Genomic DNA, 72089 nt, shown 5'->3' on the forward strand with positions numbered 1-72089 from the left:
ATTGTAAAGGGATTAATGTAAAGGAAGACGTGAGAACCGGCTTGACAATATAAATAATAGTTTAATATAAAACTTAAACAAAAAGACAAACACACAAAGGTGTCGGACAGCTGTCCCTCTCGAGGGCTAATTAGCCTAATTAGCCAGGGCAATCTCCGCCCTGCCACATTGATCATGGCATTAAATTCGATTTTAAAACCCCCAAAGCAATAGTGACCAAACTTCCTGACTAGCAGTAGTTGTTCTTGGCAGTGAACGTGTCAAGCGTCTATGATTCCAACCCCGATCTCATGAAACTTCGTACATAATATACGAGTTGGCTATTTCGTATGCTCTCGCACGATGTTGTTCGCATAAACTCCTACGACTTCATCACATGCAAATTCCTGTATGTGTAATGCGGAAGTATGCGTGAATTCCGCACACAAGGCGTTAAGGACATACTTATTAATATTATGCCCTTACCGAAACCCCTTATCTAAATGTAACCATTCAGTATAGTATGTAAACATGATAGGAAGCTGTTGTGTGTGACAGAAGGAAAGTCATAGGAGTTCAAACGAGTGCAGTCGCCCAATATCATACGAATTAGCCAAATTTAGAAAAGTCGAACGAATCCTGACGATTTCGCCATGAGAGTGTGTTGATGATTCTGATGCCTCCATAGACTGGCCTCATGACTGCACTAATTAAAACAGTTTCTTGGACAATGACTTGGCTGGTGTGCCTCCCCCGACTGCCAGAACACAGTCTTCCTCCCAGACCTGCACAGTTGTTTTGGATTAAACCACCCCACAATCTGTCAGAAGATCAAGACGAACAAATCACCACACTTGTTGTGATTTCTTCACAGCTTCACAGGCAGTTTGCCTTCTTTTTGGTCTCAAAAATGGGTAGAGGAATTTAAGATTTCATTATAAGTCATCACTGTCCTTGAGTTGATATTATAAAATGGATAGCCCAGGTCCTAGAAGCTGATTGGTCAATACAGAGTTCCAGCTACAAATAACTGCATAGCACCTATAGGCTGATTATTATTTTTGTTTCAAAGTTCTGTTGTCGCTTACATTTATATATTTACATTTTATATATATATAGATTATATTTCAAGAGTTATATCTTCTAGTGGAATGATGGTATTTAAAGGGATGTTCTGGGTTCAATGCAAATAAAGGTCAATCAACAGGATTTGTGGCATAGTGCTGATTTAAAAAAAATTAAAAAAGCTATACTTATTGTTACAATGGGAGTGAATGGGGCCAGTGCATAAATATTTAAATACACACAATCTTAAAAGAATAACCAAAAGATGTAAACATTGTGCATGTTAACATGATTTTAATGTGATAAAACCGCTTACTAATCTTATCTGTGTTAAGTTCATCACTAGTTTATTTAAAAAAAAAGACCAATTGCAATTACAGTAAAGCACCTACAATGGGAGTGAATATGGCCTGTCCATAAACATAAAAATTTAATGATATAAAAAAAAAAAATAAAAAAAAATGTGTATTTTAATATTAATGGACTGACCCCATTCACTTCCATTGTAATTGGGGTCAGTCCATTAATATTAATATTGCAATTCCATTTAATTAAACGAGGGACGAGTCCATATGATTTTTGTGTGGCATTCAAAATTATGCCACAAATGCTGTCATTTGAACTAAACTAGTATTGAACCCGGAACATTCCTTGAATTGATTTGCTTAATAATATAACATTTTAGTGAACATTTGTTGTAGTATTATTTGTCTGTGCCACTAATTCCACCAAACTGACTTGCAAAAATTAACACTCTTTATTTTTTTTTTTATTTATTTTTTTTAATTTTAACATTCTGAATATAAACTGTATTAACCGTCAAACCCTTTTAATCAATGCAATATAGCACATGCATCTCAGCTATATTTTTAATATAGTTTGTCACAACTGAATGCTTTGCAGGATAACAACTAAAAAAATTGTGATTTGTTTTTGGAGTGTCTTGAGAAGTAGGAAATAGTCAATGTGGTTTAAGTGACTGACCACACTATAATGTAGCAGTTGAATTCACCCATCATTCAAGCGTTAGGAAAAACAATTGTCTTTACATAGCTGACTGCACATAAGAGCCGTGTATAATTACTGCCAATCCTGTGTGAACTTGCGCACTAAATGTGTCCCACCACAAAGAAAGCTTATGGAAATAACTAATGCTTCCCTCCACAAACTGCGCAATTAACACCTTGTTAAAGGTGCGTAAGGCCGAGCATATGGAAAGTATTATACAGCCTAAAGTTTGAGCTGGTCTCTAAAAGTCATTAACTTTTTTCAGTTTTAATCCAGTGGTAATAATGTTCAGTTTGGCACATTTTGATTATGTATTTGTTCAGATATGTTCAATATGTTGAGTGCATTGCAGAAAAAAAAGAAAGATTTATATATATTATTTATATATAGGAGCCTTTATAATAACATGTTTGATTACATGATATATTTAAATTTTAAGTGTGCATGTAACTGCAGAAAATATATGTATTATATTATATAAATATATTATATTTACAGTATATATTAATCTAAATAAATAATACATATATTAATAAAAAAATATTAAAATGTGTAATATTAACTATATTTAACGGGGGACCTCTGATGACATAACTTCCGTCTTATCCGTTTAACTTAAGTTATGGCCCACAATGCCTCACCGTTTCATATCCTGAGCAACTCAGGCATGAAATTGATGTCTCCTATTCACACACTGACCCTTTGACTGGACGTTTAGACTCAATTTATAGTGCTCATTACATCCCTACTAATGGTGCAGGCATGACAGAGACTGTGGAAACAACAGAAACCATGATGTCTGAATGTTAAACAGTGACATTAGCACAGACCTGTAGGCCATGTTTTACTGAGAGCTAAACTGCACTGGCTGATTCTCAGAAGTGGGAGGTTTTGAGTCCCACGGTCACTAATTAGCTTCACTGTTCATGTCCGGATGTGTTGGTTGAAGTCCTTAAGTGAGATTTACAGAGTGAAAAGAAGATAAAAGTTAGCAAGGATTGCAGGAGCTTTATCTTTTTATGGAGGTGTCGGAAGAATGTCTGTACTCATTCTGATTAGTTGCTACTAGGGTAACTAAAATGCATGAAAAATTATCAATATTTTTTTTTAATAAAATACACATTTCTGACATTGACCTGATGAAAAAATATTAAAAAATGTATTAATAAAAATCAAAGCAAATAAAAATGTCTGATGCTGACCTCATGAGTTCTGTGGGGGCTATGATTTATAAAAACGAATAAATAAAGAAATATAAATAAATTAAATAAAATGGTGACTAATGTTAATTAAAAAAAAAAAATCAAAATCAAATAAACGTATTCTGACGTTGACCTACTGAGTCAAAAGTAACTAAGGTAAATAAACAAATTAAATTAAAAAAATGGTTTTTTATTACATTTCTGACATTCACCTAATGAGTATACTCATTATATATATATATATATATATATATAACAATTCTAATAAAATACATACATTTTTTACATTTACCTAATGAATACTGTGGCAACTATGATTACAATACAACAAATCAATCAAAATAAAATTAAATACAATTTTATGACATTTACCTAATGAGTACTATAGTGACTAAGATTGATAAATAAATTGGACCCTGTCCCAACCTCCCTTCTTAAACTTCATTGAGTCAGTCATTTCGGCACCTATTTTGCATATGATAAACACATCTCTTGCATCTAGCCATTGTTCCAACTGATCTTAAAATTGCCGCTGTTATACCAGTCCTTAAAGGTCCCAACTAAGATCCATCTTCCCTCTGCAAACATCGTCCTATTTATATCTAAGCTTCTGGAAAAAGTTGTAGCCTCCCAGTTACAATCACATCTTGCAGCTAATAATCTCTACGACCCTTTGCAATCTGGTTTTCGCCTATTCCACAGATCTGAAACTGCTCTCTTGAAGGTTATTAATGATCTCCTCTTCTCTGCTGACTCTGGATTTCTCAGTATTCTGATCTTGCTTGACCTGAGCTCTGCTTTTGACACTGTATGCCACAAAACACTCCTTCCCCTACTTTCAGATATTGGTATTACTGGCACTGCTCTGTCCTGGCTTTCTTCCTACCTCACTAACAGACAATATTTGATCTCTATTAAGAAAAACAAATCCCCTACTGCTCCTCTCACTCAGGGTATCCCCCAGGGTTCTGTACTGGGTCCACTACTGTTCATAATTTATGTTCTCTCACTAGGTCAGATCATCCGTCGTCATGGTCTCAGTTATCACTGCTATGCTGATGACACTCAGATTTATGCATCCACACGTTTTGATAAAACACATGCCATCAGCTCATTTACTGCCAGTATCAGCGATGTAAAAATTTGGTTAAACAGTCATTTCCTCAACTTCAATGCTGACAAAACAGAGATCATGATTTGTGAGCCTTCATGGCTGCCTGTCTCATGCCGTATTAAGTTTAAAATTCTTCTCCTGACATACAAAGGTCTGAATGTTCTGGCACCTCGTTATATATGTGATCTGCTGCATCCATACACACCAGCACGCACTCCTCGTTCTTCTGATTCCAAATTGTTGTCTATCCCCAGATTTTGTCTATCCACTTTTGGTGGGAGATCCTTCAGTGTAGTTGCGCCTAAAATGTGGAACTCTCTACCTCAGAGACTCTGTGACGTCTCCTTGTGACAGGGCGGAGGGCGGGGCCGGGCCGTGATTATACACACCCGGTCCCTTATCAGGCTAATAAAGTCTCCGAGAAGGATAAAGGCCGATTGCGGACGGTGGTGCAACGAGAGAGAGATCGTTTACGGACATGTCCGTCGTGTGTGTGTTTGTCTTTTGTTTAAGTTAATCATTAAAATATTGTTTATATCGCCAGGACGGTTCTCGCATCCTCCTTTCAATTGAACCGCTTTACACTGGTGCCGAAACCCGGGAAGGAGGAGGCGAGAACCGGCCTGGTGATATAAACAATATTTTAATGATTAACTATTTGGAATCAGAAGAACTCCTCTATTTCTATCTTTAAATCTCATCTTAAAACACGTCTTTTCTCAGCGCATTATTGGTCTATTACTGATTGATGTTTTATTTCCCCCTTTATAATTCAGATTGTAACTTCTGTTGAAATGTATATTAATGTACTTTGTCGTGTTGAATGTATATAAGGCACTATATAAATAAGACTTATTATTATTATAATTATAATTATTATTATATATAAATGTTGTTTACATAATGAGTACTGTGGTGACTAATGAAAAAAATGTATAAAAGAAAATTGTATACAATTTTGTGACGTTTACCTAATGAGTACTGTGGCGAATATGATTCATAATAACAATTTAATAAAAATATAATCAAATAAAATTCTCTGACATTGTCTTAAGTATGGTGACAAAAATAAAAAAATGTTTTTTACATTAACCTTATGAATACTATTGCAACTAAGATTATTATTATTTTTTTAATGTAAATAAAAATAAAATAAGCTAAAAAAAATCTGTACAATATAAATTGTCAAAAAATATGTTGATTTTGCATGACCTTGTTTGTGATTACTGGATACAAATAATTTTGGATTTGAGATTGTTGGGGCAGATTTGTATGTAAAAAAGTATTACCAATCTTTAGAATAAATACATTTGAATGACATTTTCTGGTAACTTTTTACAATACGGTTCCATTCGTTAACATAGTTAATATGTTATTATTTATCATGGACAAACAATACAAAATATTTTTTTAATATAATTTATTAATATTTATTATTATTATTTAATAAAAAAAAAACAATTGTTCATTGTTAGTTAATGTTATTTCATAGTGCATTAACTAATTTTAACAAATAAAAACATTTGTTTATTTATTTAAAAAAGTTATCACTATATGTTGAAATTAGCATTACAAATTGTAAAGCGGAGGAGGGTGGGGCCAGGCTGGAATGATGCAAGCCCGGTTCCCAATCGCCCTGATGGGGTGCACGAGGGATAAAGGCGGCCGGTTCTCCAATACGCGGTAGCTTGGTCCTCGGCCAATCCTGCACCCTCTAATGGACGACAGCCGCACCTCCCCGGATGGATCAGAGGCAGACCTCCGGCCCCTAGCGGACGGAACACCCCGCCATGTTTTTGGTGGACGGTAGGGGTCTCCCCCACCCCTGGCAAGTTAATCGCTCCAGACGGTTGATTGGGAGCCCCTCCTTCCCTCGTGGTCGGTGGCCGTTCCTCCACTTCCAAGCAGCCGAGCTCCTCAGTCACCCGGCGGATGGCAGCAGCGCTCCCTTGGGTAGACAGCAGTGTCGAGGACTTTGCGACGGGCATCCCTCCTCCTTCCTGGGTTTCGGCACCAGTGTAAGCGGGTTAAAGGGAAAGTAGGTGCCGAGAACCAGTTTAACAATATAAATAATATTTAAATAAATAAAAAGACAAACACATAGAGGGAAGCTGCCTGTAATTCTCTCTCTCTCAAACTGTCATCACCGGCCACCTTTATCCCTCATTCCAGCCCGGCCCTGCCCTCCTCCGCGCTACGCCAAGTTTACAAAATGCTTCATAAGCATTGTTCATTGTTAGTTCATGTTAACTAATGTTGCTAACTAAAGTTAACAAATGGAAACTACTCATGAAGTTTTAACAATTTTCTTATTAGTGTGCAAATGTATCCAATAAGACCTTCAACATGCAGAATGAGTACTTGACTCATTAAGAGGTCTCAGACTTGTTTCATTTTACGCATTAATTTGAGAATCCTCCCACCAAAATATTCCTAGACTATGTCTTTGCTCACAGTTACCACCTACATAGACCCTGAACCCAGAAGATTAATCTGTGGAGGAATTCTGTTGGCAGAGGTGTTGACACTCAATGTCTCATCTGAGCTTTTAGGGCAATGTTGTTATCTCTCCGGCCAGGGTGCACTTATCAGACAAAAGGGAACTGTAACCAAACACAATAGGATTGATTGAGTGCATTCCTCCATTGGTGTTGGGTTACGCCAGGCCCTTTTTAATAGATGATATCTGGTCCTCTGGGCTGTACGTGTCTACATATGAATCTTATCCATTGCTAAGAATTGCTGTGCTGTTTACATAAGGTCATTTGAAGGATTTGGTCACATTTGGGAAAGATGGAACCCTGTGAATATTTGAGACAGGTGACGTCAATCAAGACAAGCTCAAGACAGGTTGTGCATTCTCAAAGCAAATGCATAATTCACAAATCCCAATAAAGAGGGATGAGGAACGGATGTCAAACACTTCCTGAAAGCTCATATGGATGTGGTCAGGGTTAATTTGGTGATACTTCTGCATTTTGCTTGAAAGAGGTTTCTATCCTAATATAGACTGCAAGTCAAAAGTTTGGATACACCTACTTTATTTATGTATTAATTGATTTTGTAGAATAATTGTGGCAACCTGGTCTCTTGACAAGTAGTTGGTTGGTGTAAAAGTTGTACCTTTTTTCGTACAAGCCAATTTGTACGCTAACTTACAATTTCCATCTCTGTTACCATGAAAGCTGAACACATGTTGCTTGCTTTTTCTTCACTATGTGGTCCAACCTAAAAGAAGAATTTCAAGCATTTGAGCATGAGAATTTACACCAAAAGTTCTTTAAGTTCACAAGAAAGATAAATTCAATCAAGTGTGACAAACTAGTAGTGCATTTGCATATTCACAACTGTATATCTTATAAATCTTTATAGATATTGAGTTGCACCAGATGTCACATTAATGCGCCTTTACAATGGCCAAATCATTGAAACGGTTGCGGACTCTTACAGTTTGCTGGGTGGGATCTAATTTGCTAATCTGGCAGATGTCCACAGATTCCAGGCAGCCTATAAAAACAAAGCATCATTCTTCCATCTAGAAGAGCCACTGAGTGTCCACTCGAACTCCTTGTGTGACGGACCAGCCCTTATGATGAATATCAATTAAATTTTACAATGACAGAAAGAATAGTTAGAGCACTAGTGTGCATGTCTGGTACATTGTTGTTGTTTTTTTCAATTAATTAAGAGAGAGCTAGATTCATTTGACCTAAATGTATATTTTATTGCTAAAAGGTTGCTTTATCTTAGAACACTTAAGTGCGATGTGAGTTATGTTTGTTTCAAGTCTCAACTTTTAAGTCTTTGATGTTCTTCCTAAAAAGGAGAGATCAAAATAAACTCAAATAAGGCAACTGTTGTCATACCGTAAGAGTACAGAGCTATAACATTTGTGTGGATAGCATAGCTCAGATAATTTGATCTTGGTAGAATTTGATGTTCATATTGAAAGTTCATATTGAAATATGGGACTTTTGATGGCAGACTTTGGTATATTGGGAAATTTGAGCACAGTTTGAGACTTTAAGATCATTCACATGAGATTACATTGACTAAAGAAATAGTTCCCCCCAAAAATTACATTTGACTCATTTACTCATCCTCATGCTATCTAATATGTGTGACTTTTTTTTTTGCAGAACACAAATGAAGATTTTAAGAAGAATGTCTCAGTTCTGTAGGTCCATACAATGCAAGTGAATGGTGACCTGATCTTTCAAGATCAAAAAAGCATATTAAGGCAGCATAAAAGTAATCCATAATACTCTTTTTTTTTTTTTTTTTTTTAAATCTATGCATTCAAAAGTGATATGATAGATGTGGGTGAGAAACAGATCTATTTTTAAGAGATAAAGGAAACAAAAAGGAAACAAAAGTAATGTGTACATCCCAACTGGTTCAATATCTGTCTTTTTAAGCAATGCAATCACTTTGGGTGAGAAACAGATCAATATTTAAGTCATTTTATACTATAAATCTCCACTTTCACTTTCACATTCTGAAAGTGAAAGGGGAGATTTATAGTAGAAAGAGATTGCAATATTGATCTGTTTCTCACCCAAAGTGATTGCATTGCTTAAAAAGACAGATATTGAACCAGTTGGGATGTACACATTAATTTTGTTTCCTTTATGTGATTTTTGGAGCTTCAAAGGTCTGGTCGCCATTCACTTGCATTGAAAGGACCTACAGAGCTGAGATTTTCTTCAAAAATCTTTGTTTTTGTTCAGCAGAATTAAGAAAGTCATACATGTCTGAGATGGCATGAAAGTGAGTAAATGATGAGATCATTTTCATTTTTGGGTGAACTATACCTTTAAGGAGACTTAAGGAAAGATCTAATTTCTCATTCATTCTCATTGGTGTCCATAAGAAGCAATTGTGATATTAAAAAAATCTCAATTGTGAGTCAAGCTGAGGGAAGGGTGGGGCGTTTTAGTACATACTGTGTTTACAATCACTGGTTCATTCTCTTGTTTTTAATCTTTGTCTTTTTTTTATGGTTAATTCCCTGCTTGTGTCTTATACAGTAATCTGATCCCTCTGTCCAGGGCATTTTTACTCCTCAGTGGAAGTTTCCACATCCCTGCTCCTGATTCCCATTGTCTGTCCATTCATGCACTAAAAATTCATCTGTTCATGGTTCCTTCCGGTGTGTTGACGAGGTGTCTGAAAGCGAATGTTTTCATTAGTATGAGTTCAGCGAGTTCATGCCGATGTTTCGGCCTGAGAGGCAACGTCACCCTGATTTAATGAGACCATTGGCGATTACATCGAGTGGACTAAAGAAACAAGTTGTAGCGTGTTAAGTAATAAATTGTGCTGATGGAGAATCAGAATTTACTCAACCTCATGACGTTCCATCCCGTTCCATAAGATTTAAAGGAATATTTTGGGTTTAATAAAAGTTCAGCTCAATTCTTTAAAAACAAAAGGGAAAATCTGGGTTCCAGTGAGACACTTACAATGGAAGTCAATGGGGCCAATCCGTAAACGTTAAAATACTCACTATTTCAAAAATATAGCCACAATACATAAACAGTATGTGTGTTAACACGATTTTAGTGTGATAAAATCGCTTACTAACCTTTTCTGTGTAAAGTTATAGCCAATTTTACAACTTTGTTGCCATGATAATGTAATGTCAACAACTCAAATAATACACAAGTTTTAACAGAAGAATGAATGCAAGTTTTTTTTTTATTAAAAGCTTCACATTTCTGCCTTTAAACCCACCAAAAATTGGCCCCATTGACTTCCATTGTAAGTGCCTCACTGTAACCTCAATTTCTATTTTAAAGGATGAATGGAAATAATTGTTTTGTGGTTAAATTGAACATGGAATATTCCTTGAAAGATTTTTTTTATTTAAAAAAAAAAAAATAATAAGTATAACATTTGTTCTATTAATACCAAAGCAAATGAAGTTGCGTTGCCATTTACAAAAAAAATTACACTTTTGTTAATTAGTAAATTTCATTTAAGTTTTAAAAAGTTCATACTCCTCATTCATTTTAATTAAATACTTAACATTTATTTTGAATTCATTACATGCACATTATTTAAAGATTACTTAAAAACAAACTGAATATTGTATTTTAAATGTAAAAGACAAAAAGCACCATTAAAGCACCGTATGACTTGTGCGCTCAAACCAAAATTGAAGCGGTGTTTCACTAAAAATCTACCCCTCCACTGAAGCTCACAAATCTCATTCGCTCTTCTCGTTCAACATGAGTCTGATTACTATGGTGACATATTTGCAAATATATATTATGTGGCTTCATTCCTTGTGCTTATCACAGCAGGTCTGAGGTGAAATGTCCATTTTGTGGCACTAAAAGTGGGTTAAATCGTCTCCCAAAGAGTTCTAAATCAACAAAACACTATAGTTAAAATGCACTTTGGATAGTGTTTTGATGCCATAAGATAGCATTGTGTGAGGAACAGGGCGAAAAGTGAGTGTTTATGAACTAATAATCTGCCCATTTACTTGTGATTTGTCTGAAAGGGAATAAAAGTCATTATTGTTGTAGCACTTCTAGTGTTAATGTCACCATGATGCTTTTGCTAAATAATTTAGCAAAAATGTTGAATTGATTCTATGAAACCTGGTTGTTTTCATTCTCGGGTGAACTAAATATTTCTTTCAACTATGGTGTTAGCACACATGGAAAAAGGTGCATTGCGTTTATTTCCTCTTCTAAAGAGACGGCAGATGACCATATGTAGAATACTGCTGCTTAATATGCATCCAAACGAGGTGGAATCGAGAAAGGATAATGCAATTTTCCACTTGCTAATGGTATTACTATGTACTACTAATTGCAAATGATGTTTTGTTATCAAAATAAGGTCTACTGAACTCGTGTCATTTTAAGCCACTCACACGGCGCCATTCATTTTCTTTCAGAGATAATGGCTATTGCTACATTTCCATCGTGAAATATCAGCCGTGGCATTTGCTGTCAGCTCCACTGAGGATGCAAGCTTGAATGGGCAGGTATAAAGCAAACGAGGCCTTTGAAACGCACACAGCCAGGAGTCAGCGAGCAACACAGCTGAACAATGGGATGAGATGCGTGGAGATCAGATTTCCTTCATGTTTGTTTTCTTAGGATAAGGTATTCCTGGGCAAAGAAAATATTGGCCTTCCCCATGGCCATCTGTCGAATCCTGTGGAATCTAGAAAAAGCCTAATGCTAATTTGTTTGATTATGCACATGGCTTGGAAAGAGCAGTCGGCCTGGCGACAGTATTTAACTGCCCTGCCCCGAAATCAGAGAGGGATATCCAACCAATACTCATGCTATTCAAAACATGGTTTGGGTTTGCTGCATTTGGATATCCATGGTTTTTGACCGAGCCACTTATTTGCATTCACCAAGGTGGTTTATTTCAAATGTCATTTTAGCTTAGAGTGATTTTGACAAGCATTTTTTTTCAGCAACCGGATCTCATAGAAACACGTTACTAAACCTACCTTTTTGCAAAAAGTTTTTTATATGGCTCGTTGCACGTATCGCGGTAGTTTCCTAGTGAAACGAACACAATGATGAACAATATGTGATTTGAAAGTGACATAAAAGAACCACAAAATAACACAGATGCTTCAGCAAATGTGTTTTGCATCTCACATTTGCTTTCATGATACTATTACTAAGGTTTAGGGTTTAGAATAGGAAGGTAGGTTTTGTTGATTTAAAACTTGATAGAGACCTACCTCAAAAACCTCATCTGGGTTATTTAACATGCATAGTTTTGTTCATTATTTTTGAATAGGGGGGAATGTCACGTAACCTGTCCACATTGGCACTTCCCTAATTTGTCAAGCTTCTATAAGTGAGTTTTATAATATTCACAACATGATAACACGGGAAGTCGGAATGTACCAGAACACAAGGATCAGCCACATTATGCCTACTCTTTGACAAGCGGCATCTCCCATCAGACGCTTTTGCATTGGCTCCAATGTGGCGCAACTGGTGTGTTGAGTCAACAGCGTGGGAGACCTGGGATTGGATCCTACTGAATCACGTTCCCATAATAAGTGACGAGCTTGATTCGGTGGTTGAATTATTCCCTCTAACATAACATTTTTACTCCACTGATTATAAGTGGGTTTAGTTTATACAGTGTATTACAGCCTGTACAGCTTAAAACAGCTCACTTCACAACTTGCTTTTGGCGCCACTCTGTGGACATTTCACCCTAAAAATGAAGTTCACACGTGTCCATATGCCCAACAACACTTACCGATTTTGCCACTGGGGGCAGTGTTTTGAATTTCGGTAAGCACATGTAACAGGAGCCAGCTGGTAGATAGCTGTGCAGTGTGTAAACCTCACTCTCCTGACCTCAAGAGGTGCACTAGCGACTGACACTAGAGGCTGTAGCCTTTCCTTGTTAGAGCACCCGCCTCCCACGCCGGAGACCTAGGTTCGAGTCCTGTACGGAGCGGGTAGAACAGGAGTGTCACATTGGTGCCGTGACCCGGATGGGAGTGAGGATTAGGGGGATGAGTGTAACGGGAGCCAGCTGGTAGATAGCTGTGCAGTGTGTAAACCTCACTCTCCTGACATCAAGAGGTGCAATAGCGACTGACGCTAGAAGCCGTAGCCTTTAGCCTCCTTGTTTGAGCACCCGCCTCCCACGCCGGAGACCTAGGTTCGAGTCCCGTACGGAACGGTAGAACAAGAGTGTCACACACAGACCGATTTCAGCTAAATAAACGTCAACCTACTGTTTTTGATTTCACTGTGAGATCATTCTGTTATACACATCCTTTGACGTCAACAACAAAAGATATAGGAAGCATTTTCTTCTCCCTTTTAAAAGGTTATGCTATCCTAACTTTGCACAATTAAATGGTCATTGTTTCTCCCTCACTTTCCCCAACCCTTCAAGAACAGACCTTTGACCTATTTTTGGGTCACGACCCACCAGTTGAGAACCACTAATTTAGGAGACTACTCAATTATGTTTAATTTAGGTAACAGCTTTATCTCAGATGTATATTTCCTTAGGAGAACTAAAATAGACTTAAATGAGACAATTGTTGACGTTCCAGAAGAGGATAAAGCTATAAAACTTATGTGGATAGGATAGCTAAAATAAGTTAGTCTTGGGAGAATCTTGATGAGAAATGTTTAAGTAATCTCTGACTTTTGATGGCAGACTTTTTATCTTTGGTATCACAGTTTGAGACATTGCTGAGATCTCTTTTTAAACTCTAGAGGAGACGCAAGAGATTACTGGTGTATTTTTACCTGAGAAGCAGGAGACTTAAGCACAAGTCCCAGTTTGCTCTCCATTTAATCTAATTACAGTCTAGGAGAAACAATTGAGTTGAGATCTCACGTGTGATTTTTCTTTCCAATGGGAGGAGTCATCAACCATTTTTTCCCAAACGGATCTGGCGTGAAAACAAAGGTTGTCTCTTTATAGAGCGTAAGCTGTGAGCTTCTGACTTTGCCAACACAACAAAATCTGCTGACTAGAGTCAAATTAGTTTTTTCTAAAGCGTACACCGAATGACAAAGCAGATTGTATTTACAATAGAACCACACTGAGGCAAATGCACATGCTTCCAAACATGCTAATGAATCATACGCGTTCATATGCAATTCAAATTCTAAACTATGATTGACGCAAAACTGAAATAACCACTGACGCCATGCATTGTAATGAGCAATATGTTTATCATACAAGACTTGCTAAATAAAATATTTTTAAGCATCTTGAAGATAAACCATTAAGACTGTTATCCAATAAACTAATTTAAGTAATATTTCCCATGTTGTCTCTCAATGCATTTATTTGCATAAAACTTTTGGGGGGGTGAATGAGAGAACAATGACTCTGATGCTTTACATAAAGCCATTGCATAACAAAGGGAGGTTTGTGATGCCACTGAATCACTCTGAATGGCCATTTCTAAACAATAAGTGCAGCACCCAGGTCATTACAAATGACATTTCTGGGCACAGGAGTGGGGATAGAATTTCTATGTCTATTAAAGAACTTTTATGGGGGTTTAACCTGCACATTCAGATGCTTTTCAGTGGCTCAAAATTATACTTATTTTAAGTACATTTAGTTTAAGTTTATTTTAGAAACACATTTCATACACAGTAGTCCTTACTAACTAAATAACTAGAATAGATCTGTAGCACATTTTTGGGCCATGACCCACCAGTTGAAAGCCACTTATTTATGTTCAATCAGAAAGTAAAATACGATCATATTGCCTTTGTAATCTACTATTCTTAGCATTTTGGAGAAGTTTAGGAGATTTTACAATCACAATTTCAATCTTAAAAAATAAAAAAGAATCAATAAATGCATTTTTATTATATATAAAATAATATTTTTGTCAAAATAAGTGTGGCACTATTTTTGGCACCCCTACACATTCTTATTAGTAAAATATATTTCATAGGGGTATAAATATGAGGTAACACACAGGACAAATTCTCTTAATCATCGATCACAAATCATCAGTGGATTAGACTAAAGAATAAAGTTCTTTATGTGCAGCAAAAGGTTGTTGAGCTTCACAAAATGGGAAGTGGCTATACGAAAAGAGCTAAAGCATTATAATTAACAAGTTCCAATCAACTGGAAATGTTAAGAAACAACCTGAAAGAGGATGTGGGTCTATATTGTCTCCAATGCACCGTGAGGAGGATGGTTCGAGAGGCCAAAAATTCTCCAAGGATCACAGCAGGAGCATTGCACAAATTAGTTGTCTTAGGGTCAGAAAGTCTCTAAAACTACAATCACTCTCATACAACTACTGCTCTCATCCATCAACAAATTCAAATGTCTTCAGTTTGCCAGACACTACTGGAACTTAAAATGTGACCGGGTTCTTTGGTCAGATAAAAGAAAAACAGAGCTTTTTTGGCAGTAAACACCAGAGATGAGTTTGGTGCACACAGAGAGGTAGCCATATGGAAAAGTACCTTATGGCCATGGTTACATATGGTGCTAGATCTTTAACATTGTGGGGCTGTTTTTATGCCAAAGGTCCTGGACATCTTGTTCGGATACATGGCATCATGGACTCTATCATATACCAACAGATAAAAAAATAAAACCCTGACTGCCTCTGCCAAAAAGCTTAAAATGGGCCCTGGTTGGATCTTCCAGCAGGACAATGGTCCAAAACACACATAAAATCAACACAAAAATGGTTCACTGACCACAAAATCAAGGTTCTGCCATGGCCATCCCAGTCCCCTGACCTGAACCACATAGAAAACCTGTGGGGTGAACTAAAGAGGAGAGTCCACCAACATGGACCTCTGAATTTAAAGGATCTGAAGAGAGACCTCATTAGGCGTTATAAGAGAAGACTAAGAGCTGTTACATTGGCAAAGTGGAGCTAGGGGGTGACCAGGGCCACCATGGACCAAAGCCTGGCAACTCCATTGGCCACCCCACTCGCAATTGCTGTTTTAGTCATTTTTTGGAACAATTTAGTTCTTTAGAGGTGAAATCATCTCAGTACAAATGTACAAACTTAACATGTGCGCACACCAAGCTCGCAGCACCTCTCTGTCCCGGGTGTCATTGTACACCCCCCCCCCCGCCTTCTACTTTTAAGACAGATCACTCATTCATCATGACATACATGCTTCCACCCAAGTACTTTAATTTCACATTTGCATTATTAAAACAAGAATTTCCTGCCTCAATTAAAGACATTAAAATACAATTTAAAGCGGTGAGTGGTGTTGTGGCTTTATAACAAAAACAACCAAATATTCCAGACGTGTGTTGTTTTAAGTTTATGACACAAACTGCCCTTTAAATGATCAAACTCAAGCACTTTGGTGGTCTGTCCTGCTTCTTAAATGTGTTTACCTGAGGAAAACGAACATAAAAGAAGCCACTTTGTAGAACACTCAAAGCTCTCAGGAACATATCAATACTTTGATTTATTTATTTATTTTTTTTTCAAGGCTGAAAGATGCTTATGTAGGGAAGACAAATCCATATCAACATTGGCTAGAACAGTTAATTATTTGAGGCAATCTAGGGCCTTTTGGTGATGGGCCATCAAAATGCATGCAAACAAAACAAAAAAGGTCAATGGCATATTGTTATCAAACCCTGAAAGAGCAGGACAGAGCTGTTGCGTCAACTTTTGATAAAAAAAGAACTGCTGAGAAAGGAAAAAAAACACACAAAACGCTCCCAATTGTGATACACGTACAATAACACAAACTCTAACGTAAGTGCTGTTGACATTTTCGTCAAACATGGTACACTTGGTGACCCACACATCTTATGTTTTTGTTTGTTGAGAGGACGTTTAGAGATGTTAGATAAACTATAGATAAACATAAAATTAACCTATCATGAAAGGTAGCTTGGGATAAACAAAGTATATTCCTATATTTTAAAAACGAATGTTTTATGAGATATATGCACTTATAATATGCACTTATCAATACTACAACCCAACATTTGGTCCCAAACTATCTAGCCCTTACTGAACAAAATTTGTGTAGGCTAAATTTCCAACCCTGGCACCCATTCTTTTTTTTAAACATTTTGATGTTGATTTCCTGTTTTTTTTTTGTTTTTTGGTTTCCTCGCACCTTTTTCTAGATGTGTTTACGTCAGGATGAAATGCATCAAAATATATGGTTTCTTTAAGCAGCTGTGAAGGTATTTCTGCTTTTTTGGGGGGTGGGGGGGCTCTTTACAACCCCATTCAAAGGCACAGGAAGGAAGGAACCCAGAAGCACTTTACAGTATGAAGAGGTCCATTTGAGCTTCCGTTCTCCTTTTTAACCCGCCTGCATGCCTCACTTCATACACTTTCCACTTTACAGGGCTTTATTTGAAATTCTAAAACGTTTAGGCGACGAATGCCCTCATTACGATGCGCCCTGTTGTTTGACAAAAGAAAACCGAAAAGAAACTTATCAATAGACGTAAACTCAAGAGCTCTCCGTGAATTGGATTAGGTCATCAAATTACAGTAGAAGCTATAAAAGATAAAAGGACACATCTATACATTTTCAGTTGTTTTTGGAGATAACGATATTAGGAAATAGACAAAATGTGTGTGTGTGTGTGTGTGTGTGTGGGGGGTCATCTTTACATATGGTTGGCTGGGATTAGATCCTGGAAGTCTGTGAGATAATACATCAAAGAGAAGAGAGCCTTGCTCCAAGTTCCCACATAGAAATCATCTTTACATATAATGGCATTTTACAAGGGCCCTGCATTAAGGGTCTCACAAAAAAGAGGGGGTTGGGCCACTTCCCTGTGTAATAAAACACAGACTGTGCCGAAAGATTCTAAAGTAATGAAATATTCCTTATGAGCATTATTGAGACTAAATTTGATTTTGAAATATATCTGATACATTAGAACATGCTTTCAGCTGCAACCTTGAGTAAATAGATTTACATTTAAGCAAAGGACAGAGGAAAAATGTGTAATGACAGAAATGGGATGGAAAATAAACAAATAATGGAAAGAGGAAAAGATAAAGCTCAAAAACCAAACCTGGATTTTATGGAGGTTTTTGAGGACTAACATGTTATCTTTGTTTGTCTTTGTTGTTGTGACTTGAGGTTAATCAGTGTCAGTTTTTGAAGTGGACAATGTATTCATGGTTACTTAGTGACTCATATAGGCAGTTAAGAGAATTACACCACACATGTTTACAAGTCAATCAAAGAGGGTTTTACAGCCTGATACAATTGAATAACTTTTTTAAATTCCTACTGTATGATGTCAAAGGAAAACTTTTTAAAATGCCTATGATGTCATAAGATAACTTCTTTTATTCAGTTCTTATTCAAATATGATAATCTTTTTAAATTCCTATAAATTAATAGATTTGAAATGACTATGATGTCATTAAAAACATTTTTAAATCCCTATATGATATACAGGATCATAGGAATACATTACTACATACATTCCTATGATTTTCTATACAGCTATGTCATAAAATAACTTTTTTAAATTCCTATGATGTTATAAGACAACTTTATAAAGTTTCTATAGAGTCAGGCCATAAAACCTTTTTTTTAAATTCCTATTATGTCAGATATACATTTATTCATTTAGCGGACTCTTTTATCCATAGTGGCAAAATGAAGGATACAACATAAGCGATTCATTTTAAAGGGATAGTTCAGCCAAACATGAAAATTCTCTCATCATTTACTCACCCTCATGCAATCCCAGATGTGTATGACTTTCTGTCTTCTGCAGAACACAAACGAAGGTTATTTTAAGAATATCTCAGCTATATAGATCCATACAATGCAAGTGAATGATGAACAGAACTTTGAAGCAACAAAAATCACATAAATGTAGTATAAAAGTAATTCATATGACCAGTATTTTAATCCATGTGTTCAGAAGCGATTTTTAGGTGTGGATGAGAAACAGATCAATATTTAAGTCCTTTTTACACACTAAATCTCCACATTCACTTTCACCTCATGAAGTTACATGTGCTGCCTGTCTAGATTCACTTTCTCATCTGAAAGTGAAAGTGGAGAGTTAAGAGTGTTTCTCAGTTCTAAGAATGCAAAGAACGGACTTACATTCTCATGGAGACCGGTTTTGTCAAGCCACTTTGGAGGAATGAACTCGGATGGACAGGAGAACGTAGAACACATCTATTGCGAGATTTGAGATGTGCTGCGATTAACCGCACATTTGAAGCCAGTGAGAGATCTTCTGTCATTATCACACTAGTACCATCATTCCAGCATGTTTTGCAGGACTAGTTACATGTTAAAATAATAAAGTCTGTAAACACTTGTTTCCTCCATGTGCTTCTTACTATTTTAAAATAATGTCCAACAAAACATCAAATGTTGATGGGGAACTTTTGCGAGCTTACAGCGGGAAACTCTTGAAGTAAAACCACTGATAGTATATGATATAGTGGGTAAAACACAACGAGAAATGTCCTTCGTCTGCCACTGTAGTACCGGATCACCATCGGATGCATCCTTGACATTCGACATGATCAAGAACACATCTGGGTAATTTTATGCATTCTCGGTACTTGCCTTCTTGAGGGTTGAGGAACTTCCACAGTGGATGATTACAATTACTTTTCACCACAATTACAAAGTACAAAAAAAAAACCAACATATTTCTGAATTTTTGGGAAGAAGAAAGTTATACATGCTAAATCTGTTTATAAACTAAAACGCGTTGCGCGTGGCACGATGGAAGCCTGCAGGGCACAGCATGCATCATGAGCACAGCAGCAGCTTGCATCACCTGCCGCCAGTGTCCTCTCTTCTGTAGCTTCTTCAAGACTTTCTGCCCTGTCACAATACAAGAACTGTAATACTGTGATTTTCTGCGTATTTCATTTTATTCTGTAAATGAGCCGTTCATTCAGGTACAATGAACCGTCTGAACATGTTAAACCACGGACACAACTTGATTTGTTTTTAAGGTAGGCAATGTTTTAACTGTGTCAAACATTAACACAATGTAGTTTAACATATGTGTTGGGACAAGGGTGGGTTTACGATTTTACGAGGTCCCAAGCCACTGACCAGCCCGGGTTTAACTGACATAAAATGTATTTATTAAATTCATCCTATCACCCATTGTAGCCAAGCATATTCAAAATGTTTAATGAAATAAAAATCAAGTTTTCCACAATACAGTGATAAAAAAAAAGCAATACTAATCTACATATTTTTTTACAAAACACTTTTTCCCCCCCTCTTATTTTACTGAACATAATGTGCAAAACCAACTACTTCACTCACTAACATTTTGGAATACAGTTGTTATTTACTATTAAAAACAATCAATAGCAGCTCCTTATCGCTCCCCATGTTCAGCGTTGTTCATGGCCGGCCCACCGGGAAAAGTCCCGGTTGTCCCTATGGCCAGTCAGCCCCTGCCAGCGAACCTCTAACATGAACAGCTATGAGTTCCCATGTTTTATTATTAATATCTGATGTAGTTATAATTACATACAATGAGATCTTCTTTTGACTTTTAACAGAACATTATTTTTCCATCCGGTTCCTCGCACCATCGAGCGCACATACGGGCTCTCCTCTTCAATAAGTCCACATCAGTTCGTATTGTGCTCCTTCTTTAAACTCAGTAACTCTTTGCCCCTCTTGTTAAAAATAAACTAGCGGGTATCACTCTCGCTCATGCTGTACTGTGTGTAATTCCCTGCCTCTGCTGCTGTATATCTCTCACTAAAAACTGTGTGAAATGTATATTTTTCCATATCTGGATAATTACTGCAGTATCATAGAGGATACAATTCCTTTTGTTAACTTATTAGCCAAAATACTTGGACATACATGAATGAGAATAAACCTGAAATATGAATGTATTTCTGTCACAATGCACATCATGTAGTTTAAAGATGATTTAGAGACATTTAGAATGTTACAAATGGCTGTTTCTATTTAAATAAATGTTGTATTCTCAATGTTCTATTTGTCAAAGAATCCTCTTGCAGCAATGCAGGTCTTTGGCATTTAGAAGCTGCTAGTTTAGGACCTGTGTATTGTGACTTCTGCATGGTAGCGCAAACATTTTCAATTGTTCTAATAATAAGAAAACGTTCTTGAGTATCAAATTAGCACTTTAGAATGTGTTTGTAAAGAATAGGTGAAATAGTATATGTTTGCCATCATGGGTAAAGAAAGAAAATAGAATAAATACCACTTAAATCAATTTTTCAAACTGTAATAATAATTTGCATTAAACGATTTTGCCAGTATTTTTGATCAATTTAATGCATCCTTGGTGAAAGTAAGCATCAATTTCTTTCAAGAACAAAAACATCTTTGTGTTATAAAAATGGAAGCTTATATATTATTTATATAATATTATTTTCATAAAGTAACTTGTAACGTAATTACTTGAGTAGTTTTTTGGCAAGCTACTTATTTACTATTACATGAGTCTTAATATTTCTTAGTACTTCTACTTGTAATCAAGTGAATTATTCCTTCAGTAGCAGTACTTTTACTTTAGTAAAAAAAAAAAAATCAGTACTCTTTCCAGCACTGTTTGCATAGTAAGGACCTACAGAGATATTCTTCTAAAAATCTTCATTTGTGTTCTGCAGAAGACAGAAAGTCATACACACTGGGATGGCATGAGAGTGCGTAAATTATGAGAGAATTCACATTTTTGATTTAACAATCCCTTTAAGGTGACAGGTGCTGCATTAGAAAGTTCAACTGCTTTAGAAAAGGACTTGTCAAGACAGAGATTAGAGTGCACACTTTTTTTAATTATGAAGAAGTCATAGATAAGATGTCATAAAATGTGATAGATAAAAGCCTTTTTAAATTGATGTCATAGAATTTACAAAAACCCTAAAATGTCATGAGAGAATTTCTTTATTACAGTAATATTATTTTATATATAAATTATATATATATAATTTTAAATTACTAAAATGTCATGGAAAGTTTTAAAATTCCTGTGATGTCATAAGAGAAATTCTTACATTTTATATACAGCAATATCATATAAAATATTAGACTATTCCTATGATGTCAAAGAGAACTTTGTACATTCAATTCTTAATGCAATATGATAATCTTTTTAAATTCCCATTATGTCATAGATAAAAGAGCCTTTTTAAATTACTATGATTTCAGAATCAGAATGAGCTTCATTGCTAAGTGTGCTCACATACACAAGGACATTATTTTGGTTAAATAATCGGGTGCACACAGAACATTAAAGTGAGACACAGAATATAAAACAAGGTAAGAGTATAAGTACACATAAAAAAAATAGCACATATAACATAGAATGTCATATGTACATGTGCAAGTGGGGGTATGTACAATTATTGAATTAAACATGAGTGATTTTACACGTACATGACATATTTATACATTATTGCACTATGGGAGTCATGAAGGCAGTTTAATTGATCATCTGGTAAATGGCCTGAGGGTAAAAACTGTTCTTGTGCCTGGTTGTCATGACACTGAGTGCTCTGTAGTGCCGGCCAGAGGACAACAGTTCAAATAGGGAGTGGCCTGGATGTATGGGTTCAGAGTGATTCTACCTGCACATTTATTCACTCTGGAGGGGGGCACCAATAATCCTCTCAGCAGTCCTGACTATCCATTATAGTTTCCTTCTGTCTGATTGGGTGGCTGAACCAAACCAGACAGTTATAGATGTACACAGGACAGACTCAATGATGGCTGAGTAGAACTGAGTCAGCAGCTGCAGTGGCAGGTTAAACTTCCTCAGCTGGCAAAGGAAGTACAACCTCTGCTGAGCCTTCTTCACAATGGAGTCTATGTGGGTGTCCCACTTCAGGTCCTGTGCGATGGCAGAGCCCAGGAACCTCAATGACTCCACTGCTGCCACAGTGCTGTTCAGGATGGTGAGGGGGGAGTGAGGGTGGATTTCTCCTGAAATTCAATATTTGCTCCACTGTTTTGAGCATGTTCAGCTAAAGGTTATTTTGACCACACCAGACAGCCATCTTTTCAACCTACCATCTGTATGCAGACTCGTCAACATCACGGATGATGAGGCATGTGTCATCTGCAAACTTCAGGAGCTTGACAGAATGGTCCTTTGCAGTGCAGTCTTTCGTGTACAGGGAGAAGAGCAGAGGAGAGAGAACGCATCCCAGAGGAGCACCAGTGCTAATAGTGAGGGTCCTGGATATGATTTTCCCCAGTCTCACAAGCTGCTACCTATCTGTCAGAAAGCTGTTGATCCACTGACAAACTGTGGTTGGCATGGAGAGCTGGGTAAGTTTGGTTGAGAGGAGATCAGGCATGATGGTCCTGAAAGCTGAACTGAAGTCCACAAATAGGATCGTTGCATACGTCCCAGGTCTGTCAAGGTGTTGCAGGATATAAAGCAGTCCCATGTTGACAGGATCATCCACAGACCTGTTTGCTTGGTAAGCAAACTGAAGGGGGTATAGCAGGGGTCCAGTGATGTCCTTCAGGCAGGCCAAAACCAGTCTCTCTTATGACTTCATGACCACAGACGTGAGAGCAACAGGTCTGTAGTAACTCAGTCCTGTGATTTAGTTTTTTTTGAGGACCGGAATGATGGTGGATGCTTGAAGCTGCAGGGAACTTCACACTGCTTCAGTGATCTATTGAAGATCTGTGTGAAGATGGGGGCCAGTTGGTCAGCGCAGACTTTCAAGACAGGCAAGTGAGACACCGTCTGGGCCTGAAGCTTTCCTAGTCTTTTGTTTCTGGAAGACCCGGCACACATCCTCATTACAGATCATAAGTGCAGGTTGACTAGCAGGAGGGGAGAGGAGGGGGGTTCCAGGAGGTGTAAGTGATGTGAAGATCAGAGCTGGGTTGGGTTGTGAGACTGGGCTTTTCAAACCTGCAGTAAAACACATTCAGTTCATCAGCCATTTGTTGATTCTCTACAAAGCGAGGGGAGGTTTCATTAACTTGGTAATGCTTTTCAGACCTTTCCACACAAATGCAGGATTGTTGGCTGAAAACTGGTTTATCAGCCTTTCAGAGTAGCTTCTTTTAGCCACTCTGATTTTCTTGGTCAGTGTGTTTCTGCAGGGTTGTACAATATTTTATCCCCACTTCTGTAAGCATCCTCTTTGGCATGACAAAGTTGTCTGAGTTTTCCTGTAAACCATGGTTTATCGTTATTGAATGATAAAAATGTCCTTGTAGAGATGCACATATTCTCACAGAAGCTGATATATGATGTCACAGTATCTGTGAGCTCGTCCAGGTAAACATTTTAAATTCCTATCATGTCATATAAAAGCCTCTTAAAATGCCTATGATGTCATCAGAGAACTTCTTACATTTTCTACACTGTAATGCCATTAAAGGACCTTTTAAAACTCTTAAACCTTTTTAGACCTTTAAAATGTTTTAAATATGATTTTTTTTTTCTTCACAAGATATCTGCTCAAACTGTACACACTGCACAGTACAAGCTTCACGCAGCGCTGGATAATCAAAACACAGCACGTCTCACAGTGTTTGGCTTTTCTCCTATTTGAACATCATTCATGAGTCACAAAGTGATTCCTCTCAAAGAGAGAGAGGGAGAGAGAGGGGTCAGTACTGAGCTGCTAAATCTATTAGCACTGACTGAAAAATTGATGTGCTCTTGTCCCTCCATGTAGCCTTCACTTCCATACAAACATGTAGTGGGGGACAGTGTCAATGAGTTCACCAAATATTGACTGTTGTCCGGTGGAGAGCTTATCCTACCTGATCTCAACCCGAGTTGGCTATTTCGTACGGTCTCGCACGATGTTGTTAGCACAAACTCCTACAACTTCATCACGTGCAAATTCCCGGATGTCTAATGTGGAAGTGCGAGTTCCACGCACCAGGCATTAAGTACATGCTTATTAATATTATGCCCTTACTCAAACAAATGTAGAAAAGTCCTGAGGTAACACGATTTTGAGCCCGATTTTCGCTCTCTGACAGTTTTGTGGAAATCGCTGACAAAAGCCCGAAATCGTAGGCAAATCGGAGCTCGCCCCAGTGAGCGACAATTGCAATGTATGAACTATCAAAGACGCGATTTGAGAGAAGCGCCAAGATATCTAGATTGTTAAATATCTGGACCTGTCTGCGATTCCAAATCGCACAATGTGAAACATGTTTGGATTCATCAACTGCAGCGTTGATGAATCAAAACAACCTTCCATCATTATTTTTTCATCATCATTATTATGTTGCTCATCAATATTCAATAAAAATACATTTAAATTTTTTCAATCTTGACACAATTTGTGGTCACAACAACAACAACAACAACAAATTACATTTCCCTTAAGATGTGCCTTAAGCCCCATTGTAACCTATTGTGAAATAAAGACATTAGGGAAGTTTCCCTATCAAGAATCGAATCGAAGAATCAAATCTTTATTTATCAACACACAACTAGGGCGGTGGAATTTGATTAGATGACTTTCAAGCAATGTCTACCTGTGAGGAAATTACTAAACAATTATAAAGTCAATTGTAAGTATTAATAGTAAAAATAGGATCAAAGCTTAGATTTTCTAATAACTGAATCAAATGGAAGAATCAAAATGTTATTATATAACCAGGGAATTTGTTCAGGCAACTTGCATGCAATACTGTACCTACAGCATCTGTATTGAAATCACAGTACAATTATAACTTCATTCATTGTATAAATCGAATCCAAGACATGAGTTTGAAAAACATTATTAGAATAAAAGTATTGAATCTTTCAATTATGGACACACAACCAGTTTCAGCGACTTTCATGCGATGTCTAGCTGTAATGAAATGCCCAATACAACAATATACAAATCATTATATTAAGGAATATTCCGGGTTCAAAGCTCAATCCAAAGCATTTGTGGCATAATATTGATTACCACAAAACATTTGTTTAAACTCCTTTTCTAAAAAAATAAATAAAACAAATCTGGGTTCTAGTGATGCACTTACAATGGAAGTGAATGAGGCCAATTTGTAAATGTTAAAATACTCACTGTTTTAAAAGTATAGTAACAAAACGTAAACAATATGCATGTTAACATGATTTTAGCGCGATAAAATTGCTTATTAATCTTATCTGTGTAAAGTTCAATGCCATGATATACTGTCAACAAACCTTAAAACGATTGTAAAAATGACTTTAAACAGAAGAAATAATGCAAGTGCTTTTATCAAATTATAAGCGTCACATTTCTGCCTTTAACCCCTCCAAAAATGTGCCCCATTCACTTCCATTGTAAGTGCCTCATTGTAACCTCGATTTTTGGCATTTATTATTTTTTTAAAGAAAAGGACAGACGAAACTAAATACATTTTTGTGGTAATCAACATTGTCACAAATGCTGCCGATTGAGCCTAACTTGTATTGAATCTGGAATATTTCTTTAACTGTAAAAATAAAATCCAAGATTGAACTCTCTAACAAAATCTTGTTGTATCTGCCCAGTCAACATTATAAAGTACAAGCCAATACATAGTAAATGGCTGTATTCTTGCACCAAGCTTCTTACATGAAACTCTAATAGGTCTGCCATTGTAAGAGGACATGTTATCACAACGCCGATCAAATTATGAAATGTTAAATGTTGCTGGTACAAAACCGGCACAAACAGGTGCTCTCCACCCCACCTGTCCCCCGAGAGGAAGAGGCCACATACTTTATCTGTGAGGATGGTGGATGAACTCAGTGTGAGCTACACTCCTGAGTTTGTGGGAAGGTAAATGGCCTGATATGAGACTGGTGGTCAGACATATGCACGCAAAGGCAAAATGCAGCAGACATATTTCATGTGTCTCCATCTGCAGCTATACAACTGCCTGAAAGATCTTATCTTGTAACTGTCACTGCAGGAAATGTGATATTCGCATGCATATGTAGGCATTGGTTAACTGCTACAATGTGGATATCAGCTACTGGCCTGAAATTGAAGATTGCAAGTTTAATATCTACTCTGTGAACACTTATTTCCTAAATGACACTGAAAACATCAGATTCGTTGAGATAAGAGATGCATAACCAAGAGCAAACAATGTACTGACTATACAGTACAACACTGTGAAGTTTGGACTGCACTGCTATCTACAGAACAGAACTGGTATTGCATCATTGAAATAGTTGATTCATGTTAAATGAATAATTCAGCTACAAACATGTATATCTTGCCTTGTTGGCACAAAAGTTTTTTTTTACTTCAAATAATTTCACTTTATAATGCAAACAAATGAGGGGCTCCAAAATGACACAAAAAAACACCATATAAATATTAAACATATTGCAAGCCCTTTCAATGTTTAATCATATGTAGGATATTAATTATAGATAAATAATGACATTTTCACTAGTTAAAATGCTCATTCTTGATATCAGGAATGGAATTACTACTAGTGAAAGTGCTAATCTTTGATATCACACTTGCACTAGTAGAAACGTCAATTGCTAACACACACACACAAATAAATAAGTATGTGAACCCTTTGGAATTAGCTTTTCTGCATCAATTGATCACAAAATGTGATCACACAATTATAACCTCTCACTTATTTATTGAACACATCCCATTAATCATTCACAGTGATGTGGAAAAAGTAAGTGCACCCTTGGATTTAATAAGTTGTTGATCCTCTTTTGGCAGCAAAACCTCAACCAAGCGTTTCCGGTAGCAGCAGATTAGACCTGTACAATGATCAGAAGGAATTTCAAACTTTTCTTATAAATTTGGGAATGATTTTTTTCCCTCGATGATGGCAAGGGGTCCAGGCCTGAAGCAGCGCCAAATCATGATGCTCCCTCCACCGTTGGGTTGATGTTTTCATGTTTGTATGCGGAGCCCTTTTAACGCCATTCATAGTGCTGCAATCTTTGTTTTATCAGTTCAATTTCCCCATGGAAGTGTGGAGTGTCAAGGTGGTCTTTGGAAACTTCAGGTGTGCGGCAATGTTTTTATTGGAAAGCAGCGGCTTCCTTCATGGTGTCCTGCTATGGACACCATACCTGTTTAATGTTTTCCATTTAGTAGACTCATGAACAGAGATGTTAACCAGTTCCAATGATTCCTTCAAGTCTTTAACTTTCACTCTAGGGTTCGTATTTGTTTTTACCTCATAGAGCATTCTGCGTTGTGCCCTTTGAGTCATCTTGGCTGGACAGACACTTCTAGGAAGAGGAGCTACTGAATCATCTCCGCTTATAGACTCTTTGTCTTACTGTGGACAGATTAATATCTAAGCTCTTCAAGATAACTTTGTAACCCTTTCCAGCTATATGCAAAGCAACAATTCTTGATCGTAGGTCTTCTGATATCTCTTTTTTGCAAGGCATGGTTCACATCAGCAGAGGCTTGTAAATAGCAAACTCAAAATGTTTGAGTGGTTTTTATAAGTCAAAGTAGCTCTAACACACACCTACAATCTCGCTTCATTATTTGGATGACAGGTTTGCCAACTCCTGACTCTAATGACATCATTAGCCTAGTGGTTCACATCATTTTTCCAACCTACACTGTGAATGTTTTATTCAATATGTAAATGAACAATACATTTATTCATAAATGCAGGACATTCCAAAGGGTTCACATACTTTTTTTTGACAATGCGTTTAAGTAAAAACATAGTTATTGATATCTGTAATTGCACTTTCACTAGTAGAATTTCATTGTCATTACAGATCTAATTACAATAATAATAATAATAAAGTGATAACCAAATTACCAATTTCAAAAATGAGCATTTTCACTAGTTTTAAAACATAAATGCCATTCCTTTATAAATGTAAAGTCATGAATTGTTTCAGGCTTTAGCATAATCTAATCGACACTGGTACATTTTTGCCCATTACCCTGTTTTCGCATTGCATTGCTACTGGCTTATCCCATGTGCGAAGGTGTTTTGAGCATGACTGTTTGCATTTTGACATCAAAAGCAGAGAATAATCTGATCATTTCTAATCTCATGAGAACGCAGTTTTCTTGCATTGTTAGATTTTTGAATATGGTTATTTTTGATAGTTATCAGCATATTGTTATGCATGTAAATGCCCTTAACGACAGTTTTTTCTATTCCTTTATTACTAATCTGCATAAATCTCTAACCCTAATGATGAGCAATAGTAATAGTGATGCTTACGAAGCAAATACCACTAATAACAAATGATTCCATATGATTCACAAATGATTTAAAATGGTCAAAGTAAGTTAATGAAAATGGGGAACACATTTATTTCAATATGCCTGGCAGAAGAAAAATGGGAAAGGTCCACTTTTGGTTTGATGTGTAACTTAAATATGACACTTCTTTGTGACAAACAACAGAATAGAAACAGTCATTTCTTCTCAAAAACAGAAAAAACAACTCACTGACCCTTTCAACATTGTATGACTATCTTTCTTCTGCGGAACACCAACAAAATATTTTGAAAGACTTTATGAGATGGTTCAGCCCATACAACAACAAAGTCAATTGGGTCCAAAAATTCAAGCTCCAAAAAGGACACAAAGCATCACCGTCTTGAAGTCTGCACTATGTTCCAAATGGGCTGGATGTCAAGACTTAAAGTGAAAAAGGAATTCCATTTTGCCAATTTCTCACCCAGAGTGATCGTATAGCTTCAGAAGACTTGGATTTAACCACTCAAATTGTGTGGATTACTTTTATGCTGACATAATGTACCCCATTGATTAACACTGCATGGACAAAAACACCTCATCCATCCTTCAAAATATATTAAAAACTCAAATGAATTTAAGATGGCATGAGGGTGAATAAATGTTGAGAAAATGAAAAATTTTGGGAGAACAATCCCTTTAATATTTGTGTAACTATGAATCGTCACTGATATCCACTGTGTTGGAGTCTGAAAATATATGGTGAGGTGAAAGGTGGAATATGTTAGCTTCTTGGTCTTGTGTTGAAATGGTCAGGGGAAGACTTTGAACAAAAACGAGCCCTGATGGATCAATATTTAAAGGCTCTTCAGGCATGGCATCCTCTGCTTGTTTGGACACATAATGAGATGTACCGTCAATGTTCAGGGGTTCTTTTGTTGTGGCGATCGAGGAATTTGTCTCCGTTACCACCGTAACTTCAGTTCCTCCTTCCTGGATGAGTGTATGGAGGCTTTCAAGGTCAGAACAGGAAGTGATGAAGGTGTGGGTGGCATCTGAAGCGGAGTCAGAGCAGGAAGTGATGAAGTTTGGAGTAGGGCCATTGGTCTGGGACGTAGTTTCAATGGTCTGAAAGGTGCTTTCATCAGTGAGTAAAACTGTCTGGTGCTCAAGGCTGCACCCAGGTGTTGGGGCAACAATGTGCTGCACAGGTGTTAGCATGCTGACGTGCTGTATTGCAGGGTTCAAAAGCATGTTATGATCCTCAGGACTGAGCAGAACCGTTCCAACTTTTGCAGTGGGTACATCCACTGATGCTTGGACAAAATTGTCCTCTGGTCCAATAGAGGGCGCTACGATGATGTTAAGATGCGTTCTGCTGTAGGTTGATGGCATGTCAGTTACAATGCTGGCTTGTCCTAGATCCTGTACATACTGTTTGACAACGCTTTGCGATTGCAACATTGCTGATGCCTGATTGAGACTACGTTGTTGTGGGTTATTATTATGCTGCCTCTTGTGGATGCGAAGAGAATCTTCCCTTACGAACGAAGCCTCACACAAGTCGCAACGAAAGGCTTGCCTCACCTCTAATCTCACCCGGTAACGTGACCTAAGAGGTTTGGCCGACTCTTCCCCAGCCCCGCCCCCTCGTCCAGACTTATTCTGTCTGCCTGGCCTATCTGCGTGACTCTTCCTCCTGTGAATTAACAAATTACTGCGCTGCTTGCTTGCAAAGGAACAGTGTTCGCATTTAAAGGGCCTCTCATCCGAGTGCACACGCTCGTGGATCTTGAGCGCCCCCTTGCTGGAGCAGGAGTAAATGCACTTGCTGCACTGAAGTGGCTGGGTGGGCTGGTGCTGGCGGGAATGGTCTCGTAAGGTGGCTTTGGTTGAACATTGGAATTCACACTCCGTGCAGCGGAAGGAGTTGACTACACCGTGATTAAGCTGGATGTGCGGTTTTAAATTGGCCTTCACGGCACAGCGGTACTCACAGAGGTCGCATTTATAAGGCTTCTCGCCGGAGTGGACCCGACTGTGCCGTTTCAAATCGTGGTTGATCTTAAATTTGGCGTCGCACTGATTACACTGGAATGGGGCGTCACCTAAAGAGAAAACATCAGAGGATATGAACTGAATATATGTATTACAATATTTCACTACTTGTTCTTCTCTATTATGAAAATGATCAACTAGGAACTTAATTAAAAAACTAACAGAAGTAGTATAAAAAAATGATTGTATTGACAATAATAGTAGGGAATTAACTGATCACGATTCACACAAAAATGAAAATTTGTCACATTTTACTCACCCACATGTCATACTTAAGTAAAATATATTTTTTTTCATCCATGGAATAAAACAGGATATGTTTGTCAAAATCTTCATGCACAGAAGTAGTCTATAGAACTTGCATGCTATATTTCAAGTCTTCTTAAGACATTGAGATTTGTGTGACAAACTGACTTTTGAGTATTAAGTGCTATGGCAGTTAAAACTCTTTTTTGAGTGAATAATGACTTGAATTTTGTTCAGCTTCTCATACAAAACTATTGTGTGGCTTCAGAACACATTTCAATATAGTGCACAAGTCAGAGCCACTTTTATAGATGTAGGGCTGTCGCTTTATCGCATTAATTTAGTGTGATTAATTCACTATAAAATAATGCATAAAAATAAAATAACGCAACTGATCATGTCCCCGGACTGTAATAAAGAATATTCCTACCATTAGAGCAATTCTAATCTGAAGTACCACCAGTGTTCAGCAGGGGGCAGTAAGCAAAACTCCAGCTGTAGAGGCAACGTGCAGCTTTACAGAGAACAAACTGATACTCAGGCTTGCTTGATACTACAGACAGCACAAGATAAGAATGCGTTTTTGTATTCAAATAAAGGTGGATGGAGCACAGATCTCGAAATTTTCTTAGTCTCAAACTGCATTTAGCTTGACACAGCGACTTAAATACACTGTGAAAACGCTACGATGCGACACAACCAAAGTGAGATGCTCCAAAAGCGATGTACTCGAAGCAAAGTACAGTTGCAAATAAATATGCAACAGTGCTCTTTACTCATCTCACTTGCATAAAATAAGATGATATATTCCTTAAAATTAGAGCTGTCAGAATGAATGCATAAACACATGCGATTAATGAAAAAAGTTTAATGCGTTTTCTTGATTGCAATTAACGTATTTATCATGAATACAGCAGAAACCACCATAAACACTTGTTGGGAGGGTGGAACCTTTGTAATGTGTCATTAAACTGTTGCACACTTCACAAACACACACTACAGCACTGTCAATGATAAAATGATGGAGAAAGGATCTCTTAATGCTATTTGATGTACAAAACAAGCCCAGATGGGGAGTATTTTTTTGCCTATGTAATGCACATTTTAATTACCACAGAAGCAAGGCAAGTCTTAACTGTCTCCAAAACACAGAATGATACATTTTTGTCTGCAAGTGCTCAGTTCAAAGTGGAGTTTGACACTGGCGTTGACACTATGATGCGAATAATGAACACAGCAGATTGATATTATGGAGGATGAGAGTGTAAGAGATTTAATGCCCATTGCAATGAATATGCAGCCTATAGGGGACAAGTTCTTTCAATTAGTCAAACTTACAATTATACTTTGTGAAACGTTTAATGTTACTTGAATTGGTGATATTTTGGTGCATTTCTATCTTTATACTGTCGAAGGCTTTATTTGAAAAATGTTAATAAATAATTAGATTGTTACATATTGTTTTCTTTTCTTTACTAAGATGGAAATGAAAGCATTTTAACAGGAAACAAATTAAATATTGTGTCAAATTTCAGCATTTTTAAAATCTGTGATTAATCACAATTAACTACAAAAATAAAAGTGATTAATCGCAATTTAAAAAATTATCGACTGACCGACACTAATTAAAATGCATCAACGCCATGGAAAGTACATAATGAAACAGTTATGCCAAATTAAGTAAATATATGCTTTACCAGCATTCAATATTTTAATCTCTAGCATTGACAGCTGGGCAGGGCAGGACAATGGTTATTGTTTATAATAAATCTCTCAGACAGATTGACAAAACCAATTGCAAAATGGATTGCTGTGACTGTACAAAAGCAAAAAACATCCAGTGAGCAGCAGTTCTGTGGACGAAAATGCCTTGTTATGAGAAAGGTCAACAGAGAATGGTCAGATTGGGTCGAACTGACAAAGTCTACGGTAACTCAGATAACCACTGTACAACTGTGGTGAGAAGAATAGCATCTTAGATTGCTATTCTGTGATATGGATTTGCACTGTTTTGGTGGCACGAGGGGGACCTACACAATATTAGGCAGGTGGTTTTAATGTTGTGGCTGATCAGTGTTTAATCACTATATATTGAAATACTGATATTTGAGGCCCAATTAATTGCAATTAATCACTTTATTAATCGGCATATAATGTAACTAATTTGATAACAAATTGTAATGGATCGACAGCCCTAGTTTTGTCATTTCTGGAGCTCAACAGCTCCCATCTCCATTCACTTTAATTGGAAAACTCATTGTAAAGTGCAGACTGGACTTTCTGCTAAATCTTTGTGTCCCATGAATGAAAGATAGTCATATGTGTATGGAATGGCATAAGAAGTATATCTATGGTAATTCTGAATCAATGAATCTGCATTAGGTTGTTTAGATAAATATTGCATGTCAACATGCTCAAATCATGCATCTGGGATATTTTTTAGGAATTTGATTGTGAATCAGTGTCTTCACCTGTGTGAGATCGGAGGTGAACAGTGAGCTGGCTGGAGTTGCGGCTGGCGTACGGGCATATCTGACACTTAAAGGGTCTCTCGTCGTAGTGGATCCGAAGATGCTTCTTTAAGCTACTGCTGTCAGCCGCTGCATACGGGCAGTACTTACACTTGTGCGGTTTCTCTCCCGTGTGCAAACGGCTGTGAAGATTCAGCTTATCACGACGGCTGAAGCGTTTATGACAGAGTTCACACTCAAACGGCCTCTCGCCTGCAGAACAAAATCAGTTCTCAGATATTCTTTTGACTACATGATGTTGTTTTAAAGGTGCTGGACAAAAAAAATAAAAAGTGAGTAATCACTAACCTGTGTGCGTTAATATATGTCTCTCCATGTCTTTTTGGCCATACTGTGTTTTGAATGAACATCCTAAGAGGGAAAACATTAATTAAAACATCTCTAAAGTACTTAAATGATACTTCATTAATAAATACACTTCCAGTCAAACGTCTGATCACACCGACTACTCATATGTGCATTCTAGCATCCAACTTGATGAGGTTTGACTGGCAGTGTACGTGATTCTGTGTATTGACACTAACCTGAGAAGGTGCACATGTGTCTTTTTTGAGTAAGTGCATGTTTAAGCTTTTTAGAGGGTGACTTCTGGGCTTTGGTGAGGTTCTTCTTGACTTTTGATACACAAATAGTAAAAAGAATCATAAATAACATATCCTTGTTTCAATTCTAAACACATAACCCACATGCAAATTCTATGGTGTTTCATCTAGTTACTAGACCTATTAGTAACAGCAGCACTGTCTAGTATTACCCTAAGTACATTTTAACCTTCAACAGTGACAGGAGTGGTAAACATTAGACATACCGTCGGCTCCCGCATTTTTTGGTGACATAAGAGTTGAAGGTATCTGACATCCTTTTTGCTTGTGCGCAAGAAAGAGTTTAAAGTTGTTGTACTGCTGTTTGCAGAAGCCGCAGATGTGGATGTCTGGACTCACGTCTTCTAATAGGTGCAATGACAACAAACACACAACAACACAACACAATCACATGTAAATAAGCATATGGATCTGATAAATCCTTTAAAACAAAAACAAAAATTTTAAAATATTTTTTAGGTAACAGAAAAGTACCAAAATGCACAATGGCGATACTATGGTACTTTGACACCGTGGCAATATTACATGTAGCATGGCACTACCAAAGATTTGCATGTTAAATGGAAGTACTTTTGATGTAAATGGCAATCAAGTGCCATGGTGTTTTCATCTGATGTCTGTACCACAATACCACAACAGAACTTTATAAGCAAATTATATTAACACTTGCTTGTAAAGCAACCTGTGCAACAAACCTGTATAAAATTTGTTTAAGTGAGTTACTACATTATTATAAAAGACAAGCAGGATTTACAACCACTCGTGACTTTCATCATTTATATAACAGTGTCAGCAAACATAAATCAAACGTAAACATAATGACCAATCTGGATTAATGTTTTCTTTACTAAAACTGTGTTTTGGTATTTTGTATTAAATAGTTTGTCTTCTTTACCTTCTCCGTTCAATGATGCCATCTGGATGAGGGTGTCAGCTGTGATTCATTTAGTACTGACACTAGACTACTGTTATAATTAATCATCTGACATAAGTATCATTGTTGGAATTAATCTGTTTAGTAATGTATAATGGACTATAACTTTAACTTGTTGTTTTGTGACCTGCTTGAGTGTTGATTTTATTGCGACAGTATGAACTGCTTTGCGGTAAACAATTTCTTCGTTGCATCGTTTCCTATTGAACGAGCGCAACAGTGCAACCTGCAGGCAGGAATGATTCATGACTTCATTAATTATTTAATGAGATGTATTTTATTATATACTGCATAAATAAATAAAATAAAATATTCACTATATCTTTCGACAAAATCACTATAACTAATATAAAAATAACATTTAATTTATATTTAATATATGGTTTTAATAAATAATACAATTATAAACAAAATTGTAATGTTTTAAATTGAGTAATTCTAATAAATAAATAGTATTCTTTTGTTTTTACAATTATTTTTAAATGATTTAATTAATTTAACCAAGTGTGTTTGCTGTGTGACGTGAAGTTGTTTTCCAACAATTTCCAACATAATAATCTAAAATGCAATAATAATATATATATATATATATATATATATGTTTTTAATTATTATTATTATTTAATTCAACGTTTTCTGATATCAGTGTTTTTTAGGAGTTTAAATAATGACACTTACAGGGTGTTTTCCCAGCAAATGATATTTCCTTGGCACTCGGTGGGTGTTTCGTTCTTTAGAGGTCCTGCTACACTTCTCTATAGGCAACAGAATATGTCACAATAATATATTTATTCAAATAACCCTTTTGTGTCTAATCTAAACAGGACCCAGTCCAATGAAAGCTGTGTAAGGGACATTATAGTCGTACACTTGCACATAGTAGGTCCTATGAGTCTCAGTATCTACATACTGTGCCATGTTATACTGTTTAGACGGTCCAACCAGTATTGACGTCAACATCAATGTGTGATATTATCTGTCAGCATGTTTTAAATGTTTCAGTCAAAGCGACTGCAATCACACTCAAATCTCAAATTTGTCTAAATCATGCTATCATATGTCATGAGACCACACTTTATTATCAATGCACAGAAACTGTACTTTCTAAAGCCATGGACCATACTGTATGTGTGTATACCAGCAATTGTCTCTGTGTCCCCCTTTGAGACATGAGGAACAATATGGAGAAGAGTGGCCCTGTCACTTCATTTTAACCCATCTGAGATCAACAGCTGCACACAGCTGCTTAATGGCTGCAGGCTGTCAGAAGACATCTCAGTGCTCACACTTGCAGACTGGAGTTCTATCTGGAGAGTGAGCAGGATTTTAGCTGTAGTTGCATGAGATGACCACACTGGGGCATCAATGCTGCACTGTTGCATGACAATGTTCCCCAACTCTGAGGATTAGTTTTTCCAGCAGGACAATGCTCCGTGCCACACAACCAGGTCAATCAAGGTGTGGATGGAGGACCACCGGACCAAGACCCTGTCATGGCCAGCCCAATCTCCAGACCTGAACCCCATTGAAAACCTCTAGAATGTGATCAAGTGGAAGATGGATGGTCACAAGCTGAATTTTTGCGCCAGGAGTGGCATGAAGTCACCCAACTGGTGATAGACTGGTAGAGAGCATGCCAAGGCGCATTCAATCTTTGATTGAAAATCAGTGTTATTCCACCAAATATTGATTTCTGAACTCTTCCTAAGTTAAAACATTAGTATTGTGTTGTTTATAAATTAATATGATCTTATTTCTTTGCATTTTTCAAGGTCTGAAAACCTTATTCTTTTGCAAATAAATGCTCTAAATTACAATATTTTTATTTGGAATTTCAGAGCAATTTTGTAAGTACTTTACAGAATAAAACAAAAATGTTCATTTTACTCAAGCACATACCTAGAAATAGCATATCCAGAGAAACTGATAATTTTGCAGTGGTCTCTTCATTGTTTCCAGAGCTAAATATATATGCATATATATTAAATTAGCCTAAAAGTTCTATACAAGAGCACAGTGAAGATTTAGTCTCATGAAACATAACCATTCAGGCAGTATATGTGTATCCATCCCCGTTAGCAGAGGACAAACTGACTCTTACATTTATTTCTGTGAGTTATATTTGATAAAATATTTACATATAATTCTTAGTCACCTCGGGCCATTCTACTCAGGTTGTGGTGTGAAGGGTGTGAGTAATCCCACTCATCATTAATTTATATGTCATTTCTATTCCCATGTGCTGTGATTCAGAGGCAGATCATGTCTGCATTTTCAAACGCCCACATTGTTAAACACAGAAGATATGAAGAGCGCTGTCTTCAAATTTTTGTATTTATAGCTACATATATAAAAATGCTTAACCACATTTACCTCATCTGACATTTCAAAATTATAAATGACATTCTTTGTGCTTTAAGTAGACTCCTGATGTTGAAAAGTTTCTGGACTACAACAGGTGAGTATAGGCAATGTGCATCTATGCCATTAATCAAAAATGTAGTTGTTGTTTGTTTTTTTGGGATTGTAATATATAAGTATTTTTAATAGATGTAGCAAGAAATTCTGAAAACGGAAAAGTCAGCATGAAACGGTCTTTGCAACTCAAAGTAATCTGACAGATTTTGGATGAAACATGAGAGTCAATGAAACAAATTGTAGGCCCGGACATTATTGGAGAATTTACTGGTCCATGAAAAGTGGGTGTTACATAAGAATGGGGTAAGGAAAGAATGGGGTTAGGAAAGGAGTTAAAAAAGTACGAGGGACTTGTGGCGTCAGCTGAAAAGGAAAGTCATTTCAGAGGCGTGGCAATTATTAAAAATTAAAAAATGTGTATTTGTCATAATATGCACTGGTAAATTGTGCAGAATAAGATCGAGAATATGTATTAATGAAGAATAAAGTGTCCATTTTTATTTCAAATGATGCATTTAGCAATCACACTCTTAGCATTAAGTATTTCTTAGTATCTGCTTAATATTAAGCAGACAGTAATGCACATTTAATCATCATGTTTTAAACAAATATTTTACAAGAACCATAGCACTCCCCACGGGACGATTTTTAACAATCTATTAATGTTCTTGTGATTCTCGGCCTCCATAATTTCTCAACATCCTCTAAACAGATGTTATCCCATGTTTATATTATTTGTCAAATGGCCTGTTTCCTCTTTGTTTATAGAAAATGTGGACAGGGACGGGGCATGTTTCAACACGCACGTCCATTTCTTTTCAAATGCTATGACAACAACAGATAAAACACTTTTCTGAAATGGACCAGGATGAAGAGTTTGAATGCAGGGGCGAAAACTTCATCAAAATGTTGGGGGGGACAATAAACATAACAATTCTGAAGAGCAATTTTTGAAGGGGACACCAAGGTTTTTTTTGTTGTTGCCCCGTTTGCATTTGTATTATTTTATTTCTTAAACAATTATTTTAAGAATATATCATTATATTATTTACAATACACATATTTTAATGATATTTTAGGGGGACAACCCTCAGATGGGGGGTCCTGACCCCCGACTCCCGCGATTTCCGCCTATGTTTGAATGAATGAGTGAGTCAGCATAAAATTTTGGAAGATGAAAGGAAAAAATGCCCAAAGAAATATGAAGACACCCTGTAAACTAAAAGGATTCATCTGGATATTAATCATTTAGAGAGGCATGCCAGGTTTCACTCAGCCTAAGGTTAGATCAACAGTGTCTTGCAAAACGATATGACTAAAACTGGGACGGTTGGAGAGAGAAGGAGAGAAATGATCTGTGTATGGCGGGGTGATGTGTTTATGACGTGAGGAGGAACAGGAAAAGATGTTCTGAAGGTCCATGTTTGGTTTGAGCAGCATGACAAATTATACACACATCAGAGTATGAATTGTGCTCAACAGCTGTTATCATTACATCAGATAAAACGTTTGGGAAACATCACATGTCCATGTGCACACACACACACACACACACACACACACACACACACACACACACACACACACACACACACATACTCTCTCTCTCTCTCTCTCTCTCTCTCTCTCATCTGGACTAATGCACATGATAAACCAAAAAGTTTTGATCGTTTTATGTTTTATATATTTACAGTGAATATTATAATGATTATTACTTATAATATTATCATCATTGTAATATTTATCTATATTATTATTGATTACATATTTCTAAAATCAGATAATTTCATTATTACAAATCATTTTAAAATATCTAATAGTTAATATTTAATTATATATACACACTGGTGGCCAAAAGTTTGGAATAATTTTCAGATTTTGCTGTTTTGGAAGGAAATTGGTACTTTAATTCACCAAAGAGGCATTTAACTGATCATAAAGTATAGTCAGGACATTACTGATGTAAAAAAACAGCATTAATATCGAACGGTGATTAAAACTGACCAGAAATAACGGTGCATTCAACGGTTTGAACCGCACACATTCCAGCCAATCAGAATCGAGTATTCTGATTGGCTGATTGTATAAAAAAATTAAGAAAATATAATTATCCATCCATCCATCCATCCATCGTCAACCGCTTATCCTGTGTACAGGGTCGCGGGGGGCTGGAGCCTATCCCAGCTAACATTGGGCGAAAGGCGGGGGACACCCTGGACAGGTCGCCAGTCCACCGCAGGGCCACACATAGACAGACATACACTCACACTCACATCCACATCCACATCCACATCCACACCTAGGGCAATTTTTTTTTTGGAGACACCAATTAACCTAGCCTGCATGTCTTTTGGATGGTGGGAGGAAGCCGAGTACCGGAGAGAACCCACGCAGACACGGGAGAACATGCAAACTCCACACAGAAAGGCCAGGGCAACCAGGGTTTGAACCCACAACCTTCTTGCTGTGAGGCAACAGTGCTAACCGCTGCACCACCGTGCCGCCCAAAATATAATTATAATACATATAATTATATTTTATATATATTTATTATATTTTATTTATTTAAAAATATTTGTATTGTAATATTATATAAATTATATTACACATAGCTTATTATTATAACATATTAAAATAAATAAGTTATTCTCATTATAATATGTTAATGTTTTGTCAGTTAACCTAAAAATGTGCTTTAGGTGGTAACATCTAAATGAACTTGTTTTATTCAAGTCAAAAATATGATGTATTATGCTTGAACCAACCCAACATTAGGTTTAACAAACAAAAGGGATTTTTAAGGGTTAAAAATAGCTCTTTAAGGTAAAAACTGCACATCTCCAATATCTTTTATGTGTATATTATTTCTGTTTTATTAATGTGATACCTTGATATCATGATATGTTGAGTGATGCACACGATACATACTCATACTGAAGAATACAAAGCCAGAGATCCGAGATGGAACAGAAGTTTATCACTTAGGGCAAAATCAGGCCTCACACTAATATACAGTAAACCAGACAATAGAATCTGTTGGGTGCTTCACTGCTACAGGGCAATATGCATCCAGTGTTTCACAGATTCCACTGAGACTCTGTGGATCTGTCATTGTTTTAATCATGTTCTGAGGATCTATGGACTCTAATCTAATAAGCTGTTTGAAAGTATTTGCTTTCATTTGTAACCCAGAAGTGTCAAATGACTCAATGCTGATATTTACATCACTGTATTTTGTGGGTTTAATTGATTCAGCACAGTGCAAAAATATAGACTATGTTTGCAATTTTTACAGCTAGAAAATAATGTTTCAGGCAAGCATCACTCTAACTATTGCTTAAATTTAAGGCCAAGTATACTTTGGTTTAACTCCACCCCTTAAGCCTTTATGAAGTAAAACAACATACAAAATGTAGAAGATATATCAGTTTTACCAATTGATTGGTGATTACAGTTGCTTTTTTGAACTCAGTTATTGACAAAATCTATGGTGACAGTTTTTTATTATTCCTCCACAGTACCACTGCTCCATATGTGCATGTTATGCAGTCTGCGTAAGGCACCAACTCCCTAGTGGGGCACCGTCTTACCCAAGGGGAGTACCAGAAACTCCACCAACTGCCATTCTTAGCACGTTATAGGTTATTTAATAGCAGTCCCGGAACATAAATGTTGTGAATAACATTGTCCATCCATCCATCCATCGTCAACCGCTTATCCTGTGTACAGGGTCGCGGGGGGCTGAAGCCTATCCCAGCTAACATTGGGCGAAAGGCGGGGGACACCCTGGACAGGTCGCCAGTCTATCGCAGTGAATAACATTGTGAATAATAATAAAACTTCTTACTCATTAAGATTATTTTGATGAAATATATATACAAAACTCTTCATCTGGTGAATATATAGGCTATATAAAGATTCATTTGATAATTACTTAAATAAAAAGCATTTTAATGGAGCCAGGTCTCCATCATTTCAAAATAAGAGTCCCTTGTATGCTTTGAGCTTGTTTACAGTTCAAAGTCCCACATTATGTGTAACTGGTCCTGCTTGACCCGAGGTTTACTCACTGCACAGCACGTACCAGCTGGCTCCGTTGCACTCACCCCCCCAAACTTCACTCCCATCAGGGTCATGGCACCACTGTAACTGGTCCTACTCAACCCGCTCTGAGCGGAATTCGAACCGGCATCAGAGATGTTTTCACATACCAGCTGGCTCCGTTACACTCACCCCCCTAAACTTCACTCCCATCAGGGTCATGGCACCACTGTAACTGGTCCTACTCAACCCAATCCGAGCAGAATTTGAACCGGCATCAGAGATGATTTCACATACCAGCTGGCTCCGTTACACTCACCCCCCTAAACCTCACTCCCATATGGGTCATGGCACCACTGTAACTGGTCCTACTCAACCCAATCAGAGCGGAATTCGAACTGGCATCTCCTGCATGGAAGGCGGGCTCGCTAACAAGCAGGGGCGGAGCAAGGAGTTTTTCAAAAGAGTGGCCAGGCAGGGGCAAGCGATCAGTCCGTGGTGGCATAGAAATGTTTGAACTGTGGGGGCTGTGGTGGTTGGGGGGGGGGTTGGGTTTCAAGTGGATACAATGACACCCGGGATGGAAAGCTTTGGTGACCTTGGTGTGCACACACGTTTGTACATTTTTCAGAGATGATATCACCTCTAAAGAAATAAATTGTGCCAAAACAAATTGCAATTGCGAGTGAGTTGGCCAATAGGGTGGCCAGCCTTTGGTCCATGGTAGCCATGGCCACCCCTGGCAACTCCCTAGCTCCGCCACTACTAACAAGGAGGCTAAAGGCTACAGCCTCTAGCGTGAGTCGCTTGTGCGACTCTTGAGGCCAATGGAGTGAGGTTTACTCACTGCATAGTACATACCAGCTGGCTCCCATTACCCTCACCCCTCTAAACCTCACTCCCATCCCCTTGAGGGTCCCATCCTAGTGATGGCTCTTGTCTTTTAAACAGTACCTTTTTTGTTCTAAGAGTATTGAAAAATATAAAAATGTCAGTGAACAAATGAACAATGAAATTAATTAAATCAAATATTTTTGTCAGCTAAATGCTCGCCAAAGATATTGCTCTAACACCACATAGCTTTCTGAACAATGATAACACACATATGAGACAGTATACAGCTAAATGCTGTTCCAATGGCATCATTTACCAGATAAGATTTTAATTTAAGATTTTCTTTTTTTTACTTTCGATATGGCTTTGTCATATCAAAGCTGGAAACCTGAGTATGAGGTTTGCAATCATATTGCAAATATTAAATAATAATTTTAAATGTGATAAATACAGTAGTAGTCAAGTAATTTTTATTTTTAGCTTTTCACAATTCACATCGTTTCAAAGCAGCAAAATGTACAGAAAATTATGCTATGATGTCTTTAATGTCTTACAGTACCCATTGAGTAAAAACAAAATTCATTGAAAATCATGTCTGAAAAATGTTTAAAATTGCCTTTACATAAATTCATGCTCTCATGTGTCACATTCCTGGCACGTTTTTCTATTTTTTTCTGCTCATGATGGACAGGTAACATCACTTTAAAATTATAGCCATGTACTTCTATGTTATGTATCATTATATGGACTACTTTAACCCTTGTGTTGTGTTCATTTGTTCTAACACCTTCTGAGTTCCTGGACAAAAATGACTGGCCCAATAATATTGTTAATAAATGTGTCATATTCCACATATTATCTCAAGATATTCCATTGGATCTTATTGTCAACTTGTTTTTTTGTAATTATGGTTTTGTACTTATTTGAACATATATTTTTAAATATATATTGTTTATTGATAGAAGGATTTGTTGAATTGAGCTTGTACCGGACTAGTGGCGGGCAATCCCTGCAGAAAAAAATTTAAATAATAATGATGTAATAAATGAATAACCACTTGCTTGATCTCATGTCCTTTTAAAGTTTAGAATCTGGGCTTTGCATTGCATATAGCTGATCTCACCAGTTCTTAAATAAAGCTTTTTAATTTGCTGAGAAATTAGAACTGTTTTGTTCTCATAATTAGCAAATTTGTTATACCAACAATTATAATCAGAGTTGGTAAAACATAAAAAAAGATGCGATAGCCATGTTTTATAAATCATTGGAAAGTTCTCAATTAGTAAAATTCAATGAGCAAATTTGTTTCACTCAGAGGCCAAACTGCAGTGAGTTTGCTGGGGCTTTTCCACTGCACGGTACAACTCGACTCAACTCGACTCATCTCGCTTTTTTGGGGGTTTTCCACTGGGAATAGTACCTGGTACCTGGTACCTGATACTTTTTTAGTACCACCTCGGTCATGGTTCCAAGCGAGCCGAGCCGATACTAAATGTGACGTCAAAACCCTACATATCACTCACTGATTGGTCAGAGAGAATCCAACACAGAAAATCCAAGAGAGAATTTCCAACACAGGACATCAACCCGGTAGTTTTAAAGTTAGTAACAACGATAGCAGTATCATTTGTTCACTCGTCTTTCTGAATTGTGAAAAAAGAAATGGCTGTGCGCAAAAACCACGACATGATCAAAATGAAAAAGTCTCTCAGGAAGTGTCTCAGCTGTTGGCAGCACATGGCTACCACCGAACCTACCAACAGTGTAGGGAAAAGGTAAAGTTCTTTTTAAAGTGACTACAGAACCATCAAGGAAAAGTGGAAGTGGTTCGACCAAATGGACGCTATCTAAACCCGCAAGCAATGGGAGGGAGAGTGCCCTGGACGTTGATCCACGATGGAGGATGGTATGTTTTGTTACATTAACTCTATACTCTGCTTGAAAGCTTCACTTTATTTAGTTGACCAGCTACTGGAAGCTTCTAAAACAACCAGGCCAATTTAACTGTAACACTTGTGTAAAATGCAACAACTGCTTTATGCAGCACAATGAGCTAGTAGCTAACAGCTAGCGGTTGTGTTATTGTTTTGGTCAGTTTGTGTCTTGTTTTAGATGATGTCACAGCAGTAGAGGCGGCGCAACTATGACGATCAGCCTATAATCCCACCCACATTGATGCGGCACTAAACTGCAGTGGAAATGCAAACTCAGAAAAGTAAAGAGAGTTGAGATGTGGAAATGTGCCATTAGTGTATGAAATTCCCTCTGACACACATAAATATAAAAACAGGAGTGTTATTTTGTCATGTTTTTCCTTATTACTTCCTGAAAAATACATATAACTTAGACAATGACATATGGTAACTTTCAGCAGACTGTCCTGATTCAAACGAGCCCAAATACAACATAGTATGATAAGTAGATTTTGAAATATTCTTTAAAGAGTGTACATGGAAAGACGGAGGCGCTCAACACACATTGTGAGTGTGTCTGTGTGTGTCCGCAAATGTTCGAGAACTTTGTTTGTGCAAAAACATCCACATACGTGCTCGTCTAAAGGATTGGGATGCTCCTGAACACTTAATATTTCTGTATTTTTTTTATCTAATCCATTCATTTCCAATGGACGGTCACCGGGAAGACCGGGAACACCACAGGTGAAACAAAAGTGAAATAAAACCAATGCAATTTTATTACAAATTATCTAAAAAAAATTGTGTGTTCAGATGCCCTGTGTGTTTACAAAGTCATAATATTTTATACCAACTGGATGAAATAAACTACAGTATTCAGAAAGTTAATTGGACAGTTGTGACCGGAACACAAAATAAAGGTTAAACATCTTTGACAGCTCAGGGGCCCTACGCATCGGGAGGACCGGCATTGCACGCGGACTGTCCGCCTGCAGGCTAGCTTTTAGAGGTAGATTACTAGGAAGAGAATTAAACATTCTAGACCATTAAAAGAGCATCACAAAGCAGTCGTAGTGCACATGCATCAAACGCATCAGCTTGGGCTCGAGGTCAAAAGAGTATATTTGAAAGGCTGAGCACTCGACTGTGTGTGACATGAAACAGCAAGAAGATCGAAAAACGGCTTTAAAAGAAACCTAAGTTCTTAACTTCAGAGTGTAACTCGTCCAGCATTGTTTCTGTTGTGGTAATGAGTGACTCCTCAAATCATGCAGCTTGTAGAGAGTACTTTTTCCCATTTTAGCCGGAATGTCGTGTATTTTGGCAGAAATAAAACCTGACTTTAATGAAAGGATCCATTTTATGTTCTTTTACTTTTACTAAAACAAATGTTATTATTTTGGAGGTCAAATGTGCAACACAAATGCGCCCTTTTCCACTCTGTACCAAACTGGGCAGCATTTCCCAAAAGCATTGCATGCTTAAGTTGATCGTAGAGACCATTGGCGCCAAGGGTTTCTACACTCTTCTTAGGCTTACGACGCTTTTGGAAAATGCAGCACTGCACTGTTCACAGATCAGTATTCTTTGTTAATCCAAATGTATTAAAACTTATGATATACTGTACCTTCTATTGTACTACTGTATAAAGCACTCTAATGAAACTGTAATTGTTCACCACAGATTTGAGATATCTGACATTTTGAAGTCCTGTTATATTTCACAGGAATGTAAGATATTTTAAGAGAAGGATTTATTGATGTGGGAAAACATAAAAGTATCATAAGGCGACCAAATTCAGAGTGAAAAATCCAACACACACAGACACACACTCATGGTTCTCACCGCTAGTGTAAGTCTTATAACTGGACAGAGGTGTTGGGAGATAATGAAGCCAGATCTCACACCTGCCACACCGGCAGGATTTCTCTGGACTGCCCACTTAAATCTTTGCCGGTCCATGGGTCTTAAGGGCAAGAATCTGTGCGCAAAACTAATGGGGAAAAAACATGGAGCTACAGGGGAGTTTGCATGCCAAGATAGCTGAAGCCCCTCGCAGAATCCTCCTCAGCAGTCCCAGAAAGCATCTGGTGTCAAATATTTCAGACAGCAATGTAAAAGGGCTGTGCCAGCTAATTTAGTTTCAAACGTTTGTGAGATGTAGTGTGAATGGGTCTGTCTTTAGTGTCATGAGCGCGCTTCAGATGAACACAGAGCAAAGATTGAGCTGAATACCTGGATGCACTTTTCCAGGGATGAACAAATGCCAAAATGCATTCTACAACAGATTTGCACCCCAAAAGTGAAAATGCTGTCATGATTTACTCACCCTCATGTCTTTGCAAACCGGCTGACTTTCTTCAGTGGAACACAAAATATTTTATATGTGCAACTGATCGCACTGATAATGGTGGCTAAATCTTTCAAGCTTCAAAAAGGACCAAAAAAGTAGTCAGTAACACTTTACAATAAGGCTCCATTCGTTAAAATTAGTGAATGCATTAGAGATCATGAACTAACAGTGAACAATATGTTTTACAGCATTTATTAATCTTTGTAAATGTTAGTTAATAAAAATAAAATTGTTCATTGTTAGTTTATAGTGCATTAACTAATGTTAATACATACAGCTTTTGATTTAACAAAAGTATAACTAAATGATGAAATTAACATTAACCAAGATTAATAAAAAAATATTGTTTATTGTTAGTTTGTTAAATAGCTCAATGGGGTTAAGATCCATAACACTCTTTTCCAATTATCTGTTGTCCAATGTCTGTGTTTCTTTGCCCACTCTAACCTTTTCTTTTTGTTTTTCTGTTTCAAAAGTGGCGTTTTCTTTGCAATTCTTCCCATAAGTCCTCTCTTTACTGTTGTACATGAAACATGTGTTGAGCGGGTAGAATTCAATGAAGCTGTCAGCGGAGGACATGTGAGGCATCTATTTCTCAAACTAGAGACTCTGATGTACTTATCCTCTTGTTTAGTTGTACATCTGGACTTCCACATCTCTTTCTGTCCTTGTTAGAGACAGTCGTCCTTTGTCTTTGAAGACTGTAGTGTACACCTTTGGATGAAATCTTCAGTTTTTTAGAGTTTCTAGAGAAAGCGGTTTCTTTTTTGTGCCATTTTTGACTTAATATTGATCTTAATACATGTCAGTCTATTGCATACTGGCAACTCAAAAACAAACACAAAGACAATGTTAAGCTTCATTTAATGAACCAAATAGCTTTCAACTGTGTTTCAACTGTGTTTGAATATATAGCATGATTACTCAAGGATAAGGTGTTTGAGAGATGGCAGCTGGAAAGGGGGTCTGTCTAGATTTGATCAAAAATGACTTTTTTCAAATAGTGAAAAACTATGCTTTGTGATCAGTTAGGGAATTAAAGTACCAATTTCCTTCCGAAACAGCAACATCTGTACATTATTCCAAACTTTTGGCTGCCAGATATATAAACATAAACATTCCATGTTAGCTGTGCACTCATCAGTACTCATCATAGAGACTGGAAATTAACCAATCTGACCGCTGTAGTTCACTACAGTATCAGCAGAGGCACTAAAATTATATTTGATGTGATATCAGTGTAACCAAATAGGTTTCGAATAAAATTTTATATATGAAATATATAAAATGTATATATTTCATATATAAACAAATAAAAACCCAAGCCCAAGTACATTTTTGACCCTGACATTAAAACATTTGAAAATTCAAAGAAAATAACTGAAATGTTCAAAATAAGAAACCCAAAATTTTTATTTTGAAATGCTATACTTTCGTGCTCTATTATGTTTAACAACTAAAGAAACATCCAATTCATTCTTTCAAGAAGTTAAAGTAACTAGACAGTTTACCTCTGTCAGGAGTCTCAGGACTAACAGATTAATCTTCTTCCTTTGATCCACAGCCTTCACTCAACACAGCTCAGGGGCCCATGGATCCCATTCTAAATTTCCTCTGCTGTTTTCAGATTGAAACGTGACAGCAGATGTAGACTATCACTTTGATGTTTGCTCTTATTTAGCAGCAGCTTATTTGTTAGCCACTAAAGCAAGCTAAAATGTGTAAGGAAAATGGTCATAGATGTACAGTGAGGAAAATAAGTATTTGAACACCCTGCTATTTTGCAAGTTCTCCCACTTGGAAATCATGGAGGGGTCTGAAATTGTCATCGTAGGTGCATGTCCACTGTGAGAGACATAATCTAAAAAAAAAAATCCAGAAATCACAATGTATGATTTTTTAACTATTTATTTGTATGATACAGCTGCAAATAAGTATTTGAACACCTTTCTATCAGCTAGAATTCTGACCCTCAAAGACCTGTTAGTCTGCCTTTAAAATGTCCACCTCCACTCCATTTATTATCCTAAATTAGATGCACCTGTTTGAGGTCGTTAGCTGCATAAAGACACCTGTCCACCCCATACAATCAGTAAGAATCCAACTACTAACATGGCCAAGACCAAAGAGCTGTCCAAAGACACTAGAGACAAAATTGTACACCTCCACAAGGCTGGAAAGGGCTACGGGAAATTGCCAAGCAGCTTGGTGAAAAAAGGTCCACTGTTGGAGCAATCATTAGAAAATGGAAGAAGCTAAACATGACTGTCAGTCTCCCTCGGACTGGGGCTCCATGCAAGATCTCACCTCGTGGGGTCTCAATGATCCTAAGAAAGGTGAGAAATCAGCCCAGAACTACACGGGAGGAGCTGGTCAATGACCTGAAAAGAGCTGGGACCACCGTTTCCAGGGTTACTGTTGGTAATACACTAAGACGTCATGGTTTGAAATCATGCATGGCACGGAAGGTTCCCCTGCTTAAACCAGCACATGTCAAGGCCCGTCTTAAGTTTGCCAATGACCATTTGGATGATCCAGAGGAGTCATGGGAGAAAGTCATGTGGTCAGATGAGACCAAAATAGAACTTTTTGGTCATAATTCCACTAACCGTGTTTGGAGGAAGAAGAATGATGAGTACCATCCCAAGAACACCATCCCTACTGTGACGCATGGGGACGGTAGCATCATGCTTTGGGGGTGTTTTTCTGCACATGGGACAGGGCTGACTGCACTGTATTAAGGAGAGGATGACCGGGGCCATGTATGGCGAGATTTTGGGGAACAACATCCTTCCCTCAGTTAGAGCATTGAAGATGGGTCGAGGCTGGGTCTTCCAACATGACAATGACCCGAAGCACACAGCCAGGATAACCAAGGAGTGGCTCTGTAAGAAGCATATCAAGGTTCTGGCGTGGCCTAGCCAGTCTCCAGACCTAAACCCAATAGAGAATCTTTGGAAGGAGCTCAAACTCTGTGTTTCTCAGCGACAGCCCAGAAACCTGACTGATCTAGAGAATATCTGTGTGGAGGAGTGGGCCAAAATCCCTCCTGCAGTGTGTGCAAACCTGGTGAAAAACTACAGGAAACGTTTGACCTCTGTAATTGCAAACAAAGGCTACTGTACCAAATATTAACATTGATTTTCTCAGGTGTTCAAATACTTATTTGCAGCTGTATCATACAAATAAATAGTTAAAAAATCATACATTGTGATTTCTGGATTTGTTTTTTTAGATTATGTCTCTCACAGTGGACATGCACCTACGATGACAATTTCAGACCCCTCCATGATTTCTAAGTGGGAGAACTTGCAAAATAGCAGAGTGTTCAAATACTTATTTTCCTCACTGTAAGTGTGTTCTTGCAATTGCTCAGTTAATGAATCACTGCTGAAATAGCAGAACAATTTGAAGCAAAGGTTTTAGCTTAAGAAAACAAACATTTGTGATGGCATAAAAGGAACAAATCACCCAAAAAGAAAAATTCTCTTGTCATTTACTCACCCTCATGCCATCCCAGATGTTAATGACTTTTTCTTTAGCAGAACACATATGACGATTTTTAGAAGAATATCTCAGCTCTGCAGGCCCATACAATGCAAGTGAATGGGAACAAAAAATTTGAAGCACTAAAAAGTCAAACCCATATCTTCTGAAGAGATCTGATCAGTTTTTGGGTGAGAACGGACCCAAATACAACTCCCTTTTCACTGTACATTTTGCCATAGCAGTCGCTAGGCACGATCCTGATTTCAAGCTCGATTACACTTCCTAGTTCTTGACACATCTGCAGTGTTAGATGGTGCTAGGATGTGTAATCGAGCTAGAAATCATGATCATATAGGAGACTATCAAGGTTTATAGTAAAAAAAAAAGGTCTGCACTTATATAGCACCTTTTTTAACCTTAGAGGTTCCCAAAGCGCTGTACACTCTGTCCCATTTACCCATTCACACACACATTCACACTCACACTCACACACCAATGGCGGCAGAGCTGCCATGCAAGGTGTTAGCCTGCCATTGGGAGCAACTTGGGGTCCAGTGTCTTTCCCAAGGACACTTCGGCATGTGGAGTCATGTGGGCCAGGAATCTAACCGCCAACCCTGAAATTTGCGTCAGACCCACTCTACCACCTGAGCCATAACTGCCCTATTTATAACTAAAATAGTTATATTTTATTCTGTTCTCACCCAAAACGATTGGATCACTTCAGAAAACATGGATTAAAGCATCGGAGTCTTATGGATAATTTTTAGGCTGCCTTTATGTGCTTTTTGGGGATTCATATTCTTGATTACCATTCACTTGCATTGTATGGACATACAGAGTTGAGATATGCTGAGATAAGGTTTTTCAAATATAAAATGGTATATATAAAAAGAATGCAGAATAACAAAATGCAAAGTTCATGAACATAAAGTTCACATTTTGTAGCCTGAAATGTGACTGTAAAGGGATCAATGGAAAGGAGGAGGCGAGAACCGGCTTTTCAATATAAATAATAGTTTAATGATAAACTTAAAAGACAACATAAACACACACATGACAGACATGTCCGCTAACGATCTCTCTCTCCCGCACGATCCCCTGCAGTCAGCCTTTATCCCTCACTGAGGCATAATTAGCCTAATACGGGACCGGGTGTGTAAGATCACGACCCGGCCCCGCCCTCCGCCCTGCCACAGTGACATTTGACAATCATCTTTGTTGTGTTTTCTTCTTAATCAAAGCTGTATTACTAAAATATAATCAAAGTCAAGTTAATGCTACATTTAACTTGTTTAGCCTCTGAAAAACCTTTCCTTTTTGGCTGAAGTCATGATTCCCTTTTTATTTTTCCACCCCTCTTCAACAACCTGGTTGCATCCTGGGAAAGCAATGTCAACTTTTCACAACCAAATCATGTCCCATAGAAAAAAAGTAAAGAAAAACAAATAATTTCATACATTTTTCACATTGAACATCCTGGTTTGAGCAGAAATATGTCCGACATTGTGTCTAAAATGGGTCACAAACAGCGTTTCATGTTGACTAACGTTTTACAAATATCATATAATTTTTAATAAAGCAAAAATTAAAGGAATATTTTGCGTTCAATTCAAGTTAAGTGCAATCGACAGCATTTGTGGCATAATGCTGATTACCACAAAAAATATTTAATGACATGTTCCTCTTTATCTTTAAAAAAAGGTTAAAATCTGGGTTACAGTGAGGCCAATTGTAAAAGTTAAAATACTCACTATTTCAAAATTATAGCCACAGGAACAATGCATGATAGAATTTCTTACTAAACTTTTATGTGCAAAGTTGTATCCAATTTTATAACTTCATCACCAGCATTTACAACATAATGCTGTAAACCCTAAACCCCTAAAATAACTATAAAAAAGACAATTTAAACAAGTTTTAACAGAATTGTAAATGTAAGTGCTTTTATAAAATTATTAGCTTCACATTTCTGCCTTTAAACCCTTCAAAATTTGGCCCCATTCACTTCCATTGAAAGTGCCTCACTGGAACCTCGATTTTTGCTTTTTTAAAGAAAGTTTTTGTGGTAATCAACATTATGCCACAGATGCTGTCAATTGAGCTAAACTTGTGTTGAACCCAGAATATTCCGGAAAAGTATTTTTGTCTTGCTTTGAGTAAAAATATCAGAACATTCTATAAACAAGATACATTTACTTGAAAAGTAATGACATGAGATATATTCCAGAGAAATCTAACAAAATGTAGTACCGTTAAAATGCAACAAGAAAAAAGTGGTTACTAAAATTTTGTGAGTACTATTCCATTGGTCATACGATCTTAACATGGGAGGATCTTAAGGGAGGCCTCTCCATGTAGAATAAAACAGCTTTTATAAGGTTACTGATATGACTGTAGTCCTCATCTCATGTGAGTGCTCATTGTTTTAAACATATGCTTCAAAATTACAGTTTGTATCTTTAGGAGTAAAACTTTTTAAATGAGGAAATATTATTGAGTGCCCCTTTAATGATAAGTTTCACATAGTGTATAAAAATATTTAAATCAAAATGTGTTAACTTCAGATTTGTCTTTCTTCTTTAACATTAAGCCGTAATGTTAAAAGTTGCCCCACTTACTATCAAGTCCAAGTTAAGCCAGTTTTCACATGCTTTATCGAATTTTGTTCTCCAAGTATTAGAAATTCTACCAGGCCCCAAACTGTAATCAGATCTCTTCTCCTTGATTCTGTCCCCTCTAGAAATAAAACACTTTTTACACTATGTTCCATTTGCTAATGTGTATCTGATGTCTTCTAATCACTATGATAAGCGGGGCTTGCAATGCATCCGGAAATAAAAGACACCCAAAAGCGGCGTCTTATCAAGATGAAGCTGCGCGCTATTATGACCCAGAGTTATCCATCACCATCCGTCACAGATCAGACTGCAGGAAACAGATTACACACTCCTGAATCTTTATAGAGATATTATATTGCTTTTATCTGAATTTTTTTTTATAGAGACTGATCTCAATGCATTCTGTTTTGCATATGTACTGTAAGTGCAGCACTTTGGCTCCCACTTCCTTGAGGATGTATATGTTCAGAATAGCATACTAACATACTACTCACATCTGCAATATATGGTATACTGTACACAGTATGCAAATGTTATAATTGTCTGTATACACAGAAAAATGTTGTCATTTCAATGCTACAAGTGTCATCAAATGTTGCAAAAAATAAAAACAACAGTAGACTCTATACAGTGTATACTGATCTGCACATTATTCAGTATGTAGTAAGCTAGTTTTCCATTTCAAACATGGCCTACATTGTTAAATGTATCATATACGAATCCGCAGATGGGAAGATCACGTTTCCATTGAAATTAAATGGAATGAGGGACCCTGTTCTTTTTTAATACGATTTGCTCACAGTCTACAGACCAAAGAAGAGATGTCACACGGGCCGGAGCTGCTAATGAGTTAGCTGGAAAAATGGAGAGTGGTGAGCCAGCTGTCATCCATTAGGTGATGGTTTTAAGACTAGCAGTGATACTTAATTAATTAACCTTCACATTCTACGTAGATCCCCTCATGAAGACGCAGTTAATTAAAGAAAGGTCATTCCAAGGGGTTACGAGCTGCATCATTACAACAGAGAGATGTTGCTGCTCAAAGAGAGATTGAAAAAAAGAAAGAAAAGGTGGTGGGTGAGAGCGTTTTCACCAACATGGTGCCAGTGACGATGCCCAGTCTGGAATTATTTTGTCCATTTCTATCAAAATGAAGATTGAAGCAAAAGCAAAACTAGATTGCACAAAACCATTTTTTTTAAAACCAATGGACAAAGTCTCCACTGGAAGTGTAATTGGATCTGATTGTCATAACTGAAAAGCTAAAATAAATAAAGTAAAATAAAATTATTTCATTTACAAGTCAAGTCAAGTGGTATTTATTGTCGTTTCAACCATATACAGTTAGTAGAGTACACAGTGAAACGAGACAACGTTCCTCCAGGACCATGGTGCTACATAAAAACAACATAGGACAAACACAGGACCACATGAGACTACACAGCTAAATAAAATACAAGTGTTATATGTGTGAATTGATTACTATTAATTTTATCAATATATATATTTAAATATAGAGGTGTGAAGTGTGTTAGTGGGTCATTTCTGTACCACTGCCATTTGGTATTGTTCCATGCTAAAATTTCAAACTACGTACATCGTCACATGACCTCATCATGTTGCGTGTAAATGGCATCCAGTTATAATTGTTATACCAAACCTAATATTTCCTTTTTAAACCTTGCGTTGTGTTAGTTTGATCTAACGTCAAAAATGACCGGTCCACTAAGATTGTTCATAAGTCATATTGCATATATTATCTCAAGATATTGCTTTAGATCTTTTTTTCAATGTCTATTTTAGTAATTATGATGGGTTTTGAACTTCTTTTTTGAACTTCTTTTTTGAGAGTTGGTAAAACATAAAAAGAAATTGTGTTTTGCCATCATTGTAAAGTTCTCAATTTGTAGAATACAATGAGCACATTTGTTTCACTCAGAGGCCAAACTGCACTGAGGTTTAGTGTATGAAATTCCCACTGACACACACAAATATAAAAAACAGGATTGTCATTTTGTCACGTATTTCCTTATCACTTCCTGAAACATACAGATAACATAGACAATGACATATGGTAACTTACAGCAGACTATCCTGATTCAAATGAGCCCAAACACAACACAGTATGATGAGAAGATCTTGAAATATTCCTCAAAGAGTGTACATAGAAAGACGATGCACAAAAGTGCTCTTAACACATGTTGTGTGTGCGCGTGTGTGTGTGTGTGTGTGCATGTATGTGTGTGTGTGTGCATGCACATGTCCGAGGACTTTTAATGTGCAAACACATCCACATATGTGCTCATCTAAAGGATTGGGATGCTCCTGAACATGTAATATTTCTGTTTTTCGTAGTCTAATCCATTCATATTTGATTGGGAAAACAACAGGTGTAACAAAATGAAATAAATCAGTAATATGTAAAGAAAATGGTCCAATGTTTTGGTGTGTTTTCAGATACCATATGTAAACAAAGACAAGGAATTTTATTCCAATTTGAAAAATTATCATAAAAAAGTAATCTGGGTCAAAATGACCAGAACACAACATTAAGGTTAATTCAGTTTTGTGTAAAATGACAACATTTGGAAGTCCACTCAAATAATGTATAAAAAAGACATAAAAACGAGAAAAGAGAGTCACTGTTGGATACAGTATTTCACACAGTGTGGTCTGTTGTATACTGCACATTTTGGCAAATGTAGTAGGTCATTCAGGTATTTGCATACAGAAATCTGCCAAATGCACACAGTATACTTACTGTGTGCTGCAGGAATAATATAGTACGCTATTCCAAACATAGTCAATAGTTGTGCAAAGAGCCAAAGCCCAAAACTCTTATCTGGTTCACCGACCTTGCATTAGCTCTCACGAGTCAGCATGTGTTGTATAATACTTCTTGTTTTCAATTTTGGTACTCTTTTTTTTTTCCTGCAAAAAGCCCTAACAGATAAAGCACCAGTGAAATATTCATCAGCATTGATTGAAAGCCTCTATCTGTTGGCTTTGTGTTTTTTATAGCATTGCATTCATTTTTGCAGATTGCTTGGGGTGAATGTGAATTTCTTGACCTCAAACTGTGGCAGATAAAATGGCATTGAAAGTAAACTAAAGGCAAAAGTAAACTAGAGAAGAACATCAAATAGTCATGTTTCATATTTGAGTGAGATTCACTCTGTGGTGGTGACTTATTTATCTTGCAGTCTGACTGCTACTTTGGTGTCCCACTTGGCTTTGTGCTTTCACATTGAAAATGTATATATCCTGTTTCTTATTCCTATTTCTGTGCTCTTAGATTTCATTGATGGTAGATTCATCCATTTTCATTCACATGAAAGGCTATCCGTTATATTAGACTACATTTTCTAAAAAGTTGATTTATTTACTCGCAAATGTGACGCTCCAGTTCTACCCGCTCCGTACTCCGGCATGGGAGGCAGGTGTGCTAACAAGGAGGCTAAAGGCTACAGCCCCTAGCATCAGTCGCTAGTGCACTTCTTGAAGTCAGGAGAGTGAAGTTTATACACATTGCACAGCTATCTATCAGCTTGCTCCCATTACACTCACCCCCCTATACCTAACTCCCATCCGGGTCACAGCACCATTGTGATGCTCCTGTTCTACCCACACCATACAGGACTCAAACCGGCGTCTCCAGCATGGGTGGCGGGTGAGCTAGCAAGGAGGCTAAAGGCAACAGCCCCTAGCGTCAGTCGCTAGTGCACATCTTGAGGTCAGGAGAGTGAGGTTTATACACATTGCACAGCTATCTACCAGCTTGCTCCCATTACACTAAGGCACAATAGCAATTACTTAAACTATTACTTCCTTATACTTAGGGTTAATATATATATATTTTTTAAATAATAAATTATAAGTTTTTGACCTTTTTAAAAAGATTTGGCTTTCTCAGTAAACACTGATCGAAGACTTCAGTGTTCAAAATTTGAACATCTATAACCTCAGCATTTTATTTCAAGATGCTTAATGGCACAGTTAACTTAATGTAAATTTCTGACCCACTGGAGCTGCGATATAGTCAATTAAATGTGAAACAATCTGTATGTAAACAATTGAATGAAAAATTACTCATGTCATGCACAAAGTAGATGTCCTAAATGACTTGCCAAAACTATAGTTTGCTAATATGAATTCTGTGGAGTTGAAAGAAAAAAAAAAGTTTCAATGACTTCAGCCTAAGTGCATGTAAACTTCTGACTTCAACTGTATGTCATATGATAACATTGTGTGAGGAACAGAGCGAATAGTATGTGTTTATGAACTGATAATCTGCCGTTTTACTTGTGATTTGAGTGAAAGGGGATAAATCCAGGAAATTGCTGTGTTTCATACAAAAGGCCACATAAAAATTATTTGGCAAAAAGTAGTCATGTGAATACTTTTTTACTTTCAAGTATGTTTTTGGCTAGATACTTTGTCTTTTAATTGAGTAAGATTTTCACTCAGTATTCAGACTTTCACTTAAGTATAATTTCTGAGTAAGTTTTCACAACTGTTGCTAAGGCATTGTTAGGGAGTTGATAAGGTGTTCTTTGTGGTTGCCAAGGCATTGCTAGGCGATTGATATGGTGCTCTGGGTGGTTGCCAAGGCATTGCTAGATGGTTGCTAAGGTGACTTGGGTGGTTGCCAAGGCATTGCTAGGTGAATTATATGGTGTTCTGGGTGGTTGCCAAGGCATTGCTATGCGGTTGTTAAGGTGTTCTGGGTGGTTGACAAGGTAGTGCTAGGCAGTTGCTATAGTGTTCTGGGTGGTTGCCAAGGCATTGCTAGGTGGTTGCTATGGTGTTCTGAGTAGTTGCCAGGGCTTTGCAAGATGGTTGCTAGCATCACATTGCTAGGCGAATTATATGGTGTTCTGGGTGGTTGCCAAGGCATAGCTATGCGGTTGTTAAGGTGTTCTGGGTGGTTGCCTAGGTATTGCTAGGCAGTTGCTGAGGTGTTCTGGGTGGTTGCAACATATTGTTAGGCAGTTGCTAGAGTGTTCTGGGTTGTTGCTATGATGAAAAAACATATCCCTAAATATGAGAAACAGTGATAATGATACTTGCCTTAGCAAACACCACTAATGAATCAGAAGAGGACACTGAATAAAACTGAACTGACATGCAGTTTAACTGAACTACATTTGACATGATAATTGATAATTGTTTCAACCCTTTATTTACAGTAAATGTTGACCCTGGACTCAATGCCATTATGGCAGGAAGTCTCCCGTGGTTGCCGGCGGGCCGTTAGTTGCTAGGCGGAGAGACGTTATGGCTTTCTTGCACAATAATTTATCCGGCGAGTGTGGTTGGCCATCATGTAAGGCCCTGACAGAGAGCTGCAGTACTTAATCAGACGCTGTGTAAATCAGACACGTGAGGGGGCAGACGGCAACATTGTTTGATCTTTTTCAGACACTCTAATAATCTGTGCAGGCCTGATTGACGTCTAACAGTTTCACAAAACGATCAGAGTTTCAAACGGAGGGGTGAGAGAGAGAGAGAGAGAGAGAACCTGTGTCAAATGAGAAGGGACAAGGGACAGAAAATAGCAAAATAGATGTTTTGTGTCTACAATTTTAGATACACAGGCAAATTGCTGTACTTAAATGTGCACACAGGGCATGCCTGTGTATGCCCTAGACTACACTACTGGCTTATTGTCAGTAACCATCCTGTTATTTGACACTTTTACTCATAGATTAAAGTAATCATGGCTGACTGTGAATAGTACATTTCTACAATGGCATCTTAAATGCTATTGATTTTAAGTGATGCCGCATCCAAGCCGCTAGGTGTCAAAAGTTACTGAGTGCACCTTTAAAAAAAAAAAAATTACTTGCATAATATGACAGGATATTCAAGAAGAGAGAGAAAAAATTAGGGTGGGACTTGATTTAATCAAGGAATTGATTAGATTTTGAAAGGTGGGAAATTATAAATTGATGACCTCAGTTGAAAAGAAAAGTTTTGACTTGGGCCAGCAAGCAATCACCTAGAAACGTGCTAAAAACACTCAGAAAACCACAGCAATTGCACAGTGACACCCTAGCAACAACCCACAATACACCAGCATCGTAAGTACCACACACATTTTCTTGTAAAAAAAACCTCTGTCAGGAAACTGTCAGGCCTACATACATCAGATGCTCTCCATAAAACTTTATCTTAATGATCAACATTCCAACCATAATGCACTTTCTTTAGACAGGAAATGGTTGCAACAAACTACCTCAGCATTTAGTAACATTAGCCTAAGTATGACAGACATTAGCTTATTACGAATAATACATTTTACATATTACAAACGACAAGCAATGTAAAACACAACAACTTTACAATAACATGTTTTGAATCAGAACAGCAATTTTTTTTAAAGGTGCAATATGTAACAATTTTCATGTAATATTCACCTTTGTTTTTTTTTTTTTACCAATGTGTGAACGGCAGCAATAAATAATACTCTAAAACAAGTGAAGCACTGTTTACAGACATTAAAAAACAACAATAGTTTTACACACACTGGATAATCTCTAAATCTAGCAGTGAATATTCTGGGATAAGTCAAAACAATATAGCACACACATAACAACACACGTTTAAGCGACGCAAGTCATAACCAACGTAAAAAAAAAAATTGGAATAAACACACTTGAATTGAATTTGAATGAATCTTCAAAAAAGTGAATGAGTGTGAGTGTGAATGTGTGTGTTAATTTGTTTGTGTCACTAAAACGCCGTCGTCATTTTCCAATCAAAACACTACATGAAAACAAAGAAAGTACCATGACATTACCATGTTTTTTCTAGATACCTGTATGTATCATGGTATGGTATTTCTTGAAATACCAGCAAATATCATGGCATGTGAATATGGTAATCACTCAGTACCACCTAAGTTGGTCACATATTTGAAAGGTAATTTCGGTAAACTTCAACTACTGTGGTGTCATGTGAATTAGACTTTTAAAATTGTTTTGTCTTTGACAGTGTCTATGCACTTTTATTTTGTTGTTAGCTTAGCTGTAGCTACTGTTTTGAGTAGCTTGCCCAACACTTTTATTCTTATTGTGCTACATCAATAATTTAAGATTGTAATATATATATAGGATTTGGATCTTTTTCAGAGACTTTGATGACACATAAATGCCTTAATTTAGCAGTGTATATCTAGCTAAAAAAATCTTTTAAAACTTCAATACTCATTTTTTAATTTACAGCTGATGTAACTATTTTAGTGTCAAAATAATTAATCTATCCCAGCGTAATATGCAGAGACAAGTAAGCCATTTATAGGTTAATTTACTTGAAAACTGCAAACACTGTGTTTCTGTGGTGCTATAAAAATGTTGGTACAAAAAAAGTTTGTTTTGAGCGACCTGCTTAGACCCGCCCCAACAACATAACTCAACCAATGGCATGAGTTAGAGGCGGTACTGTTTGAACAACTGCAGATGAGGGGTGTTTTCAGTTTTGAAAAAAAAAAAAAAAATTTATATATATATTCTGTTTTTAAAAACAGCTGCTGGAATGACAGTAAATCCATCTCTATATGTATTTTTCCTCTTTAGGAAAGTCATGGAAATATAATTTGTTCTTTTGCCTTTGAAGCAAATAGGAATGGAAAATTATATTTGCTGAGGTCTCCCATTCACCTTCACAGAAGTTTACGCTGCTATATTTCCGTGTTCGAAACTTGACTGGAAATGTGAAAAGGGTCCATTTGAACCCTGCCTTACCCTGCCAACTTTTTTAGAATAACCTTTCACTCTTCCAACCTCTGTTTAAGGTTGATCAAGAGTTTAAGAGCTACATTCTGCTTTATTTTCTTACCTGTTGGCACAGCATTTTTAAATGTCTGAGCCCAGAAAGTTTTTGGCCATCCAATTCTGTCTGGTGATGTTTGCCAGGGCTCTCAGAGCAGAACGTATTTGACAGTAAAATGTTACTCACCTTTAAATGAACGACAAAAACTAATTGAACTGTTTCATCAGCAGTACTGCAATGAGACCATAAAGTAAAGGCTGACAATAAGATGCAATTATTGGCATATATGTGCGTGTGTGTGTGTGTGTGTGTGTGTGTGTGTTAAGTAACATCAGTATTCCATCCAGATGCTATAAAGATGTAATGTAGCATACAGCCACTGATCCATGGTTTGCTTCACTCAGTGTGTCGGTGATAAACAGAGCTCTGGAGATGAGGCTATCATAAGAGCTTTTTCTAGACATCAGTCAGTGTTTATGAACTGATAATCTACCGTTGTACTTGCAATTTGTGTGATAGTGAATAAAACAAATTTATGCTGTAGCGCATTTAGTGTTCATTTCACCAGGAAAATGTACAACGTTTTACGAAAACATATTTTTTCCAAAATGTAGGTATAGTAACAGGAATAATCGCACATCTCTAAATATCTATCTACACAAACGTAATCATCTCCACCTGTAGTTACTCCAGGCGTAAACAATTCTAGCATAGGTAGACAAAGAAGCAAGACATCAGGTACATCCAGAGGGCAGTGTCCTCCTTGAATACATCAATACTTGCCTAGTGGGGACAGAGCAGAAGAAATTGTGTAATGCATTTCTGCCTTATTCAAGTAATAAATGAGTGCCGCTGCCTCTACGTCAGTTACAACTTATTCGCTGGCTGAGCATACATCAATTACACTACATGGAGCATTTAAACAGGTGTGCTGTGAGCCTGTTTAGGAGATTTTGTATGCACCTGTTTTAGCGCTTCATATCCATCTGTTGATTTGCAACATTCTGTATTGTTTGCAGCTTTAATAACCGCATAATGTTAGCAGGCTGTTGAGACATGAATAATTGAAGCAGTGATGTGTGTTCCGCTGTAAGAATTGCATATTAGATTATAATGAGCTGAGCTACGTTATTAAAGGAAACGATTACACAAAATGAAAATTGTATCATTATTTGCTTACACTCATGTCATTCTAAACCTGTGTGACTTTCTTTTGGAACATAATGGGTGAATTTAAGAATATCCTGGCCACTGTTTATCTTATAATGAAATTAAATAAGTAATGTGGCTGTCAGACTTAAAAAAATTTAAAAACACCATAAAAGTATTATTAATTGATCTTGGAAATTTAACAAGTTAATTTCTGCGATCAGGGCTGGACTGGGAAGAGAAATCGGCTTGGGATTTTACATAGCGGGCCAGTTTCACGGACAACCCACTGGCCCGCTAGGTTCTCCCGATGGCCAGTCCACCCCTGATCAGCCCCAAAATGCAGCGGCCGACCGTGTAAATGCTTGGTATGCCAGATTACCAGCCAAGCCCTGTCTGCGATTAATAGTTGACAGTTTAATGTTTAAAAAAAAAAAATTGCAATTACTGTACTGTGCGTTTTTGTTTATTAATGCTTTTCCCCACTTCCTGTGGCTAAAATTGCCATATATAAATTTCCACGAGGTACATGCTCGACTCAACTGCACATCCTTGCACAGAAACTGATTTTGTTGAGCAGTGTCGAGCAGGTCTGCAACCCGACCAGAGCTCGAGCTGAATCCTGGCGGGCTTGAGAAACCGCCAGGATTCAGGCCAGGTTCAGGTCAGTTTTTTAAGAATGACTTTACAATTAACAGGCCGACCTAGCTTGTTTCACATATGCTCTCTCACTCACAAACACTTGCAAACGGGCTGTTCGAACTGAAGATGTTTTTTGTTTGGCCTCTCTGATTATCCTTTGTTTTTTTATGTGAACAGATTCTGGTAGGGTCGGACCACACGGTTTCGGCTATGGGTTGGGTTCGGGTTTCAGTTTAAGCAGACCTCTAAGCGGTTTCTCTTTTTGTGTTCCACTGAAGAAAATAATTCAAGTATGAAACAACATGAGGGTGAATAAATCTTTCTCTTTTTTTTTTGGTTAACTATTTCTCAAAACCTAGAAGGCTTTGTCAGTAAAACAGAGACACCACAGATTTTCCCATCCAGAGTGCATCTTCAGACTTGAGTCAACTGGCAAAGTATCATACGACATCATGTTAGCTTTAGTCTATGTCAAATATCGCCTTTCTTGTTATCTCCAAGACCTGTTTTTCCGGCAAATAGAGGGACATTGTAATACATGTTATATGTAGTTACATGTTATGTGTACATGTGACATGTTATATTGTAGTTATGGCCCCAGAATAAACGGTCAAATGAATAAGTAATGCTGATTTTCAGATAATATTTTAACCCAGACTCCTAAAGGCAAGTGCCTTGTCGTGGGATAGATGGTAATGTTAACCGGCTTCTTGCAAAATGCAAAGTGCTCTGCGGCTGGATTTTTGGGCGTCATGATTGTGGCGTTCGAGAATATCAATATGTTACTTGTTTCAAATTATCTACAGTTTCCATGGTGTCTCATGCAAACAAAATCTGTTGGGGCTTTGGGCTAGCTGTTAAAGCAAGTGCTCAGTTGATCAATGAGAGGTTCGAGTCCTGCTGTTCCAATACCTAAAAGGCACAAAATCATACTCATCATGATTTCTATCTTTCCAATAAAAATATCTACACATCCTTAACATGATCTCATGAGAATTGAAATTTGCATAGTCACGTTAACATACAAAATTGACGTATTGCAAGCATGTAAAATGTAAACTTTAGATTAGGCCTGTCAACTGGGCAGATAAACTAAGTTCGAATTTTTACCTTAAAAATTTTCAAAATTTGAATTATATTCTAATTTTAAAGTCAGCTAATTTGTTATTAAATTGACGTTGTTTCCTTAGTCCACAAGATGGCGTATTAAATATATAAACCATTCAGCAGTGAAATATTACTGCAAATAATATTCCTGGCTGTAAAAAAAAGAGCATTCCATCTTCAACTAATGTGCATAAAATAAATAAATAAAAAGGCACTGATTCCACAGTATAATACCCCCAACTCAAACTTCATAATAACAGTGAAATACCACTTTGTTTTTTATTCATTACAGTGTATGTAGAGTAGCAATATTCCCAGAGAGCAATGGTATTCGGCTGAACTTGGTGGTGAAGCGGCTCAGACTATGAGCACAGACCAGGGGCTGTTCAATCAGATGAAACACAACAGACTGGAACCGAATTCAATGATCTTGCGACAGACACACATTTCCAAGTTGAACATCTTCCCTGACAAAGCTTTTAAAAAACTCATTGCATAATCTGTGAAACACTGAGAGAACAAGATGCAACGGCCAAAGACCTCCACCAACTGTAAGGGGCTGTTCACACCGAACAAACGAAATCCTTATTTAATACATGAATATTGAGTTAATCTAATTAATTTGTTTATTAATTATTTTTTTATAATAAATGAGATTAATGAAATTTTCAATGCCATCCCATTTAATCCAGTTGAAGCATTTAATTAAAGGGGTAGTTCACCCAAAAATGAAAATCCTCTCATAACTTACCTTTAAGCCATCCCAGATGTGTATGACTTTCCTTCTTCAGCAGAACCAAAGTGAAGATTTTTATAAGCACATGTCAGCTCTTTTTATTCATAAACAAAGTAAACAAGTATTGTTTCAAGTAAACAGATGACATCAGGCTGCTGGCTATTTGACGGTCCAAAAGGCATATTTAGGCAGCATAAAAGTAATCCACACGACTCCAGTCAATCAGTTTATGTCGTGTGAAGCAGACCAATAGGTTGGTGTAAGAAACAAATCGATAATTAAAAGTTTTTAACTTTAAATCATTGCGTCCGGCCAGCAATGAATTTCTGTTTTAAATGAACTAACTCTCACGTGATGTTCATTCCTCTGTTGTATACAAAGCACATACTTCTGACTTCTCGTGTGAACGCGCCATTGCGCTTACGTCACTGATGCGTCGACTGCTGGCAGGAAGTGATTTATTTAAGTTTATAAAGTTTTAATTATCTAGTTATTTTTTACACAAATGTATCGATTTGCTTCTGAAGGCATGAATTGATTGACTGGAGTCTTGTGGATTACTTTTATGCTGCCTAAATATGCCTTTTGGACCATCAAACAGCCAGCAGCCTGTTGGCACCCATTCATATGCATTGTATGGACAAACAGAGCTGAAATGTGCTTACATAAACCTTAACTTCGTTCTGCTAAAGACAGAAAGTCATACTCATCTGGGATGGCATAAAGGTAAGTCAATTATGAGAGGATTTTCTTTTTTGGGGGAACTAACCCTTTAAAATGAACGGTTTCTGTGTGATACATGGTGCCATATTCAACAAGAAACACTTGAACAAAGTCTTAACTTTAAAATGTTGAAATAAATAAAAATGTGGTAATCGTTTAATGATTAATTGTTTAATAATAATGTTTTTGTTTATGGAAATATGGATCTAAAATATTTTTAAAATAGCTCTATAAAATTTAGATAATTGAATTGTTTAAAATACATGAATAGGAATCCAAAATATCTATAAAATTAAAACAATTTATAAATATGTTTATGTTTCTAAAGCAGGGGATGTACTAGGATGTGATCTTTGGGGGCATTTTGATCTTTAGGGTGGGCAAATTTTGATCTCTTAGTTGGACTGTGGGGTGCTCCTAATTTGGCTTGGATTGATCTTTAGTCTGTGGGACATCAGAAGATTTAGGGGGGCACAAGGAAAATCTAGGGGGGCAATTTAGATAATTTACTAGAAAATAAGATGGATTAAGTGCTGATTAAGAAAATATAAGTAAGAAGAAAGCATTTCTTTGTAGTGTATCCCTAAATATGAACAATAGTAATAGTGATGCTTGTCCAAAAGTCACTTTTTCGTCGTCCTCTGTGCTGTATTACTTCATTGTACAAGCGAGAGTTTGATCCATAAGCATCTGTCAAGGACAAACAGTAAAATACCGGGCATATGTTGTGAGTGAATCTGTCAGACATTTTGTGTCTTTGAGAGATCAGAGAGCAGGTTGATCTGAGAGTTGGCAGAGTAACATGAAGCTTGATCTGAAAGACAAAGATCATAGCTGTCCTTCAAAACCGCAACATCCGCCGCGCTCACGGGGGACGACTCACTCATCTGCGTGCTGTAGCTCCCACAGATGATGAGAGGGCATAGTAAACATAATTATTGCGGCTAATGATAACGGCAGACAGATGATGACTTCTTTCTCAGCTCATTTACCATTGGCAGCCGTGCCAGGTGCACGGAGGGATTTTCATTCTGTTCTAAATACTGCTGGGTGTCATTTTTCTTGCAAAATGTGCAACGAAATCTGCAGAGCCGAACACTAAATAAACCATCTTATTTTAGGAGCTGGAGGGTTTGTTAAAAGTGGCTTTCTTATTGAACAAAAAGAAATGTCTAGACATGTAATGCGTTGTTGTGTTAACACATTTAATGACTATGATTACTGAATAAAAAAAAAATAGTTTCAGACGTTTTAAAATCATGGCACTATCTTTTACCGCCTGCAGAGTTAAAGTCATCATAAAATCACAATTGACTTTCATAATACATGTTTCTGGTCTTATTGTGAGTGATTCATCAGTGCGCGTTGTTTTAAATAATAATAGAAAACAATTGTTTTTGTAAACATTTGTAAAAATGTCAGTCCACCTCTGAAATGACTTCCTCTTTGACTAAGCTTGGAATTCAGGCCCTCGCCAGCCCAGGAAGGGGGGTTCTTTTTTTCAAAAAGTTTTATTTCTGCATTTTCCCCCTCATTTTGTATTTAATTATGAGGTTCAAATACTTTTTATGCACTAAATTGTGCTGGATTAGCTTGTCTGCTGGTATCTTAACGAGCACGTTTTTTGATGCACTGAAAATATTTACTACAATGTTGTCAAATTGCTTACCAGGTATAACAAACGTACCCTGTTTGGCAGTCGTTTTGAACATATGTTCAAATGGCGCTGCTGCCTGCTTTCTCGGCCGTCTCTCCTGCTCTTTTCGCGCCATACTCACTATCCAGCTGGACGTCGTTGGCCTCACTGATTTTGCGCGGTAAAATTTGACGTTCGATATTCGGTTTCGCAGATGTAAGGGACCGTCTGAAAACTCCACTCACTATGCTGAAACATAGGAGATGTCCACTTATTCATTCAATTCACGTGCAAGTTATTCATGAAAAAAACTGTAAAATACATTTTCACATTCAGAATGATCTTATAACTTCCCAGAGGACAGACAGACATACTAAAGTTGAGATTATTTCAATGTGATCATTTATATAAGTACAGTAATCAATTTGAGGATAAAAGGACTTACTACTTAATCACTAAAAATAAAAAAAAAACTACAGCCTTTAAAATGAGTTTTCAGATGGTCCCTTACATCTGCGAAACCGAATATCGAACGAACGTCGCACGTCAAACTAATTTTACCTCGCTCACCGATTTCGCTATGAGTGCATTTTGTCAGTTGCTGCGCATAAAGCCAGCTCGTGATGCATCCGGTCTTACCACATTACCACGAGGAGGTTACCCCATGTGACTCTACCCTCTCTAGCAACCGGGGCAATTTGGTTGCTTAGGAGACCTGGCTGGAGTCACTCAGCACGCCCTGGATTATAACTCACGACTCTGGGGGGGTAGTCAGCTTCTTTACTTGCTGAGCTACCCATTAATTGAAAAGGCAGCCAAATGTAAACACATTTTAACACAAAATTTAATGTAAAATGCAAAATTAGGATTCTTAAAAGGGTATTTGAAGACTATAAATATCTTGCATATTTTTGGCAAAGTTCAAACATTTGAATATTTTTAATCAACAATTTAATCCTTTAAGCTCATTAAAAAAAAAAAAAAAAATCTTCAAAATATTAATAACTACAGTCTTGAACTTCACAAAAAAAAGTATCTCTACATTACACTGCATGCAGGCATTATGACCAAAAATGTACAGATGCTTTGAAATTTGCAGAAAAATTAAAAGAGTTCTGATTTGCTCATTTTTAGAAAACAAAATTGCACTGTACATATTATTATTTGTTTTACTCACAAACAAAAATATTGCGAGTAATATCTAAGCGTGTGTCTTTGACATTTATATTACATGTGAACAGGTGTTGCTTATAAGCCACATTTGTGCTTAATAAACAGAAATAAACAGAACATAAAATATCACATATCATTACTAAGAGGCGATTATCTTTCAAATGAGCCCACACACAATATAATCAGATGCAAAGATCATTAGATAATCCACACAAAGCACACCATTACAAAAGGCCACCAGAAGATGGCGCCAAGTATTTGACACAGACTCGATGCAAAAGAGTCAAATGACACTCATTCTGTGCAATGCAAACCTTTAGTCATGGTTGCATGTGTAATTAGTCATTATGCACAATTATTATGTTTTATTTGTTTGGAGAGGCTTTTGGACACTTGGAGACATTTTAGTACACGTGGATAAATTATTGTTGTAATGTTATAACTTTTGATTGCTTTTTCGTATCAACATACAATTTCTCTCAGTTACATTTACTGACACGATTGGTAAAAAAATAAAAAAATAATCAGTTTTTCAGAGCCACCTTATTTACACCCTAATATATATATTGTCAAATAAGAAAAATGATTTTATCATAATCTATATAATTTAAAAAAGTCTTTACAGTGATACTGCACATTTGACCCTTTTTTTGTCAAGTTATAAGCCTTTAATTTTGGGTACACTACTGAAACTTCAAATCTCTAAAAACACCCTCAGAGCTTAAAGGGTTAAATAAAAACATAAAATTCAATTAGTTTAATGTGTTTTTAGCAAGTTAACCTGTTCTTGGCCCTACAAAAATATAATGTGGTGCGACCTTAATATTACAGTTACATGCATAATATTTGAATATGCTAAGTTTTGCTTTTTTAAATAATAAGTAATATTTTCATATTTATCTTTTCAAAGCAGTCTTGGCTGTTAGTGAAATGTACAAATATTAAATATATAAAAACCCATAAAATTAGTGGAAGAAGTATAAAAAGTGATTTACTGTAGCATGTTGTATCAGTATTAATATTTCTAATTATATGTGGGTATAATTGGTTATACCATATGAGATGGTCGCATCATAAAATGACAAGACTTCATGAAGTAGTCCATCAATCCAATCACTTCCCAATGAATACAATCAAGTCTTGCCCTTGTTCCTGTTAAATACCCTGTTTCACTCCCAAATACACGTGAGACATTGCGGAAGTAAAATGGGTTGCGAGTGGCGTTTCATGTTGACTTTAAAGTTTCCAAACTTCTGTTGAAACAGAATCTCAGATATAAAAACAATCTTTTTGACAGTAATACCATGTACCCAAGACACAGTGTTATTTGTTGCAAGGGCCGCTCTTTCTTGCACACTTTAATATTGCATTATTGTTTCATCTCAGCATTGAGATCAAAAAAAAAATCTTTATTTTATTTTATGGGATTAACTGCACGCTTTCAGGGTGTCTGGAGGTGTCTGTTATGTTTCGTTTTATTAGTGAATTATTTAGACAACACTCACTGGTAACACCAAGGACATAGACACTGGAAAGAGAGCCCTGCCGGCTTTTCCATTCTGCTTTTTCATTCACTTACTTAATTTGGTTTGGTACTCTGGAACCGCAGAACGAAATTCACTATCATCCACATTCCATTGGCAGCAGAAAGGGGTGTGGTAACTGATTTCCCATCGGGCAAAGTGTGCAGAATTGGTACATAATGATAAAGAAATATCAAAACATTAGCATGTGGAGATTTGAAAATGGATTCGGGATGAGATTGAAGAAGGCAGAAAGAGAGTAAAAAGAGACACAGTCTCCATGCCTCTCGATGTGTGCGCACGACGTGCAGCTCGCTTCTTAACAGCCTCGAGGTCAAATTTCCACAATATTAAACACATGATTCATGTATTGATGTCATATTTGCAAGATCTAATTTTAAGTTAAATATGCTCTTTTTATATTGCCTTGTGGTCCCATCATTTGTCCTCTGAGCATTTAGCTACTATTATGAAATTTGAAAAAACTTCCTGACTTAAATGGGAAGTTCACCCAAAAATGATAATTATGTCATAATTTACTCTTCCTCATGTCATTCCAAACCGGCATGACTTTTTTAGATCTGTAGATGAGTTTTTGAAGAATATTACGTATAATGTTATTTAGAAGCTTTACAGAATCCAGTATGGATTTGGAACAGGATGAGGTTTAGTAAATGATGACAAAACCTTCATTTTAGGGTAAACTCTTGCTATAATAGAGAACTTTTGATGCGTATGTCACGCTGTTTCCATCAAACCATTATCTCAACATCAGCCCTTCTCTCTGACAGTTAACGGTTGTTCGTCTATGCCCGATTTTTAGAGTTCAGTGCGCACTACTTTCGGGTATTAAAATGCAAATGGCCTAAGATGTGTTTGTGAGTAAAAATAAAAAGTGCCCTAATTTCTGTTCAAAAGGTCACTGTGATGAGTTATTGGGGAGTATGCACCTGAAAGCTATTCCCTTGTTAGATTTGACAGAGAGGCTGTCATTTCTCCCTTTAAAAATAGTGGAAAGTAATAAATGGTAATTTGAGAATGTGTTAGCTACCGGCAGTAACTGCTTTGCAGCTCCGACTGCCTCCTGCGAGATTTTAGTACGGTGAAATATCGTCCCCAATGTCAGTTGAACAGTAGACATCTATGTTGAGGTCAGCAAAAAAGTGCTGTTGAAGTTTTTTCTAGACTGATTATTAGTCATTAGAAACATTACTGTCATTACTGCTTAGATAATTAATTGAGGGAATGTTTTAAGACTTTAAATTAAACGTGGGCCTATGAATTCACATGAAAATTTTTGTTTGAAAAAGTTGTTATGTTACTATACTAAGAGGTTACATGTGGGTATGTGCAATCTTTCATATATATTTTGAAAGGCATAATTCACACAAAAATGAGAGTTCTGTCATCATTTACTAACCCGTAGTGTTTTCCTAACCCGTAAGACTTCCGTGGAGAATAACAAAAGATGTTAGGCAGACTGACAGCCTCAGTCGCCATTCACTTTCATTGCATCTTTTTCCATGCAATGAAAGTTAAGGGTGACTGAGGTTAATATTTGGCTTGCTAAACATCTCCTTCTGGCTGACGTTTTCAGACGGTCCTTTACCACAACCTCCACAGTTTTAGCACATATTTTACGGGACGGGTGGCAATCCTATTATCACTTGTCATGAGCTTGGATTTAAAAGTCATACAAGTTTGGTACACTATTGTGGAGCGGAGGGGGCGGGGCCGGGTTGGAATATCGCGCGCCCGGTCCCCAAACGGCCTGATGAGGTGCGGGAGGAATAAAGGCGGCCGGTGACGATGGTTCGAGAGAGAGAGAGAATTACAGGGCATGTCCGTCGTGTGTGTTTATGTATGTTCTTTTGGTTTAAGTTCTTATTAAATTATCATTTATGTTGACAAGCCGGTTCTCGCCTCCTCCTTGCCCATCCTTAATTGTGTTACACTAATGTTAACAAATTAAACCTTATTGTTAAGTGTTACTGAAAATGTTTGTACCAATGAAAAAGATACACACTTGAACTATTCAATGCAACAGAAATATGGTACATTCAGAATATACAACGGCTTCAACTGTGGCTTATCCAAGCTTATTTTACAGCCATACGTTTTCATTTGTATAACGATTATATGTATCCCAATTCAACCCCTCCCATTTCCAATTGGTATTGTGGGTCTTACCCAGGTGGCTTGGCTGTGAATATTCGGATGCTCCAGACTAGAGCATCACTGTGACAGTTTGAGGTGGGGAACACTATTATTAGTTTACCTTTCAGCCATGGCATTTTATCACTGTTCCGTCTGACGGTCTCGCTGCTTTAAAAAGAAAGTTAGTTATGCATCTCAATCCGCACGTTCATATTTCATAGCACCCAGTGTCATAAATACAAGGAGCACGGCTGACCTGAGCTATTAGTTACACACTTCTAGTGGGTGTGGGACATTTTTTTCCCCTCTGGCAGGCATAAGTTCTTCATGAAATTCAATGGAACTCATTGAGAAATAACAAGAAATAAAGTTAAAATGTAGAAATTTCAGAAGAATTTTTAGGCCCCTGTAACAAATATGATACACTTTAATATCCTGTAACTTTTTGTAAA

The 72089-nt window shown here is 37.1% G+C and overlaps 1 protein-coding gene across 2 annotated transcripts; it reads right to left on the reverse strand.

Moving 5' to 3' along the window:
• Positions 1 to 25304: 25304 nt before the first annotated feature.
• LOC127618384 (zinc finger protein 64-like) lies at positions 25305 to 35491 on the reverse strand. 2 transcript variants are annotated; one of them, XM_052090784.1, is made up of 6 exons: positions 35311 to 35491; positions 34622 to 34759; positions 34338 to 34427; positions 34102 to 34164; positions 33754 to 34005; positions 25305 to 31086 (listed from the first exon to the last, which is right to left on the reverse strand). In XM_052090784.1, exons 1-6 carry the CDS (start codon positions 35330 to 35332, stop codon positions 29693 to 29695), a joined length of 1959 nt encoding a protein of 652 aa, XP_051946744.1. In that variant the 5' UTR covers positions 35333 to 35491; the 3' UTR covers positions 25305 to 29692. The 2 variants fall into 2 exon arrangements, with proteins under 2 accessions (XP_051946744.1, XP_051946745.1); XM_052090785.1 differs by lacking the exon at positions 35311 to 35491 and having other exon boundaries at positions 34338 to 34422; positions 34622 to 34749.
• Positions 35492 to 72089: the final 36598 nt, after the last annotated feature.

Source organism: Xyrauchen texanus, chromosome 25 (assembly GCF_025860055.1).
Source record: "Xyrauchen texanus isolate HMW12.3.18 chromosome 25, RBS_HiC_50CHRs, whole genome shotgun sequence".
In the NCBI taxonomy this organism is placed as follows: Eukaryota; Metazoa; Chordata; class Actinopteri; order Cypriniformes; family Catostomidae; genus Xyrauchen; species Xyrauchen texanus.

Coding starts and splice junctions, on each gene's coding strand:
- LOC127618384 (XM_052090784.1), bottom strand. CDS start 35,332: ATGGCATCATTGAACGGAGAAG. Junction 34,760..35,310: donor GGCATCATTGAACGGAGAAG/GTAAAGAAGACA, acceptor TGCACCTATTAG/AAGACGTGAGTCCAGACATC. Junction 34,006..34,101: donor ACATATATTAACGCACACAG/GTTAGTGATTAC, acceptor TTTGTTCTGCAG/GCGAGAGGCCGTTTGAGTGT.